This window comes from Acomys minous (assembly GCF_964271855.1).
Source record: "Acomys minous genome assembly, chromosome: 6".
Taxonomy (NCBI): Eukaryota; Metazoa; Chordata; class Mammalia; order Rodentia; family Muridae; genus Acomys; species Acomys minous.
In genome coordinates, this window is record NC_140487.1 from 73,053,854 (window position 1) to 73,122,305 (window position 68,452).

Sequence of the window (68,452 nt, forward strand, 5' to 3'; positions counted from 1 at the left end):
TCATGGTGGAGAAGCATGAAGCAGGCGTGTGACTACTCGCTCTGTGTCTGCAGTCCAGAGCAGAGCGTGGGCAGGAAATAGAGCTAGAAAACACCAACCACCTCCTCCCACTAACTCACTTCCCCCTGTGACGGCTCCTAAATATGCTATAACCCTCCAGAAGAGCCTCACTAGGTAGAGGCCAAGTGTTCAAATACACAAGCTGTGAGAGGCACACATTCGAACCACATCCTTGAGGCTTAAGCCTTGTACAGTGTTCCAAACACACGCGCGCGCGCGCGCGCACACACACACACACACACACACACACCTGTAATCACATCAATTCAAGGTGCAGATGGGAGGATCAGGAGTTTCAAGCTATCCTCAGCTACATTATAAATTTGAGGCTAGCCCTGGCTACAATACAAGAGATTCTGTCTCAAGCAAATCAAGAAAACAAAAACAACAACAAAGAGCCCAAATTTGGTTTCAAGAATTCTGAAGCCTGACCCAATGTCCCCCAGTAAACGTCAGACCTGAGATGTGAGATCCGCTCTATCTAGCACGGTAGCTTTTGACCTGATGCCTGATAGCACACTTGCTTAACCACACTGGCATGGGGTGCGGGGTGGAGGTGGGGGGTGGGGTGGCTTGGGCAAAGTCTGTGTGGCTTCTACACATAACTGTGACCAAGCCACAGTAGGGCTAAGGAGTGACCTTAAAAGGGGAATGCAAGGCTCCGAGGCCACATGAGTTTTGTTTGGGATAGAACCTTTTATAGCCCGGCTGTGCATGGCCCAAGGACCTAAGACACTGGACCCTTAAGGTCATCGATGATTAATCTGGGACAGTGGCTTCAACTTCACTGTCTCGTTTGCAATGAAATTAAAGATGTGGATTCTTGTGGGAGTATTTGAGGTGGAAGCAAGTTTTAATTAAGAGTTACTACAGAACAGTGAGAATTTGAAAAAAGAAAAAGAAAGAAAGAAAACGTAAGACAAGCTCCTGAGAGCGAGAAGGGTTTCCGAGACAGGAAGAGGGCATATTAATTTCCTTTGTCTAAGGAGTTTTGTAGAACAACAGCAGGAACTGAGCAAAAGCTGAGTGGTCTCTATGAAGGTCAGTTAATTCTCTGGGCTATCCTGGACTAAGCCAAGGAATGGTCATATGATCTTTGCATGACATCCTGGCCCAACCAGAAATTATCCTGGCCATTCATCGGGGAGGAATTGTAGCCTCCGTCTACCTGCTTCTGACTCCAGCCTGGACTCTTGCTGGTGGTCACTTGGTCAGAGTACCTGGCCCTCTGACGCTGCAGGTGTCTGAAGGGCTGTGAGTCACGCCTAGCACTCTTCAATCTCACATGTACACTATCTGCTTGGCATTTCACCATGGCAGAGAGCTAAATCTCTAGCGCTTCAGGTTGGGTGCTGTTGTGTGGGAAAGATTAAGCTTTGTCACAGGTGGAAGCAATCTTGGCGGGCTTTACCCTTGGGGCACACCATGAATACCTTGTGACAGACTGTTTGGAGCCTTCCTGGGCTTGGAATTCAGGAAGCAGACCTGGGAACCCCACCATGGCTATTGTTTTCCTAATTGACCCTCGAAGGGAGAAGGAGACCGCCCTTTGCATGTGACTGGGAAGGTGGGGGAAAGACAAAACAACAAGTTGAGGCGAAGAGAGCGAGCTCGGGGGAAGCAACTGGACCGGACCAGCTCTCGGGACAGCAAGACACCTAAGGACCCGTCCTATAGAACGGATACTGGAAGGTTCACTCTTCTGTCCCTTTAACCTTTTTTTCCTTCTTGTGTATGCTAGTTGGGTTGTATAATGAAGTTTAATTGTTAAGAAACAGAGCCAACACTGTTGTGTTGTGTTTGGGTTGGTTTTGCTATTGTTTGTTAGCATTAGCTCTTTGTCTATGGGGTGTTCCGTGAGGTCTTCCCTGAAGCGAGTGCAGGCCCACTGTTCTTAGTTACAGTTTAATCTGTTACCATTAGCTGTATTAGCAAGGGTAGGTGACAACAGTGCCCTGGATATGCTCCTTCAAGGCTTCCAAGTATGGCAGCCGGCCTGCTGTCACTGACCCAGAGGCTGCTCCTCCCAGGCCAACTGTGGGATCTCACACCCATCTACCAACTCCTTGTCTGTCACCCCTAGGGGTCCTGGCTTCACTGTTTTAACCCTAACATTCCTTTTCCGGTCTAATCTCTATCTCACTGTGTGAACAACTTGCAGTTTTCACCATAGGCCCCTTTCTCTTCTTACCTTCAGGGACCGAGTGGCCATTTCTTAACAGTTATTTTGGAGACTTCTAAGAAAAATGTGTCCACAATTTGGAGACTCAATTTAAAAATAATGAAAGTTTCGGAGACAAGCAACAGTAAGGAAGCAATTCCCAACCCTAGGCCCAAAGGGACAAAACAAAACAGAACAGAACAAAAAACCAAAGGGAACGAACTTGGTGATGCTGTGAATTAGCTGAATTAGCGCCTGGAGGTAAAGAGATGCCTGTAGTTGCCAGAGCCTTGCCCTCTGTTCAGGAAGCCGGGGATACAGCTCTCTCTCACCCTTTAGCTTCTCGGTTCATACCTTCTAAGTATCAAAGTCCCCCAGAAGCCAGAAAGCCAGTGAGCGAGTCTGGTGGTGTGCCGAGCTCAAAGCAGGACTGGCTGACGAGACGTGCACCTGGGGAGAGCAACCCTCGCAGCTGCCGGTGAATGAGTGAAGCACCTGACCCCCGCCCCCCGCAAGCTGTAGGGTTTTTTTATTATTATTAATTGGCTCTGGGATTCTTCTCAGCCTTCTACCTGCTTTGGGAGTTAGGACAAAGAACTAGTGGAGGGCCATGTTCGGGACCAACTACCTGCTGTCGTGCATGGTCACCTTCCACTTGGCCGGCCTCTAAAGCACCTCCCACTCGGTCCCCTCGGCCCCTGGGCTGAGTATGAAGAATGGCCATGCAAGAGGGATAACAATGGATCAAAACCGAACTGTTTTCTCCCAGTGATAGGAGAATGACTATTTTTTCATTTCACCTTGATGCTTCCTTTATTGTCATTTTATTCCATGACAAAGAAAAGGAGAAAACATCTTTTTTTTAAAAAAAAATCAATACAAAGAAGAAAAAGGAAAGAAGTATCCATTCTGATAAGGCACCTTACAGCTCAGGTCAGTAGTTCTCAATTTGTGGGTCGTGACCCCTTTGGGGTGGGGGTGGTCGAATGACCCTGTCACATGGGTTGCCTAAGACCATTGGAAATATCAGTAACAATATGACAGCTATGAAGTAACAGTAAAAATAACATTATGGCTGGGGGGAATCACCACATGAGGAATGAACTATATTAAAGGGTTGCAGCATTAGGAAAGTTGAGAACCACTGGTTCAGGTGAATGTGGAGGCTTGACACTCCAGCATCTCCCACGGATATGTTACTGTATACACACCCACACGGGGTCATTCATTCATTAATTCATTCATTTGTTCATTCATTCCTTCAGTTTTTATGGAATCTCTATGATAAATCAATCACTATGCTAGGCACTGGAAAGCAATACTACTCTGACTATTCTAACATTCTTCTGTGAGTAACAAAGAGTGCAGGCAACTCTTTATTTCATGAGCATGTCACACCCTCATTTGTTCACTAGTTCCCACGATGAGACTCAGCCACCCACAATAATGTTATTGATGGGGATGTGGATCAGTTTCACAATAATGGTGACCCTTGGTAGGTCTCTACAATGCCTCCAGGTTTCCTCCACTGGGGTGACCGTACTGTACTAGTTCATTCTTTTGGGCTTCTCCTGACTGTTTTATTAAGACTTGGCCCTTTGGGGGCATCTCCGTTTTCCCTGGTGACACACCCACTAACTGCTATCCACAAAGCTGCTCCTATCCAGGTAACAACACCCCACACACACCCTGCTTCATTAAACTGTTTGGGGCACACCCCCGAGAGTGAATCTAGAGAAACTGAAAGGTTTGTTAATAAATAGATGCCAAGATGTTTCTTTGGGATGTTTGGAAATATGTGCAATTTTTTTTTAACTGACAGGTTATCATTGTGTTTATTTATTGGGTAAGATGTGATGGTTTCATGTATACACTACATAATCAATCAAGCTAATTAGCATATCCATCACCTCATCAATTTATCGGTTTCCCAGGTTTTTGTTTATTTTACATTTAATGAGCTACAACTATTGCCCATATTTATAGGGTACACAGTGATGCTTTCGTGCATGTATACCTACCTAGAAGGTGAGAGTAGTTTGTGTGTCTGTTATGCGAAATATGTTATCACTTTTTTAGGATGAGAATATTAAACATTTATTCTTTTAGTAAATATTAAATACATAATGAATCCAGAATTATTTACAGGCATTACAGCAGGCCACTAAAACTTACTCTTCCATTCTAGCTGAGACTTTGTACACTTTGATCAACGTCTTTCCTTCCCCACCCTTCCCCTTCTCCCCAGCCTCTGCAAAGCTTCCTAGTCTCTGCAAATTTTCATTTTTAATAAAAATCCCGACCACTACATTGATGCCTCGTGGGAGTCAGAGTCGATATTAATTCTGGGTTCTTTTCATTTGCAGCGAACTGCTTCTTCCCTCCGCCCTCCCCCAAAGAACGCGTGGAGAGCGAGGAGGGTGTGTGGAGTGCCTACTGGCTTCTCTGCCTGGTGAGCAGCTTCCACCAAAAGGCTTGGTCCCTGCCCAGAGCACCGTAACGTAACCTCCAGCAAGCAACCATCGCAAGGACAGCAGCTGCAAACACTGCATGTGAAAGACAAAAACCTGATGACACATCAGCCAAAGCCTGTGGGAGGATTTCTCATGACTGGGATGGAACATGGTAGCCACTGCACCCAAGGTTACTTATTTCTGACAAGCCAGCTGCTAGAGGAAGAGATCTGAAGGGCCCCAAGTGAAGTCCATCCCTGGATGAAATGTTACCTGCTCGGGGTTATGTACTGTGGTGTCCCAACCCATGGGAGGTCATGCTGAAAAGCTCTTCCTCTGGTTCCTTCACTGCCTGTAAGAACTTATCAAAATGCCGTCCGTGAAAAAAGAGGAGATGCCACAAAAGAAACCTGAAGACACAGATCTGTAAGAAAGAAATCAAGGTGGGACAAGGTGGCCTGTGTGGTTCAGTCCCAGCCTCTGACTCTCCTGCCCAGGAGAATGTTATTTCCTTATCGGCTTTGTACAATCAAAATTACACACACACACACACACACAGACACACACACACACACACATACACACACACACACACACACACACAGGACAGGGCAGAGCAATATATGAGCGACCACAGTGTAAAATATCTGACACAGTGCCAAGCATGGGACTGCTGTTCAACGCATTTCAGTCAGTTTAAAGAATTCTGACATATAGTGAAGGAATGTGTTAGCACAGGGAGGTATTGAGTGCCATATGTGAGACACTGGTCTAAGCACAAGAGGTGTACACAAACCCACTGTCATCCTAGCATCTACTACCAAATTGAAAAGATTAGCAATAAGAACTGTGTGTGTGTGTGTGTGTGTGTGTGTGTGTGTGTGTGTGTGTGTGTGTATGTGTGTGTGTGTGTGTTTAAAGACAGACTGGAGAAATAGTTCATTGGCTAAGAGCAGCTGCCGCTCTTGCAGAGGACCCGGGCTTCCCAGTACCCACAGGACAGCTCACAATTGCCTCTGATTTCAATTCCAGGACACTTGATGCCCTCTTCTGGCCTCCACAGGCACTGCACACACATGAAAACACACCAAAACACTCATACACATGAAAAATAAAAATGAATAGAAGATCATCCAGGTCATCTTCAACAAAATAAATCAGGGTAGCTTCAGATGCTCAGCAAAGACCTTCCAGAAGGAAGAAACACAGTAAACACAGAATTAAAAGAAAGAAGAGGGAGCCACGGCTATACCTGGTAGAGCAACATTCCGGGCCCAGATGGTACAAAGGTCTTAGGGCAGGAATGAGCTGTCACAGACAGAGTCCGGTAAGGCTTGGGAACAGTAAATCCAAGAAACAGTGGAGGATGGGGACCGGAAGAGAGGAAGCAGGGACCAGGCCACAGGCTGGAGTACACTGAGGAGTCTTGTCAGAGTAACCTCTGTTGAAGCCAAGGGCCTCTTGGGCCAGCCATTACAACTTTCATGAATGTGATCTCTAGAAACAACAGATTTAGATCTTTGCAGTGCTCACAACCTGCTGGCACTTTGGGGAGCTGTTAACCCCTTTACATCTCACTTGCCTCATCACTGATGTGGCCTGACAAGTGCTCATGCCTCTGCTGGGGTTATCAAAGACAATGGTCCTATGCTCTGAGCCATTCTCTTGCCTTCGAATCAATGTGCATTAGGCTTTTACGTTGTGATGTGCGTCCCCATATGTCCCAGCCTTGTGCTGGCCACACAGCCAGACTTTTCAGGAAGTTCGCAGACATACAAAGTACCAGTAACTTTGTTCACCTGCCTGACAACTTGATTCAGAACAAAACAGCTGAGAGGGTAACAGAATATGGCCATGAATGTCCAGGCCACCTGTCGGGAAGGTTATCACTAAAGCTATAGACCTACAGACCTTTGTTCCTCACTTATTTTGAAGCTCCGTCTTACATGCTCAGGCTGCAGGGAGACAGAAAAGGGGAATGCCCAGAGGCCAAGATGGTGAACACAAATACAGCGACAGTATGAGCCAAAACAAAATGAAACAAACAAAAGCAAAAACAAACAACCAAACAAAAAATTACAGAAAGGGTTAGAAGGGCCTCATAATTGGTTAAACCTAGCAGTCCATCCATTCCCTTTGTTTGATTAGAGATGAGTTCACAATACAGATGTTTATATGTGAGCATCCCAGGTACTCTCCTGGGAACTGGGTACACGGAAGGACAGAGTGTCATCCTTGTCCTCACAGAGTTTTAAAAGATGCGATGAGAAAACATAAATTCTCCCTGAAGTGAGTACAGACACTAGAGGGCAGTGGTGGAGCGTGAGTCAATCACTGTCCAGCAAGGAAGGATTTCTGCAGGAATGGGGGCGGTGAGGTGGGGAGGCAGCCCACGGATCCTGGGTGCTCAAAGCCTCTGTGTGGAGTACACAAAGTACTCAGCTGTGCTCAGTGTGTGTTATATCCCGAACAAACAGGGGACCACATGGGTGTTTTCATTCAAGGTGATTTCAGCTCAACGCATTTCGGTTCTAAAATGGTTTCATTAGCTGGAAATTCTTCCTCCTTTTGCATGAACTCTTTCCTAGTTGATATTCAGTCCTTAAAGAATCATTGTTAGTCTATAGATTTTATGGTATATAATACATAATATTTTTTTGCTGTGCATCAATATTAAACTACTGCTTTGTTGGTTTTAATTTTCAAAATAATTTTCTAAAGATTTGTTTATGCTATTATTTTGTGTGTATGGATGTTTCTCCAGAAGCCATGGAGCTGCCATGTGGGGGTTGAGGCTTGAACCTGTGTCCTCTGCAAAAGCAATGAGAGATCCTAACGACTGATTCAACTCTCCAAAGACTGGTGTTTGTCTGTTTGTTTTAAAGATAGGCTTTCTCTTTGTAGCCCAGGCTGTCCTCAGACTCACAGAGATCCTCCGCCTGCTGAGCACTGCGATCAAAGGCACGTGCCGCCACTCCTGTCTGTCTTGTTGTGTGAAGTATCTGGCTACAGGTGGAAGACTTAGAATTGCACTTGGCCTTGGTAATCTTTGAAAATTATTGCTGGCCTGGGGAAATGGCTCTGTGGGTAAAGTGCTGAGCATGCATGTGTGACAGCCTGAGTTCCAGTGCCCAGAACCGATGGGAAAAACCAAGGTGATGCACACTCCCAGCATCCCCTTACTGAGAAATGGGAGTCAGGGCCTGGAGAATCCAGCAAAGCTCATGTGCCAGCTAGCCTCGCCTACAGGGAGGGAGCAAGAGACAGTATGTCTCAACAAGGTGGAAGCCAGGCACTGGCACCCGGAGCTGGCCTCCGGCCTCCACAAGTATGCCATGGTACATGCATATATTCACATGATATACCCACATATGTACATACACACACAGACTTGCACACGCACACACACACACGAGAGAGAGAATATTAATAGTGCTTGTGATGAGTACACACAAGTCACATGATTAAGTACATTTAGTTTAATCAGTAAGAAGTCACCTGCTGTCTTTCTGCTGTAATAAAAATGGAATCTCGGTAGAGACAGGACCTTTTCCCTGGTTAGTCTAAGAAGGTAAAAGCACCCCCTAGGAAGGAGGGTTCCTCTTAAGAGAACATACATTTTCTTCCCAGAATTTCTTCCCTCTTGGGGTAGTCCTTATGAGTCTTCATGAGGTTCTGTTGCGTCTGCACCCCACCCCCGTGGCCATCTCCCCCAACACCCACCCCACAGGGGTCTTTTTTCTTCTCTTCTGTCTTTTTCTTTTGGATGCTGGCCAGAGCCCCAAGTGTGCTCTGCCTGGTACTTTGGGCTCCCTTACTCTTTCTCTAAAGCTCCCTCTCCTCCCCACTTGCGGCTGACCTCCGTTCTCTCTCATTTCAAACAACGTTGTTTTTTGTTAGTGATGTTTTTCTTCCTCTCCTCTTCTCCATGCCACCCGCCTCCCTGCCCCCTCCTCTCCTCCTCTAGGCAACTGTGAGATTGACAGTTGGCCTGCCCTGGGTTTTTCTTTTAAACGCTAATAAATTGTGCTCAAGCTTCCATTTGAGTCAGTCCTTGAACTCTTTTTATTAATGAGAATAAGAACCTCAAGAAGGGACCTTGTCTTTCCTGGTATCATTTGGAGGCCTAATTTCCCAAATTTTCCGGTGACACACCCATTTAGTTTTTTCAAAAATACCATGATATTCAACAGACTGCCATTCATTATAGTAAGATATTGGTATGGTGGTTTGATTAGAATAGAAAGGGTCCCAATAGATTCGTGTGTTTGAATGCTTAGCCATAGGGAGTAACACTATTGAGGAGGTGTGGCTTTGTTGGAGTGGGTGTGGTCTTGCTGGAGGAGGTGTGTCATTGTGTAGGTGGCCTTTGAAGTCTTATAAGCTGAGGTTTGGCCAGCGTGTCATAGTGTCATTCTGCTGCCTGTGGATCAAGATGCAGAACTTTCAGCTCCTCCAGCACCATGTCTGTCTACACATTGTCATGCATCCCGCCACGATGATAATGGACTAAACCTCTGAACTGTGAGGCAGACCAATTAAATGTTTTCCTTTTTATAAGAGCTGCTGTGGTCATGTGTCAGGAAACCCTGCTGCTAAGGTCGCAGTCCACCATGACCAGAAAGCCCTGAGCTCAGTGCAAAATGGAGGAATCTCTTTCTTGGCAAGGCTTCCTCTGCCAGGGGAGCCCAGATCCCCACACCCACTACCCGAGAAATGTCACATGGTCCTTAGGGAAATTACAGGTCCAAATCCCTTTCTCCCATTAATGTCGTCCATTCAGAAAGTATCTAGGGTTCCTGGAATGCCTCTCCATGCAAATGTGGTACTTCAGTACCTTAGCCTTTCAGCTAATGGTCTCTGCCCACCCCCTCCCCAAAGATCTATAACCCTCGTTCACCCTAAATAAAATTGATCTGCCTCCCCAAAGCTGGTCCCGGAAGGCCATTTCCATTCGTGCTCATGGGCCATCGAATGCTCAGTTCATCAAGAAGAGGAGAGTGGTCGAGGAGAAGATGCCGCACCCATAAACAGAACACTTCAGATGTTAAGAGTGAAAACACAGGGCCAGATGTGCTGGTTCACATCTGTTGTCTCAGCACTCAAGATAGAGGCCAGAGGCTTGCCAGGATAGTTCTTGCAAATTCAAGACCAGCCCAATCTACATAGCTAATTCTAGCCAGGGCTACATAGTAAGACACTGTCTAAAAAGACCAAAGAAGACAGCAATAGTGACACCACCACCACCAGGTAATGTGGAACAGTTTCCAAGGCATATAAAGTGGGGAGGGGTCTCAAAAAAAAAAGTACCCCTGCCTATTCGCTAATGGGAGAATTCACAAAACACAGTGTGTCAGCAGTAGTCTTTAAGAACGGTGATTGAGTTTATTGTGGCTCAAGGGAAGGGCATACAGTGCCTTTTGCATTTTGTACAGATGGAATATAAGCAAATCTATGATACATTCTTTTTAGCAAAGAAAAAGTAAAAAGATTCATTAGCATGAAAAGTTCATACACTGGGGCAGGTGTCAAGTGAAGGGTGTTTTGAGATGGCCTCCCACTCTCCCTTAGCTCTGTTGCTTAGAGACCAACCAGAGGTCAAATATCACTAGCCTAAAGAAAACAAAGAGGGTGTTCTTTTTTTTTTTTTTCTTCGAGACAGGGTTTCTCTGTGTAACCTTGGCTGTCCTGGACTCACTTTGTAGTCCAGGCTGGCCTCGAACTCACAGGGATCCACCTGCCTTTGCCTCCCAAGTGCTGGGACTAAACGCGTGCGCCACCACGCCCGGCGAGGGTGTTCTTTACTGTGCTTCTAAATGAAAAGTCCAAGAACAATTTGAACAGGTATTTCTCTACGTGATCTTTATTTGAATCGTAAGTAAATTAAAAGATGCTTAAAACTCTGAATCAATAAATAAGTTTTTATCTAAATTTGAACAAGATGCATCTCATAGGCATTAGGGCAGTGATTCTCAACCTTCCTAATGTTGTGAACCTTTAATACAGCTCCTCATGTGGTGGTGATCCCCAACCATAAAATTATTTTGATTGCTACTTCATGACTGTAATTTTGCTACTGTTATGAATCACAATGTAAGTATATGATATGCAGGGTATCTGATATGTGACCCCCAAAGGGATCCTGGCTCAAGGTTGAAAACCATTGCATTTGGATGACTACCCAAAAATATGGTTGTGCTGACTACTTTTATGTCTATTTGACACAAGTTAGAGCCATTCTGGATTTATGATTGTAGTGTTTGAATGAGAATGGTACCCATAAGCTCATAATTTTCAATATTTGGTCCCTGCTTGGTGGAAGTGTTTGGGAAGGATTATGAGATATGGCTTAGTTGGAGGAGGTGTTTGAGGCTTCAGAAACCTCCAGACATCCTCAATGAACTTCTCGTCACTTGCTTGTAAGCCAAGGTGTGAGCTCTCAGCTGTTCCTGGAGTCATGCTTTTGCTCTGCCATCATGGATTCTAACCATCTGAAACCATAAGCCCAGTTAAACACTTTATTTTATAAGTTGCCTTGGTTATGGTATTTTATCACAGAAATAGAAAAGTAATTTTTTAAAAAGGTACCAGGAAAGAGGCTGTTGCTATGACAAACCCAACCATGATGTGTGTGGGTTTTTTTTTTAAAGGAATGTGGAAGATTTGGAGACTTTTGGACCAAGAAAGTTATTAAGCATCACAAGTGGGGATTAATAGGCCATCCTTGTAGGAACTTGAAAGACAACCCAAAGACTGAGAACAATATAGACCATGGAGGCCCAAGAGGTTTCAGAGGGAAATAACATTAAGAACTAGGATATGATATTTTTGGTAAAGAATATGTCGATATTCTAATTTTATCCTAAAAACTTGCCTGAGGCTAAATTGAAAAGTAACGGACTAATTTCTGTGGCAGAGATTTCGAGACAGCCTAATATTGACTTTGTGACGTGGTTATTGTTATGCCCAGATCTCGAAATCCCCAAAGACCACCAGGAGTAAGAAGCCATATATAAAAGCAAAGAGCCTTTATTGCTCCGGTGCAAACCTCCCCACCCAGGGCACCAGGAGCCAGAGCCTGAGCAGTCCTTAGCAGGGCTTTTATTGTGCTCACAGCAAGGAAGGGGAGTTTTAGGAAGAATGGGGTGGCACAATGGGATCAGTCAAGCCTGGTTGTAAAAGTTTAAGCAGCATTCTATAACATCCGGGTATATTAGATACTTCCCCAATGTCCCCTAACCAGACCTAGGGTGGCTCTTTTTCTGGAACTTTGTAGATTTTCCCATAACTGGGATGAACTTGAGAACAGGCCTAAGATGGAGTCTAGTGACAAAACGGAATTGCCATGGCTCCGGCGCCACAGTTATTTCATCATCGCTTTTATGCATTTCTACAATGAAAAAGACTAAGTGGGAAGGGGATAAATATAAAATATACAGCTTGAAGAGAGAAATAACACCAGGAAATTTAGTGTTGGAGACAAGGCTTGTGCTAGAAATGAGATTGAGGAGAGTCCTGAGTGGAATAAAGGGAAGAGTGCCCTTAGGGTAAGACTCTCCATCTTGTGTAAGCTCCCAACTTGTGAAAAGAAAAGCTCTAAGGAATGTTCTATTCCTAAAAGGCATCAACAAATGAAAGCTGCTGAAAATATGATTTAAAGGGGCCAGGCTCCACCCCAAGTGGGAAGTCAAATTTGGCAGTGTTGTCCACATGGCTGAGGGTTACATGAGTAAAGAGGCTGTGGAATCCTCCTCTGTGGTTAAGGAGAACCATGCCTTCATGCAGCCAAGGGCAAGCAAGCTTGTTTACAGAAGTAAAAACACTCATGTTTGTTATCTTATGTGAACAACTATTTCATTAAAATTGTATTCCTGCTTCTTGGTTCTGGCCTTGAGCACCTGCCCTAACTTCCCTGCATGATGGACTACAAGCTGTAAGATGAAACAAACCCTTTCCTACCCAAGTTGCTTTCGGTCATAGTGTTTTATCACAGCAATAAAACCATAACTAAGATAATGATCTACAATGGCAAAAAGCAAATGTTGGTAAGATTTGGAAAAATTAGAATCCTTGAATGCTTTCAGTGGAAACATAAATAGTATAGAAGCTGTGGAAACAATATGGAACTTGCTCCAAAAAAAAAATTAGACACAGAATGATCATACAATTCAAGGATTTGCTTTCTTTAAAGGTATATTCTCAGATAATTGAAAGCCTCTATATCCATGTTCTGAACATGAGTCATTAACAGCCAAATGATAGATGCAACTCAATTGTTCATCAGTGGGTTGTATTAGTTGCTAGAGGAAGGCCCAACTGTGTTTTCAAAGGATGATTTCAGACCCTAAAGAACTGTTTACTGCCCTGCCATGGGCATTATTACGAATTTTGAACTATCTCCTGTAACCATGTGATGATAAGGAATGTTCTCCAATCCTTGATTGGTTAAATAAAGATGCTGAAGCCTATGACTGGATAGAAGAGAGAAGGTGAAGTTTTAGGGTGCCCAGGGTTGGGGGTCAAGAGTGGAAGGGGAAGAAGAAGATAGAGGAGCACAAGAAGAGGCAGGAGGAAGAGGAGAAGCCGGAGAGAGAGGAATCTCCATAAGGCAAGATGGCAAGGAGCACATGGTTGTGAGGACAGACTGGTGGCACAGAAGCCACTCGGGAGCCATCAGGTTGGCAAGTGAATGGCTTTTATGTGGGTTTTTGTTTGTTTGTTTGTTTGTTTTTTAAGGTACTTGGATTAGAATAGCTCAAAATCTGCCCAGCATAGTGCTTATGGCTTCATAATAAATGATAGTCTCTCTATGTCAGTCATTGGGAAACTGGTTAAAGAAAACTGATACCGTAATACTGCATTGATTAATATAAAAAGAGTAATTTATCTTTCTATAATTAGTCCCTTGTCTGTTGCTATAACAAAGTACTTCTGGTTTAGATACCTTATAAATAAAATAAATGTATTTGGCTTATGACTCTACTGGATGGAGGATCCAAAAAGCATGGTTTTAGCATCTCCTTGAAGCACCATCTCTGTGTGACTTCATGAAAGAAAAGCATAAAGTGACCCACTAACAAATACAATGGGACAAGTACATGGGGCGACTTGCTCTTTAAAGGTTGCTTCCTATGTGCTTGTGGCTTCTCATAAGAATAAGAACATGACTTAGGAGAAAAGCATTAATCCCCCCTCAAGATATAGTCAGCTTTAAAGGCTCCATCATTTCTCACCATCACCACACTAGGGGCCAAATTCCTAGAAAGCAATCCTTTGAGAACAAATCCAAGCCATACCAATGTGGATGGATAAAACACATAAAAGAGAATAGGATTTAGTCTTAAAGGGGATGGGAATTCTGGCTCATCCTATAACATGAATGGACCTCCAAAGACATTATGATTAGTGAAATAAGCCAGACACTGAAAAGTGACCACTGTGTGATCCCATTTATGGGAGGCACTTCCAATAACCAACCTCACAGAAGTAGAAAGTAAATAGACAGTGTAAGGCAAAGACCTGGTTTTCTTTCATTTTGAGACAAGGTCTCAATGTGCAGCTCTTTCTGGCCTGGAGCTCACTCTGTAGGCCAGACTGGCCTTGAACTCATAGCCTCTGCCTCCTGAATGCACCACTATACCCAGAAAGAAGACATCCTTATTAGACAAAACACCATTCCTTATCTGTAGTAATTTGAAAAGAAACCTTCACAGCTGAGTAATGTCTGTGAAGAAATGAAAGTGAAGAGTCATGAGGACACCAGGGCATTGCTTGAATATGGCTTATGAAATGCATAACAAGATGATTTCTGCCTTATAAAATAAAACCTGAGTGATATTTATAGTGTGCTTCCCCTGTGCACAGCTCAAGTACCCCAAGATTTATGTAAGGTAGAGAGGAGAAAAGCATCCTCATATGATAGATATGAAAAAACATGTTCTTAAAAAATTCAAGTGACAGATCTCTGTAGGGTTGTCAACTTGAGGCTTATCAAGCAGTATCCCACCGGAGTCATCTTACTTAATTTTTTGTCAACAACTTGGTTAAGTGGATTTTATAAATGATTCAAAATATGTCTGAGTGGCTGGAAGATGTTTCTTGAAAACAACCTTGACAGTTCTCCCTGGTGACATCACCAGGGCAAAGATGTTGAACACTCCCACAATGCTAGGCCTTTTCCTCACAAAGGGGGGGGGGGTGAGGTGGGGTACAGAAGATGGAGCTCAAACCTGTTGAACCTGCTTGCTTTCTAAGAAGTCACTAGTTCAAAGGTGTTAGAATTTTGAACTGAAGGGAAAGAGAAGAAGAAAAAAAGAAAAGAAGAAAATGCACATCAGAGTCCATCACTAGTGGAGCGAATGAATAAATGTTGCTATATTGATATCCTGCATAGCAATAATAAATCATACTATTAACTAGGTACTTACAAAACCCATAATAGGGCTGGAGAGATGGCTCAGCGGCTAAGAGCACTGACTGCTCTTCCAGAGGTCATGAGTTCAATTCCCAGCAACCACATGGTGGCTCACAACCATCTATGATATGATCTGATACTCTTCTGGCCTACAAGTGTACATGCAGGCAGAGCATTGTATACACAATAATAAATAAATAAATCTTTTTTTAAAAAAACTATAATACATGTAAGTTGGTGTATAAACGTGCACACATAGTTTAAATGAAAACTTCCCATCTGGGTTAATAATATTCCTTCTAAGAGCCATAGACCATCTAATACAAACCTCAGCAGCACACATGAAAAGCTCTCCTTCAAGTTGTTGCTCAGGGTTGCCCAAGAGACCCCTAAACATTAGAGCCTGTTGCTATGCTCTTGGTTGCTCCCAGAGGAAGATGAAAGTCTTTATTGCCACAGACACTATGTACTTCAGACAGGGCCAAGAAGCTCCTGAGCTAAAACTTACCTGAAACTCTTTTCCCCCAGGACAACTGTCATGGTACTAGAAGATACCATGCAAGTTTCCAAAGGAGAGAAACACACAACAGTCCCTCCCAGCTATGATTCCTATGAACTACAAAAACAACCAGCATGGTGCCATGATCCTATGGGTGTAGTAGTTGTACACATATCTTGGCAGTAACCTACAGATATCTAGTTGGATTTGAGACCCTCTCAACAAGAAGGGAATCATCTCCATACTGGAAACCTAGTACCAAGGGTCAGTGAAGTCATGGATCTTGGAAAAGAACCCACAACCGCCACTTTATTAAACCAGTACAATCCCTAACTGCACTCTAAATTTTTGTCCTTATACCTGCAGCCTTTACCCCTCATCAAGGAAACTTCTCTTTTCAATAGATAGAGAGCACTACATAAAACCTCAATCAAACAAGATGTAGAGCTGCGGAGCCCAGGCCCAGGGCTACGTCTACGAAACACTCTCATATCTACAGCTCGGGGAACATCGGGGGGCGGGGGGGGGGGGGGGGGGAGAAGGGAGCGGGAAGATTGTAAGAACCACAGAACCAGGAAGTTTGTCTGAGATTGTGTCACCTAGGAATGTCAGGTGCCACACCCCAAAAAGTCTCACCAACATGACTTCCCAAACAAGAGCTGAACAAGGATGACACCATGCTAACCCAAAATGGATTGTGGGAAACTCACAAAGCCTGGATCCTACACAAAGAGCTGCAGGCAGCCAAGGAAGGCTGAGAATAGAACTCAAGGAAGAGTATACCAATAGGCTATCAATACTGCAGTGTGAGCCTGAAAAGGTGCATACAATTAACATTATGTGGGGAGCCAAGACCACAGCCGGCAAGCATCTCGGACCTTGGCATAATACATTGAGTGGACCTAGGGCAGGCTGTCTTGTGACCTCTTTCCCTCTTTGCCTCAGGGTACATTCCAGAAGGCTGCCTTGTAACCTCTTCCCCTCCCTCAAGGTACTCTCCAGTTGTTCTCAGTATTCAGATGCCTAACAATTCCACCCAGCCCCAGAACCACAGGAGCCCTCACCCTGCCAAACTTCCTGACTTCCTGATATCTTGCAAACCTGCCCACCCGGATCACCCCACTCAGGCTCCTGCTTCAGTGGTATATAATTGCCTGTCTTTAAACTTTTGTCAGCTTGATCAGACTCCTTGGCTTGCTGTCCGTTCTTCGCATCTCTTGTCCCCCATTCTCTCCCTAGGGGCCCAAGGGTCCCAGTTGATTGTCCGGCGGGTCCGGACAACATTATATAGACTGAACAGGATATACTTATGTATTTAGGAATATATACACACATATACGTATGTTACAACAATTAACAAAAAAAGAGGCTATGAATTTGAAAGAGAGTAAGGAGGGGCATATGAAAGGATTTGACAGGGAGGGAATTGAAGAAGGAAATGATGTCAGGATATTATAATCTCAAAATATAACTTGAAAGCATAAACACACACACATACACACACACACACACACACCGAGGGTTGGAGCAACAGCACAGATGTTGAGAGTGGTGCTGCTTTTCCAGATGACTCAAGTTTGGTTCCCAGCACCCACGTCAGCAGTTCACAAATGCCAATGCCAGGAGATCTTACGGCTTGGCATCTGTTTCAAATTCACATTCTCTCCCTGTCCCTGTCCCTGTCCCTGTCCCTGTCCCTCCCCCTGCCCCACCCCCTCCCCCTCCCCCTCTCTTCTCCCACCCCCTCCCCCTCTTCCCCCCTTCCTCTCTCTTTCCCTCTCCCTCCTCTCCTCACCCCTTCCTCCTTCTCCCTCTCTCCTTCTCACACACACAATTTAAAATAAAATAAAATTTAAAAACACACATGCAACGATATAGATGAACTAACAAACATAATATTGAAGGTACAAAGAAGCAAAAGTAAATGCATTTTATGATCCCATTATTATGTAAATGAACTAAACATAAGTAAATAAAAGTTCAAAACTAGCCTCCAGTGCAGGGAGGCCGGAATAGTAGAGGATGTGAGTAAATTGAAAGGGGACATGAAAGTTTCTGAAATGTTTCCTGAAAGTGTTTCCTGACCCAAGTGTTGGTTCTCTATCATTGGTCACGTTCACTGACTGATACATTGATTTTTAAAACTTGTAAATTACAGTGTGTGTGTGTGTGTGTGTGTGTGTGTGTGTGTGTTGATGTGCACATGCCACCGCATGCAAATGGATATGGAAAGGCATCTTTTAGGGGTCAGTTCTTTCCTTCCCTCACAAGGGTCCTGAGGAGGGAGCTTGGCAGTGAGTGATCTTATTCACTGAGCTACCTCTCTCCATCCCAGACAGTACCTTTATGATGTTTCTATTTTAAATGTTTAAAGTCTGAAAAATCTATTTCAATCATTTATTCATTCATTCAACATAACATTATATACCAGAATATGTAAAATGCTGATGATCTAGAGATAAATTTGTTACCTGTGGCTCCTGACCACAAAAGTCAAAGTGTAGATGAGGTAACTTTATGTAACTGAAGCCAGGCATAGTGATACATGCCTTTAATCCCAGCATTTGGAGGCAGGGGTAGGTGGATCTCTGTGAGTTCAAGGCCAACTTCGTCTATATAGAGAGTTTCAGTACAGCCAGGACTACACAGAGAGACTCTGTTTCAAACAACAACAATAATAACAACAACAAAACCTTTTATGCAACTTTTACCAAAATACTTGAGAAAACAGCTTAAAGGGGGGAATTGTTTATTTGAGCTTCCAGTTTCAGGGTTTTCGGTCTGTGGCTGGCTGACATCATTAATTTGGCCTAAGATGAGGCTGAACATCATCATGGTTACAGAGTATGTGGAAGAGGAGTTTGTTTACTTCAGAATATATAGGAAAGAGACTTCAGAATATATAGATGAAAGAAGTTTCTTCTGAGACTAAAGCAAACTCTTAAATGTGAGCCCCTGTGGAATCAGGGACAAGCTACAGACTCAAATCAAACAGTTGTACCAAACAGGCATTTTCATTTAAGAAGTGTGGAATGGAACCTAGCAAGGATGGTCAAGCCAAAGCAAAACCTAAACCCAGCAGGGAAACATCAAACCTTGAAGCTTCATGTCTGGCATCTAGGGCTCATGATGGAATCATCTGGGCTTCAATAGCCTTGAGTAGTCTTGCCTCTCTGTCCCTGATACTTGTAGTACATATTGCTTCTCTCTTTTGTCAGCTCCAGCCATGCCTGTAACTTTCCTTGGTGAATGTCCTACTGTCCTAGCATTTCCAACATCCTGGGAGCACCACTTTAATTTACTCTTCATCTCTGCAGCATCATGCAATGACCATTCAGTGCCTTCTTGAAGGGAGCATGCCCCTGTCAACCACTGCCCTGCCTCAGTGCCGTTCTGGAGCCTGATTGTAAGCCTACATGATCCTCTTCACTTTCCCAGCTGTCATACTTTCAAAAGTGTACCGTATAGAGAGATGATAATGCCAAGCTCTGCTGTAGCTCAAGATGTAGTATGTTTGTCTTCCATCAAAACTGCACAGAACACTGTGTACAGTGGTGGCTGAACCAGAGAAAACACTTTCCTAGGTAGTTGTTTTTGAGCAGAAAATTCCTTTTGGTAGCATTTTCAGTTTAGACCCTCTCATTTCAAATAATTTGGTATTTTCATAAGTTGGAGACTTAAGTGAGTGAGGTCTTACCCTCAAAGCATATTGGTCTTGTCCCAGGGGAGAGTATTAGGTTTCTTATGTAGTTAATCCCTTTATCAATTACAGCTTTTTCACCCACCTTGTCTCTGTATTAAACACTTACTCATGCTTTCTTTGAAAAAAAAAAAAACCTACATTTTGTATGTCATGCATTAAGATAGTGAGCAGTGAGCTCTTAGAAGAGCAGAGGGAAGGAATTAAGATATACCCTAAATAGTATCCTGTCTCAAAATTTCACACATGCGCACACACGCGCGCGCACACACACACACACACACACACACACACACACACACACACACATGCTTTTTAACTCAGCCACACTCAAAGTCTCAGGACACAGGCAGATTCCTTGCCAGAACGGACTCTAGCCCAGTCCCTGATAGCATTCTAGACTCCTTATTCCTTTTTGAATTCCCATGACCTGGGCCTCTACTTTCATTTCTTTCTTCATTTTGGTCTTTTAAGCACCCATCAGCATACTCCATTAATTTCTGTTTATAATGTTTTGGGGTTCTTTATTCCATGCCTTCTAATTCTCCCACTTTCCTTTTGCAAAGCGGTTCCAAAGGTCTAAGACCACATGGGCATTCATCTCACCAATGGCCCATTCCTCTATACCAGTTTTATGGGTTAGTTACTTTGTTGTTGTTGTTGTTGCTATTGTTATGACAAGATATCTGAAAAAAATCAACTTAAAGGAGAGTGTTTGTTTGTTTTACTCACAGTTTTAAAAACATTTTTTTTTTTACAGGTATTGATATTTTGCCTGCATGCTACATCTGTGCATCACATACATACTCGGTGCCCTTGGCTAGAAAAGGTTATCAAATTCCCTGGGAAGGAGTGACAGATGATTTGTGAGTGCTGCCTTGTGAGTGCTAGGAATCAAATCTGGGTCCTCTGAAAGAGAAGCCAGCCAGTGCTCTTAACCATTGAGCTAGCCAGCCAGGTAGCCGCCATGACTCACAGCTTAAGACAGGGTGTAGTTTCCTATAGCAGAAAGGGCACGGTGACAGGAGGATGAGGCAGCTGGCCACATACTGTCCACAATGAGGAAGAAGGGAGTGGGAAGGAAGCAAAGCCAGGCTTCCTCCAGCAGAACTCTAGACTTCTAAACTTATTTAAGGTACGGTGGGATAGGGAGGAAGAGTAAAAATCTTTCAGGGTTTCCAAAAGAGAGAATGTGATAGGTCCTCTTTACAGAAAGGCCTGTAAGGCAGAAAGATCATGTGTATACTGATGTTGAGGGACTCAGGAAAATGTTAGGAAAAAGCTCAACTTTAATTTGGAGCATGAAGGAGATTGCATCAATAATCCCTGACACCCATCTACCCACTCTTGGTCATATATGAAATGACGGAAGTCACAGTCACCAATGGTCAATGTTAAGGACAATAAGGGGAAATGATGGGTATGGAATTTTAAAGAACAAAATCAGTAGTCACGGGAATTTTCCATTTTTACAAAGGAAACTGAAAAGGAAAATAGAAAGGGCAGAGTCTTGGCCTTAGAAACAGGAGCAAGAGAACACCAGAAGGCACTGAGAGACTTGGGAGAAGGGCTGGTAAAGTCATAGGGCTCTTGTGAGACTTTCATTAATCCGGCTTCGATCTGAGCAGTTTAAGAATGTGACTGAAGGCTTTAAGAAGCAGAGTAAGCGACAGTGGCTAAAACATACACTCATGACTGGTCAAACTACCAAGAGACTGTGGAGTGCTCAGCCAAAACTGGGGCATTTGTATCACACCCCCACCCACAAAAGCTCAGGGAACATCGTGGACGAAGGGCCAGAAAGGCGGTAAGAACCAGGGTCTGGGGAGGACTGAGGAAAAACAGTGTCCTCTAGACATGACAGGATTGTTGCTTTCATAAACTTCTAGCAGCTATGGTTCCCTACAAAAGACTGGCTGCCACAAGAGCAAGCCAGCTAATTCCAGCACTGGTAGTGGAGGGGCACAAGAACCCTCAACTCTAGCTGAAGAGCTACCAATAGCTGATGGCTGCTGGGGAGGGGCAGCCATTTTTCTTTAGGTGTGTGTGGTCCCTGGTAGGTTGATGGTGCCCAGTGGAAGGCCCCATAACCACGTGTATCTAGACCGCATTAATGTGACTCAGTGGGTTACAGTGTGTGAAGTTGGAAGCAGAACAGGTGAATCATACAGGAAGAGCTAGAGGAGGAGGGAGTATGGTCTAAATATCTTGTACGCATGTGTGAAATTCTAAACAAATTTAAAACATTTTAAGGTAGACTAGGTAAATACATTATTATCTAACGAGATTTGGCATTAAAATGAAGAAGAAGAAAATTAGATTTTCTTTTTCCTTTTTCTCTTTCTTTTCGTGCCCACCCCCCCCCCCCCCCACCTTTGGGTTTTTGTTGTTTGGTTTTTTGGTTGGCTGTTTGGGTCTTTCTCGTGATTGCAGCCAAGAGAAGGAAGAATTTACAGATAGTTCTGTTGGCCTGAAGTCTCTGAACCAATGAGGCGAGGAGCAACAGAGCAGTCTCCAGCGTGAGCTAATAGGCTTCCACTCTTCAGAGTGTGGCCACCGACTTGGAGGCCTGGCATACCTAGAAGCTTATTGGAAACATATAACCCTGTGCTTCACCTTAGAACCAGAATCAGCATTTGAGGTCATCGATATGTAGACTGAAACTTGGCTAGGTCAGGACAGAACTGTGGAGGAAGATCCAGAGCATATGCAGACACTCAAGTTTCTCCTTTTTCACTAGCTTAAGCCTCTTTTGATTTTTATCTGAGACTCAGTAAGAGATGATTAGAAAATCCTTCAAAGCTGGGCATAGTGGAGCATGCCTGTAATCCCAGCACTTGGGGAGACAGGCAGGTAGTTCTCTGTGAGTTCGAGGCCAGCCTGGTCTACAAAATGAGTCCAGGATAGCCAGGGCTACACAGAGAAACCCTGTCTCAAGAAAAAACAAAAACAAAAAACAAAGCTGGGCGTGGTGGCACATGCCTTTAATTCCAGCACTCGGGAGGCAGAGGCAGGCGGATTGCTGTGAGTTCGAGGCCAGCCTGGTCTACAAAGTGAGTCCAGGACAGCCAAGGCTACACAGAGAGACCCTGTCTCAAAAAACCAAAAACCAAAAACCAAAAAACAAAACAATCCAAAACAACAAGAACAAACAAATAAACAAAAAGAATGGAAGGAAGGAAGAAAGAAAATCCTTCGAGTGCTCCCAAATTTGGGAGAGGGGTGTGTGGAAAGTAAAGATTTGTTTGATGTGAAATCTAGTCAAATCAGAGAAAAGGCTCAAAGCTCAGCCTTCCTCTAGGCAGAATCCTCCAAGAGGTGATGAGAATATTGTCATTGCTCAGATATCAAACATAGATGTCTTCTTTTTTTGGTTGGAAGGGGGTCTGATATTTCTGGTCTTGTTTTTGTTGTTCAGTGAATTGTTAAAGTCTCCCAGGTGACTCTTTTGTGTAGCCAGGCTCCAGAACTAAGAGATAAGCAAAGCCATGCTTTTTCACCCTTGAAATTTCAATGACAGCTGACACCCTGTTCCACTCCCTAAAGATTTGGATTTAATCAAGCTGAGATGACACTTTAAAGATGACCTACCAATGTCACTAATCCCAGCTTTTTAAATACTTCCTCCTCCCTTCCTTCTTCAACAGTTCTCAACCTCAGCTTTAGAGTCAAATCACCCCGGGGAAACTTTGAGACTGGCAATGTTCAAGCACGCCCATCAGAAACACCCAGACCATGGCTGGAGAGATGGCTCAGTGGTTAAGAGCACTGGCTGCTCTACCAGAGGTCTCAGCTTCAATGCCCAGCACCCACGTGGTGGCTCACAAGCTCTGAAAACCCAGTTCCAGATCTGATGCCCTTTCCTGCCTCTGAGGATACCAGGAACATGCACGTTGCACAGATACCCATGCAGGAAAAACAAACCTAATCAGACCAGCACTGAAATAGTGAAGGGAAGCCCTTCCCCCCTTTTCTTTCAGCTGAAGACTTGTTACCTTGAGCCTCTTGGTGTTTACTTTTATTCAGAAGCAATAGAAATACTATATGGTGATCGCTATGTACAGAGGCCAGGACTTCTGTATTCTGTGTTTGTACAGTATGTGTACACCTTGTCCACCCAGCAAGACCCGTCTTTGATGTGATGAACTAACAGCCCCATTCTCCACCTCTTATTGCACAATATTAGTACAACTGCTCAGAACTGTGCCACTTCACGTCTAACCGCATCAGCAGCAATAGCACAGGCTGGGAGGCAAATTAGGAGATAAACATAAACAGTCTGAGGTTTTCCTCAGGATTTACAACACACTTGCCAGTGTTTTCCCTGACTTCTGACTCAGAGACCTTATCAGAATCCTGCTGGGTGCTTCCTCTAGGTGCTGCTTTGAGGCAAGCTTCAGACTTTCTGAACTACAATTATTGTGTGTGGTCCTGAACTCCGCATTTTCAATAAGCACCCCGGGTAGCGCTAATGCATTCTGAAATTGGAAACCTCTGTCTTTAGGAGGAGAATAGAAACGAGAGAGCCGAGGTGAAAAGAATCAGTTAGATTCCATATTTACTGAGCTCCTTCAGCTGGCAAAATGCCAACACAAGGACCGATGTGCTAGGTGTCTCTGTAAATGTTTTCTTTTTTCTTTTCTTCTCTCTCTCTCTCTCTCTCTCTCTCTCTCTCTCTCTCTCCCTCCCTCCCTCCTTGTGCTGCTCTTACGTAGCCTCTTTTCTGTCTTGTTCTCGTGTGAGTTGGGTGTCTCCTATCTCTGACTCATTCTGTTAAATCTTTCTCTGGTTCATCACTTTGTCTGCCCCTCAATTAGGCATCACTTTAAAACACAGCTCCTTCCTTCTATAAACTAACCTTACTATCATTGTTTGGGATTAAAGGTTTACACCAAGGGCATGTCTATATTCCAGCCAGGTCAGACTATAATCTAGGACGTCTTTATTCTAACTAGACCACACAGACCTAGACATAGAAGGTTTCTGGATGTGATCCCTTGCCAGAACAGCCGCGTTGTTAGATTAAAATTACCCTACATGCCTCCACAAAAATCCTAACATAAAGCAATACACTCACGTGCTAGTCTTTTCTACCTAGTTTTTCTTACCTAGTAAGACAGGCCTACCTATCCCTATGGTTAGCCAGTTCAAGCCAAGGTTCAAACGCAAAACTTTTGGGTTCAGTATTTCCTAGAAGTTGGTTTACACATTACAGGAATTTCTGCACTCACCCAGTTTCAGGAGAGTTGTTTGAGATCCTAGAATACTCTAATGAAGCTGGGTGGTGGTGGTGCAGGCCTTTAATCCTAGCACTCGGGAGGCAGGGTCAGGCGGATGGCTGTGAGGCCAGCCTGGTTTACAAAGATAGTCCAGGACAGTCGAGGCTACACTAGAGAAACCATGTCTACGAAAAAAGAAGAAGAAGAAGAATACTTTAATGAATAGTCACAGGTTTGTAATTCCAGCACATACAGCTACTTCGTTGAATCCCACATTTCAACCTTTCCTGCACTGAGCGTGGAGAGAATTGGGACTTCATTTCCCAGAAGGCCGCGCAGCATTAGATCACGCGAGGCTTCGTGGAAACGTGCTTGCTTTTTCACGCCTGCCGTAAAGGCGCGCGGTTTGCTGGGACATGTAGTCTGAACGGCCCTTGGACGCCCCCGCAGATGAATGGGGCCGGGGATGACTGAGAACTACAGCTCCTGGGCTGGCCGCGTAGGTTGCAGCTGCGGAGGAAGAGTGGACCAAGAGGGCCCTCGGGGAGGGAACAACGGGCGGTGGTGATGTTCAGTGCGGGTTTTCTAGGATAGCGGTCTGGAAGGGCGCCTCTTCTGCGAGCTGGCTCCCCGTGCCCCGCACCGGCCATGCGCCCGGCCTTCGCGGTGGGCCTGGTGTTCGCAGGCTGTTGTAGTAATGTGATCTTCCTAGAGCTGCTGGCCCGGTGAGTGACCCTCTGGGGCCCCGCTCGGTGCTCCAGGGGCTGGTCCTGGACTGCTCTCCCTGGCCGCCTCCCTATCCCGCTGCACAGGATACCCTCACAGTCAGCTACTCCGCTGTCCGGGCACTGCTCCATCCCTTACCACCTAGGTGACGGGACCCTAGGGTGCTGCTGTCGTCACCTCAGTGTCCCATTTTGAGTTTGAAACCTGGAGACTTTTTCACACCAGCTAGGTCTTCAGTAGCTGGTGGCAGAGGCAGTTGCTCGACCTAGCTACCCTGTCCCTACTCCTCTTCCAACTCCAGTACTTTTCTCTGTCCGGTTAAAGAATGACACGTGTCTATCTGGAGCAAAACTTTCTCGCAAACCCGTCCTGCTTTGTACACGTTGTAAAGAAGGTTTCGTTTGTATGCGTTGACATGTTCTGCAAAGCATTTGTTTTTTGATTGGTTGTAAAGATGGTTGTGAAGACTTTACCCAAAATCCCATGTGAGTTATGAGGAGCAGATAACGGCTGACCTGTCACCACGGTCCCCGAGCATTTAACACATTACAGCCTCTTATTGAGAAGCGTGCACTTTGAAGTAGAGCGTGAGGATGGCTAGGACAAAGGGAACAGGGTTTGTGGCGGTGCCTTACAAAGTAATGGATAATAATGTGCAATGTTCAGTGGGCAGAAGTTAGGAGACAGGAGGCAGAGTGGGAGGACTTAACAGCTCAAATTAGTGATTTCAGGATTGGCTCCATTATCCGCTGGCAATTTAGCCTCTTCCAGGTACTTGACTTCTCCGGGCCTCCTCCTTCAAGCAGTTCAATAATATCTCAGTACAGTAATAACTAACTACGTGTTTCTAAATCTATATACTGTGTCCATTGGCTATATGAACCCTTGATCAAGAGATTCTTAGTTTCACGAAAAGTGAACCAGATGCAGAGTTGCATGGGCTTTTCACTACTTGTAAGCGACAGCAATAAATGGAGTATAAGATGTCTGTCTAAGCTCCTAGCCCAAGTTCAAACAGTTCCCTTTCTGTTTTGAACTTGAACAATCCGTAGTGAGATGTCTGGTAGAAATGTATTCCATTTGATGCTGTTGGCTTCAGTCCTTCTGACGTAAGCAGTTTACCTGTGGTCAGCTCTGTATGGTTTATTTTTGCTGTTAGAACATGCGGAGTGTTGATGAAGAGCCGTTGTCTGGAGGGTAGTTAGGATCATGAAAATGAAAGTTTCTGGATGTAAGCCTGCTACAGTTGAGAGGAAGGAGACTTTGCAATTCAATATGTTTTCTATTTTTTCAAATAAAAAGGTGATATAATCGGGCCAGCTATAGAAACAAAGTCAGATAATTGCACTGAATATGCCATTAAATTAAGTGACACCTGAGTGCACTAGCTTATGAGCTCTTGGTTAAAGTACTTGGTTTCAACCATCAAAGAGGTGGGTAGTAACTCCTTCATCCCCATGGGTTTTGAAGGGATGCGTGAGATGCATGAGAAAGCCCACTGTACACTGGTGGCTTGCTGCCCCTTCTCCCTTACAATTTTGTTTCAATACAGGCATACTTTGGTTTTTTTGTGATGGCGCAGAAAAGTTATGGATACACTTCTCTTTATAAAGTCTTTTATTAGGATCCATTTGTAAATGAACCCAAATTCCTTTATTTAAACTTTTTTGTAAATCTGGATTTTCTGAAGTGGTAAGGAAGTGGGCTTGTTGATGCAGTGTACAGTACATTAGACTGATGGCAATTTCATCCTGATTCACTTAAGCAAACTACAGCTTCTATTGTAGAGCAATGAAATCTGACCTGTGTAGGCCAGATGGTCTTTAAAGTTCCTTCCAGATATGATCTTGGAATTTGTGACTTTAATCTTGAAGAGCTGCCATAAAAAGCTCATTATAAAGCAGAAACTGTGCTTTTAAAATGGCCTCCTTGGAGCCCCTAGGTGTCACTCTAAATACAAAGGCTTAAATGACTTGTTGAAAGAAGAGAATGTGAGAGATTTCCCCCAACTGGAAAACAAAATGGGTGTCTTCTTGCTGACTTTTGTAGACCTATAATTGGGACCAGTGATATAAAATACACAAGCCCTGTGCATTGAATACGCAGTTACGCAGTTACGCAGTAATAAGTGAGATATCGACTCCCTTCTTCCCCCCACCCCCCCTAGCAGGGACTTGCTTTGTAGACTAGGCTGGCCTTGAACTCAGAGATCTGCCTATCTCTGCCTCTGCCTCTACCTCCCAAGTGCTGGGATTACAGGCGTGTGCCACCACTGAGCCTGGCTTTGAATCCCCTTTTAAGGTGGTTATGGTCAACCTCGAAAACATGTGACATGTGTGTTCTTTATATATGTGCTATGTATACACACGCACACAGAGCTAAGGAAGCAGGCAAGACATTGTGTGTCTTTCTTATGTGAAAGACATTTCCCTTTTATTTTTCCATCAAGAACATGATGTTGAGTTTAAGAAGTTTTTACATTCAGGAAAGAAAGGAAGGAGATGTAAGTGTCTGCCCAGTTCATTCTCTTGAACATTGTGCTTATTTTGTTTCTTTTGTTTTTTTTTTTAAGATTGAAATTTGTTTTTTTTGCCAAAGAAAATCCCAAGTAAGAGAAACTGCAGTAAATGGTTACCAGACTTAAGGAGTAAAGTTTAAGAAAAGGAAAGATTCATGGGAAACATTTCAAGTTTTTATTTTGAAGCTTTAAACCAAAATGTTCCAGTTAAAAGAGCCTTTCCCACTGAGCTGGGCCAGCAGTGTGTCTCTAAAATGCTTTCTGCATTAGCTTACAGAGGTGTTGATCGTAGGACCATAGGGATGCACATCCTGTGGAAGGACAAAAAGTAGGATAGAATTTTCAGAGGACCCGGTGGGAGGGGAAAACGGGAAAGTGGTTCCTGGTGGGACTTTTTTGGGGAGACCCTAAAATTAGGCGGTGGCGATGGCCGCACATCTAAAGCCTGGTATATGATGGCCACGATACACAAACCCTGCTCATCTGCCATGAAGTCTGCCTACCACAGTACCACGGGGCCTCCGGGTCCTTAGCGATGAAATGTGCGTAAATAAAGGGAAAATAGCAAAGAGCATATGAAGGTTACGATTGTAAACTTTTAAAATCCTTTGCATGTGTGCTAGTATTCTAGGACATACCTGCTTCAAGCGAGGCTCTCCACCCTCACTGACTTGCTTGAGTGACAGCCAGAATCCGTCCCAAGAGTGGGAGTGCACAGGTGAAAGGGACAGGGTCCATACTCTGAACGTTTCACGGGGACGCTGTGGTTTTGCTGCCTGTAGCTCATGCTTGGCTCCCGAGTGCTGTTTTCTTTGTCTCGAGGGCAGAGATCAGGTCATGCCCTCTGGGAGCTCTTTCTCACTGAGCAAAGTAGCTTCCCTGTAGCCACTCTGTAAGAGCCTTGGCCCAAGCTTTTAGTAGAAAAATGGAAGGGGAAGTCAGAGAAGTGTTGATACTCCAGCGTGCTGCCTGCCACTTGATGCGTGTTTTCTTACTGAACTCGGATGGCAACAATATATAGTTTTCATTTTATAAAGGGAAGAAGCTGCCCAGTGTGGATGTTTAAAAGGATAACCATTGGCCTGAGGAGACGGCTCACTGGTTAAAGTGCTTGTACAAAGGTGAGGACCAGAGTGCAGATTCCAGCACTCACATAAAATGCCTGTAATTCTGGCCTGGAAAGGCACAGAGAGGTGATCCCAGAGCACGCTGCCATCTCTGTGAGTTCTGGCCTTGACTGAGAGATCCTGCCTCAGTGAATGAACTACAAGAACCATTAAGGATGATTCTGGACGTCAAACTTGGCACCTCAGGCGTACACATGTGCATGTACACAAGTGCACCCACACACACGCAAACATCCCTATTCACACATACACAGAAAGTATGTACACACACATGTGCATATGTGCACGTAGCTGCGTGCACACACGCACACACACACACACACACACACACTCACACTTACATGGGAAGAGACAGCTGTCATTAGGTTGAAGACCCTTCAGGGTGGAGGAGCCCAGCTGGTCATCATCCTAGGTCTAGCTGCCTTTTCGGTATGTAGCAGACAGACCTGTGTCAAGAGCTTACACAGCAGTAACCCAGCAGGAGAAGCACTCACTTGCCTCCCATTTTAGATGAATTGGATTAGAAGTTGATTAACTTCCACGTGACACAGTAAGTGACAGAGGTGCTCTTTCTTGTCAGTAGGAAATAGTATGGAGCACCATTGTTCTCAGCTCTGTGCCACGATAAAGACACAACACATTTACACTCTTGCTTGCAGAAGTGCAGGCATGCCCTTTCCTATTAGGATCCAGTCGGGGAAGCTGAGGCCCCACCCCAGGACAGTGAAATCAATTCTGGGAGGGTGAACATCTCCAGGAACATGGGCATCTTCGTCGGTTCGTTCGTTGATTCATTCATTCATTCATTCATTCATTCATTCACAGCACTGGAGATTGCACTCAGTGCTCTGTGTACACTAGGCAAGCATTGTGCAGTGCCACTGAGCTATATCCCTAGCCCCTCTGCTAGCTCTGTTCTCCTGTATTGACTAATGGCTTTAATGAGGTTCTTGAATGAGATGAATGCGTTACACAGTTGTCCATGGATCCCTACAAAGTTTAGCCTTGTCCCTTGAACTAAGTAACTCTGAAAGACAAATTGCTGAACTGCATCTAAAGGAGTAGGATTCAAGGAACCTTCCTAGGCAGCTTAAGTACGGCGCTGTGTCTGTTTCAGTTGGCACGCCTCGCTCTGCTATAATGGTGTGTTGTCTATACTGTGCATGAGGAGTGTGTTTAAAGGTTTGCACTGGGATTATAGCTCAGTGCTAGAGTGCTTGCCTTGTGTTCTGGCTGGTTTTATGTTAACTTGATATAAGCTACAGTCATTCATTAGAAAGGAGGGAGCCTCAATTGAGAAAATGCCTCTATAAAATTGGCCTGTAGGAGAGCCTGTAGGACATTTTCTTTTCTTTTTATTTTAAATTTATTTTTCAATGTTTTTTTATTATTTATTATTCACTTTACATCCAATCATAGCCCCTCCCTCCTTTCCTCCCAGCCTCACCCACCCTCCCTGGTTCCCCCTCACCCCTCCCTTACTCCTCAGAAAAGGGGACCCCCCCCTTATCGACCCAGCCCAGCATATCAAGTTGCATCAGGACTGAGTGCATCCTCTTCCTCTGTGGCCTGAGGAGGTATCCCCACCAGGGGAAAATGATCAAAAGCAGGCAGCAGCATCCATGTCAGAGTCAGCCCCCACTCCCCTTAGTAGGGGACCTATATGAGGACCAAGCTGCGCCTCAGTTACATCTATGTAGAGGGCCTAGGACCAGGTAGGTGATTTTCTTAATTAATGATTGGTAGGGGAGGGCCCAGTCCACTGTGAGTCGGGCCACCCCTGGCCTGGTGGTCCTGGGTTCTGTAAAGAAACAGGCTGAGCAAGCTCTGGGGAACAAGCCAGTAAACAGCACCCCTCTATGGCTTTTGGATGGGCTCCTGCCTCCAGGGTTCTGCCCTGTCTTCCTTCAGTGACAAACAGTGATGTGGAAGTGTAAACCAAATAGACCCTTTCCTCCCAAGCTGTTTGGCCATGTTGTTTCATCACAGCAGTAGTGACCACAACTAGGACACCCAGCATGTTCAAGGCCCCAGTGCTGGATTTGAATAACTTGCCAGCAGTGTTTAGTATTCATAGCACCAGTAGAGAATAGAATTGGCTTTAATAAATAGTACTGTATTAATGTATAACTGCTTTAAAAAGCCTCTGTTCAGTGGTGTCAGGTGGGTATCTTTGGTTAAGATGAAAAGACATGGGCTGGGTGTGGCGGCACATGCCTTTAATCCCAGCACTCGGGAAGCAGAGGCAGGTGGATCTCTGTGAGTTCGAGGCCAGCCTGGTCTACAAAGAGAGTCCAGGACAGCCAAGGCTACACAGAGAAACCCTGTCTTGAAAAACCAAAAAAAGAAAAAAAGTTGAAAAGACAGTGTCTGAAGCTGGTTAATACTTGTCTTACAGGGGAGTTTGGGATGCTCACTTGGTTGGAGGGTGGTTCAAGAAAACTGTCAACATCTCACATGATTGATTTTCAGAGTGCCTCAAGAGGAATGTCAGAAATACTTTCTGCATTGTGGCATATTTTCCTAATAGTTACTGTGAAGAACTCCCAGCTCTTCCATAGAGCACTGAAGGGGATCTGGGGAATTGCAGGCATATCTCTTGAATGTCTGATGTATCGAGGCACCACGATAAGGGTTGTGGAAAACTGCTACAGCATAGTCCTCAGTCATTTTTATTGTCCCAGCCCCAGAACCCACTTTTGAGAGTTTTTCTTAATCATCCCTGCATAGATACACAATTATGTTGATTTGTGTACAGATATGTATCTGTGCCCTATTAAAATAACAAATTTCTAACAGTCCCAAGAACTACTTTCCACTCCCTGGGGACAGTCTGAAACCACATCCTTATCATCACTTGATGAGTAACTCCTGGCCAGGAGAATCCCAGCCTGGTTCTGTCCTTGACTAGAGACTTTTGGGTAATGGGGCACATATGCAAGTTTACTAGGAAATTTCCTGCAGCTTACTAGGAAAGCCATCTCATTTTTTTTTTTTTTGTTTATACTTCATGTGCATTGGTGTTTTGCCTGCATGTATGTCTGTATGAGGGTTTCGGATCCCCTGAAACTGGAGTTACAGACAACTGTGAGCTGCCATGTGGGTGTTGGGAATTGAACTCAGGTCCTCTGGAAGAGCCACCAGTGCCCTTAAGCACTGAGCCATCTCTCCAGCCCTCAGCATCTCATGTTTTAGCAATGAACAAATCCCCATGCAGCCTGCTCCCCTAGGGAAGCATGGCAGTAGAGTTGGCATTTCCTGTGATGCACAGGTTCAGAAGTGTGAGAGCCAAGATGAGGAGGGACAGTGGGCTGCAGAAGTCTGCCCACTCTAGCATTCTGGTGCCACAAATGTAACAAACAGGTTGTAGTGCCCTTTGTCCGAGTTTGTGGCTCATTTTCTCTCTGTCTGTTACTCCCTGCACAGGCAACATCCAGGATGCGGGAACATCGTGACGTTTGCACAGTTCTTATTTATTGCTGTGGAAGGCTTCCTTTTTGAAGCTGACTTGGGAAGGAAGCCACCAGCTATCCCAATAAGGTATGGCCCGTTGCAGTCTTGTTGAAACCTAAAAAGTGGCCCCTGCACAGAAGTGTGAGTGCGTGCTTCTTGAGCTTAGGTTATGGGTAACAATGGAATCATTAGTTTTATGAATGACATTGTTATACTCTAGAAACCTATTTTTAGAGTAAAATTCCTGCCCGTGACATTTAAAATAACCGTGATGGAGCTAAGTGTGCGTGTGTATATTACAGGGTCAGAAGGACTAGCATGACCATGGATTTCTAACAGTCAAGGTGTCTGTCCTTTGTGTCAGGGAATTGTCGCTTAGGCTAAGTGTGGGACTGTCAAGCGTCTTGAAAATAACTGGCTTTTGGAAGCGAAGCAATGAGTATAAAGCGTGGCAGCTCACTAAGTGGCACTGAATTGTTTGCTCAAAAATGGTTAATTTTACATTCTGCTAATTTCACTTCAATTAAAAGAGAATGATTGACAAGCTAAGAAAAAAATGTCAATGCCAGACCTCCATCCATCAGTCCAGACCTCCGTCCATCAGTCCAGGTGTGGCCCAAGTGTCTTCACAGGGCCACATATGCTCGCTCTCCTATGCGAGAGCCACGGGTGTCCTCCCAGCAGCGGGCGGTCAGTAGGGTGGTGGCACTTAGTGTCTCTGGAAGGGACAATCCCATGTGACTCCCGCTCGTCCTTGTTCTTCTCCTGTCCTCCTTTTCAGCTTGCTGAATTTTATTAATGTTGTACCTTAAGTGTTTACTAATGTAACACTAAATATTTTAATTTCCTTTCCATTGGGTTTAGTATCTGCATAAACTTTCTGTTCCCGAAGGCCAGCATTTACATTACAGTAGAAATCCGACCATCATATATATATGTGTGTGTGTGTGTGTGTATATAATTTATTTATTTTTGTTTTATGTACATTGCCTGCATGTATGTTTGAAGGTATCAGATATTGGAATTACAGAGGAGTTACAGATGGTTGTGAGCGGCCATGTGGGTGCTGGGAATTGAACCCTGGTCCTCTGGAAGAGCAGTCAGTGCTCTTAAACACTGAGCCATCTCTCAGCCCCATTTTTTTTTTTAACTCCTTTGAGTCTTTCCATTCCCCCATCTGCTTTCATGGACCAGCGTATGTGGTGGTGGCATAAGGTATATAGTAGTAGCGCCCTTGCTAGCTACCCACTCGTCTCCTTCCCCTGCCTGTTCAGCCTTTACATCTTTTTTTTTTTTTAGACAGGGTCCTCTCATTATGTAACTCTGGCTCTTTTGGAGCTCACACTGTAGACTATGCTAGCCTCAAAACTCATAGAGATCCACCTACCCCTGCCTCCTGAGTGCTGGGATTAATGGTGTGCACCAACATGCCCAGCCTACCTCTACCAATTTATTATTGCTGCCTGTCCCTCTTATTGCCATTATGTCCCGTTAACGTGATTATTTTATTTTTTGTATGTTACTCAACAATCAAATTTATGCTTAGGTCCTTAATCCCCACAATTTCTAGGTTGTTCTATGTAAGTAGCCACATGGAAGAATTAAACTAACTATGCAGAAAGACCTTGATACATTCTGTTTCCCAATGGTGTCCCATCATGAGGGCATCTTGTCATGAGGACATTTGGCAAGAAGCCTTGTAAAGTGACTGACAGCTAGACGTTGTGAGGCAGCCAGCACTAGTGGTCTCACATGCCTGCCGTGCTCATCTCAGTGCTAGCTGTCAGGGTCCTCAGGCAGTTAGTGCAGGCGTGGCTGTGTGTTAGTGCAGGCGTGGCTGTGTGTTAGTGCATGTGTGGCTGTGTGTTATTGCAGGCATGGCTGTGTGTTAGTGCAGACATGGCTGTGTGTTAGTGCATGTGTGGCTGTGTGTTAGTGCAGGCATGGCTGTGTGTTAGTGGAGGCGTGGCTGTGTATTAGTGCATGTGTGACTGTGTGTTAGTGCAGGCATGGCTGTGTATTACTGCAGGCGTGGCTGTGTATTAGTGCAGGCGTGGCTGTGTGTTAGTGCAGGCGTGGCTGTGTGTTAGTGCATGTGTGGCTGTGTGTTATTGCAGGCATGGCTGTGTGTTAGTGCAGGCATGGCTGTGTGTTAGTGGAGGCATGGCTGTGTGTTAGTGCATGTGTGACTGTGTGTTAGTGCAGGCATGGCTGTGTATTACTGCAGGCGTGGCTGTGTATTAGTGCAGGCGTGGCTGTGTGTTAGTGCAGGCGTGGCTGTCTGTTAGTGCAGGCATGGCTGTGTGTTAGTGCATGTGTGGCTGTGTGTTAGTGCAGGCATGGCTGTGTGTTAGTGCAGGCGTGGCTGTGTGTTAGTGCAGGCATGGCTGTGTGTTAGTGCAGGCATGGCTGTGTGTTAGTGCAGGCGTGGCTATGTGTTAGTGCATGTGTGGCTGTGTGTTAGTGCAGGCGTGGCTGTGTGTTAGTGCAGGCGTGGCTGTGTGTTAGTGCAGGCGTGGCTGTGTGTTAGTGCAGGCGTGGCTGTGTGTTAGTGCAGGCGTGGCTGTGTGTTAGTGCATGTGTGGCTGTGTGTTAGTGCATGTGTGGCTGTGTGTTAGTGCAGGCGTGGCTGTGTGTTAGTGCAGGCGTGGCTGTGTGTTAGTGCAGGCGTGGCTGTGTGTTAGTGCAGGCGTGGCTGTGTGTTAGTGCAGGCGTGGCTGTGTGTTAGTGCAGGCGTGGCTGTGTGTTAGTGCAGGCGTGGCTGTGTGTTAGTGCAGGCGTGGCTGTGTGTTAGTGCAGGCGTGGCTGTGTGTTAGTGCATGTGTGGCTGTGTGTTAGTGCATGTGTGGCTGTGTGTTAGTGCAGGCGTGGCTGTGTGTTAGTGCAGGCGTGGCTGTGTGTTAGTGCAGGCGTGGCTGTGTGTTAGTGCAGGCGTGGCTGTGTGTTAGTGCAGGCGTGGCTGTGTGTTAGTGCAGGCGTGGCTGTGTGTTAGTGCAGGCATGGCTGTGTGTTAGTGCAGGCGTGGCTGTGTGTTAGTGCAGGCATGGCTGTGTGTTAGTGCATGTGTGGCTGTGCAGACCTGGGATGCTCCATATCTAACCAGCAACAACAGAGAAGATAACGTGGAGCCCAGTGTTGTTTCATCCTTCAGATGTGTAGATACAGAGCTATTCAGAAATCTGTGCCCATGGGTTAAGATGTTATGAATACGGAACCACTGATTACTTGTGCACTAGATTGTCTAGGCATTTGCTTAAAGTTTTAAAAAATACTTTTTAATGAATCATGAAATTGCTGATATTTAATCCTTGCAAAAACACAGCAAGTTAACTACTGAAAAATATCTTGAGTATTTCCTAGATGAGCATGAGAACATACAACTATAAAAAGCTTAATCAATTTACTTGAATTTACTTATCCATAGTATCCATTTACTTATTTATATGTCCATTTACTTGTTTATATGTATCCCTTTATTTTCTAAGTCATGATTATGGACTTTTTAAGCAGACGGAGTGTCTTTTCTCTTTAGTTGGTCTCAGGCTTGGCCTGGATCCTTCTGTTTGCCCACTTTATGTGGCATTGGGATCCAGCCCAGGACCTCCTCCATGTTGGGCAAGTTACTCTTGCCAATTGAGCTGCATCTCTAACCTCTAGGATTAAAATTTTTTTTTGTCATAATTTTAAGATCTATGAATTCTCAAGTGATGAAGACTCTGGCTGGGTGTGGCAGTGCACACCTGTAATTGCAGCACTTAGGAGGCAGAGGCAGGTGGATCTCTGAGAGTTAGAGTTTTAGACCATCCAGGCCTACACAGAGAGACCTTGTCTTAAAGAAAAGACTCCGAATTTAAGTATAAATCTATCCAAATCAAGGCTTGTCTTCACTATTTTAGCGTTAAGAGTGTAGAATAATATTCACAGTGGCTAGGCTGACTGTGAGGCTGACTTAGAAAATCTTTGGAATCTGTTTTTTTCAAAATTAATAAAAAAATTATATAAACATATATAGGACACGTTTAAGGTAGTCATTCTCTAGAGGCCTAGGAAAAGTACCTCCAAAGAACTAAAACAGTAAAAAGGATGATCTATCTATTCACTTAAACTCTGTTGCTATTGGCTAGGCAGCATTTGTAAAGCCTCGTTCTAAGTCCTTTGAAAAATAGCCCAGTGCCTCCTTAAGCACATCCAGTAACTGAGACTTCCCTCATGCTATTCTGCCTTTGAAGTATTTGTATATGTACTTGACTCCATGTGGTAATGGTTCTCTGTGCTCTATCAGAGTTTCTTGAAAAGGTGGGTTTGCACGACGCTGTCCTCTCTCGCTGCAGGTACTACGCCATCATGGTGACCATGTTCTTCACTGTGAGTGTGGTGAACAACTACGCCCTGAACCTGAACATCGCCATGCCCCTGCACATGATATTCAGATCCGTAAGTGCTGCCTGCTCACGCGCGTCCTCAGAACAGCACGGGCAAGTGTGCAGTCCAAGCATAGTGCAGAAGAGAAAGTCTTACCGAGGTTCAAGTTGAGGGCATGAAGGATAGGTTTGCATTGAGTCTTTACAGAAGGATGGCTTTCATCTGCAATATTAGACAGAGAGAGACTCGAAAAAGTAGAAAAAGAATGGTTTGCTTTTGTTTATCTCGGCTCTAGTGTATGACTAATAAATATCAAATGAAGAATCCTCTGGGAAATAGATTTACTTTGTTTCCTTCATCGAGCTGATGCTGAGCTCATACTCACTTTAGAAGTTTTTTGTTTTGTTAGTTAGTTGGTTTTCCCCTCACCCTTGCCTTGCAGTGTTTTGCTTTGTAGTTCTGGCTGGCTTGGAACTCTCCGTCCTGCCTCAGCCTCCTGAGTGCTGGGATTACACCACACCTGGCAGGACAGTGGTTGATGAAGGGGGTTTCTCTCAAAGTAATAACACATTTTCCTCATTACTTTATGGATGATGAGCGCTCTATGTAGTTGGTGTATAAATAAGAGCAGAGTGTTCCCAAAGGAGCAGGAAAGCTGTCAAGGGACATGTAGACAGAGTTGCAGCAGACCGCAAAATGGATGATGATAGGCATGATTTGTTGCCTGAGATTTTTGTGAGCTTAAGTGTCCTGTTCCTACAGGGATTTGCATGAGATAATTAGAATTATTGAGGTGACCCTCAAAGCATTGACACATAGCACTTCCCATAAACTCTTGTTGTTGACTGACACCTCTCTAGAGAAGAGAGAGATCCCTGTGTGACTTCTTCCGTTAAGAATGGAGGTGGGGAAAGCTCACTGGTCATTTTATACATTAGATAGGAATTTGACAGAAGGAGGTCTGAAGCACCATCTAGCCCTACTAGCCCGGGCTTTGCTATCACTAATTAATGAGAATTGATCATTTTTGTCCACATTGTACCTTGCAATGAATTTATTATGTCACACAACAGATTTTTGGCCTCTATTTTTATCTTGGTGACTGTTTATTCTTCATCCCATGTTTTCCCTTTCCTGTTTTCCTACCCGTTGAGAACCATGTTTTCTTCTGGCACAATAAAACCATCTACCCTTGTCTTCTTTTACAGGGCTCTCTGATTGCTAACATGATTCTAGGAATTATCATTTTGAAGAAAAGGTAACAGCACAACTTCATAGTCTGTCTGTGGAAGTGCTATCCCAGGCCACCTCTGGGGACTGGTCACCTTTCCTTTTCTCACAGTGGTGATAGGATTCTCTTGGCCATCAGCCTTCTCCTGAGTTCTTTCACTAAGAATCATGGGTAATAATGACTTTCCAAAGGCAGCTGACCAGGTCAGAGGTTCTCCCCGTGGCTTCCTGTGGGGCCAAACCAACTCTTGTTATCACTGGATCTTCAGTGCTTTGCCAACCGATAAAATCAGCTGACACAGAACTTCACTGTTCAGTATGGTCGTTGTTGGCTACAGATGATGCTATATGTGAACTTAAGTTTCCTGAGTGAAATAAGATAAAATATTTCCTCACTTTTACTAGTTACATTTTAAATGCTGAGTAACCATGTGTGGCAAGTGGTGTCCATATTGGAGCATCTCCAGGGAGTGGTACGGCAGGTCTGTCAGCGGTTGTCCTAGAAAGTGCTTTGTTGCTTATTTTATTTTTATCCTTGGCATTCCTGGGACTAGATCCCAAGGCCCCACACCTGCTGCAAAGACTCTTAGTAACCTGCGTATTCACCACACATAAGGTGCTCGTCAGTGTAAAGAACTGGGGAGTAATCTTATATGCTAAGAAAATTCACAGTACAGGCCCAGCAGACCTGAGGAAGCAGCAGAAGGTGCGGGCTTGTTCTTTGTGACACTGCCAGCGGTGTGGTCTAGGACTGCGAAGGGAAATGGCAGAAACAGCCGGGGGTGCTTTTTCAAAGTACTCTCACTCTGAGGTTCAGCCCGTTCTGCCAAGGAGAAAGGACATTAGGGAGAGACAGTGGGTGTGCTGCAAGACTTCTCAGGGGACGGTCACCTTCGTTGTTAAAACTAAAATTGTGCAGGTGACACCATGTTTTCAGTTGTCCACTTCCTTCTCTTAGTATTAGGGCTCTCAGGGCTAGGGAAAACTCTGCCTATTCAGGGAGGAAACCTAGAGGGGTTTGTTTTTGTTTTTGAGATTGTTTTCTGAGGCAGAGTTTCATTTTGTAGCCCTGGCTAGTCTGGAACTTAGGTATGTAGACCAAGCTAGCCTTGAACCCACAGATATCCACCTCTGCCTCCCAAGTGCTGGGATCAGAGGTGTCCACTGCCACACCCACCTGCTTGGCTAGAGCCTATAGTTCTTAAGTAATAAGGGCTGTATCAAAACAAGGGCAAGTGTGCCGCTTGAAAGGCTGGTGTGTCCTTTATGTCCAGAGGCCATGGAGTCCCCAGCTAAGTACTGTTGTGTGTGAGTTCTTCTCAGTCCTCTTTGCTTCATGCACACATAGTTCATGGCCAGGTTTTTTTTTTTTTTTTTTAACATGAAGACTATACTTGTCGATAGTTAGAATTCACCTTGGAACAGCTTTGATTTGGGTATGTATGTATGTATGTATGTATGTATGTATGTATGTGTGTATGTGTGTGTATGTATGTATGTGTGTGTATGTAGAATCATAGTCTACTGGGACAGCCTCACACTGTCTCTTCTCAGCATCTGTTTCCCTTAAGAGTTTATTTGGAATCTGTTATCCACAGAACAGGAATTCCTCTAACTTCTCTATATTTATTCCTCCTTCCTTCCTTTCCTCCCTCCTTCCCTCCCTCCCTCCTTCCCTCCTTCTCTCCCTCCCTCCTTCTCTCCCTCCTTCATTCCCTCCCTCTCTCACTTCCTGATGCTGAGGAATAAACCATGCTAAGAAAATGTCCTGCCACCACGCTCTGTTCCAAGCGTATCTTCTCATTTTCTAGAGCACAGCCCTTTGGAGAATTAAAAGACCACACTTGTATTATTCTTAACCATTATTTTGGCTTAATTTTTAAACTACTTCAATTTGATGTTTCTAGACTGAACTTTTGATATATTACTATAGTTTTATTGGCATATATTAACCGTATGCATTATGATAATTTCACAATATATATAATATATTTTGATTATGACCATCTCCGTACCCTCTTGTCTGTCTCCCACTCCTGCTGAGCCTTCCTCTTCCCAATTCGCCCCCCTCCCCCTTTCTGACCCCACTTCTCTATAGTGGGCCTCCCCTGCACCCCTCCCAGCACCTTAGCCACTCAGGTCAGCCTTGATGTGGTATCATAACCAACAGATACAATGTTTTTGAGCAGAAAAGAGATGAGGATTCATTCTGTAGTTTAATTTCTTTACATCCTTCCCGGGGCTTTTTCCCTGATTACCAAAATTCTAAGGGGGTCATAATGATATAGTTTTAGTTAATGTGAAATGTCACTGTTATGCTGCCCTCTACAAATTTTATATTCCTCCCTTTATCCATCATGGCCAACAGTTTACCAAATCACTTAAGTTATTCAGGTTGTTTCTAAAGAGGTACCTCCCCTGGAGAATGGCCACTGTTTCCCAAGTTTTGACTCTTGTACCTGATAATCTCTCGTTCCTCTTGAATAGTCTGTGTTAAGGCACAATTCTGGGCTCTTAGAACTGGAAAGGCCACAGGTACTGGTGAAGACTGGCAGGCCACATTGCCTTCTAGAGAGCAGAATGCAGTGTCACTTCACGTCTAGTGTATGCCTGTTTTCTGGTTTTGTTTTCTTTTTCATTTTCTGATAAAGCAGTGTACTGGTCAGCAAACTGTTGAAGGCAACTACGGGAGAGAGGTCCTGGGGACACTTGCGCTTGAGGTGCATACTGACCAGCAATAAATCCCACTAAACGTCATCCCCTTCTCTAACATGGTCTTGGCCTTATTTTTCAGATACAGTATGTTCAAGTATGCCTCCATTGCCCTGGTGTCTGCAGGAATATTTATTTGCACTTTCATGTCAGCAAAGCAGGTGGTAAGAATCGGCTTTAAATCATTTCTCGTCACTGCTTGTCATGGGGCTGCACTGTCAGGCAGCTGTTAATAATGGGAAGGAATTAGGATGCCTGTGTAGTACAAAGACTCAACTCTGAGAGGAGAATGTGGACAACATAAGCATTCTCCTTACACCTCAGCATGCCGTTGGCAGTCTGGTCCCTGTACCAAGTATATTTTCTTCTTTCCTAGACTTTGCAGTCTGGCTTGATCGAGAAGGACGGATTCCAGGCATTTGCATGGTGGTTACTAGGCAAGTACAGTATTTACGAAAAGCTAATTACATCTGTACTTATGTTTGCTGAGTTTTCTCCTGCGGGACATGTTTCTTGGCAAGAAGCTTAAGCTAAACTAATTATGCCAAGGAGGAGAGTGGCACCTGGGACCAATAGCGTCTCTGAACCTCAGTGTTCAAAAAGTTCAAAGAGGCCAGTGTTCACATTTTTGGCACCGTGTCCTTCATGGGTCGATGCTTCCCATGGTTGTCACTGGCAGAGAGAGAGAAGTCTGTCACTGTGTTCCGGAGCACTGTGTGGTCCTGCAGCTTCTTTGCTGGCCCGCTGAGAAGAAGCCCCTGTGAAGGAGGGCGCCTTAGAGCTCGTGACTCTACATTTCCCGGGACACATTCCTAACTCTTGGGCTCATTTTCTTCTTAAGCTAAACCGCTCCATATGGCAGTGTTCCCAAATCCACTCCTGTGAGAATTTTTAAAAATACAAGTATCTCTGTGTGGAATTAATTACAGAGCTCCTACAGGGCCTTGTCCTCACAGGGATTTGGGGAGGACTCTCCAGAGTTTGCAGTGGTAACAGGCATAGACTAACGCTGATGGGGAAGAAAGGAACAGGGAGAGTGCATCCTCCTCATCTGGGCCTTGGGCTTTAATCACCCTTCAGTGCTGCTCTTCACAGCAGGGATCTCCTCTGCACTATCAGGAAAATACTTACCCAATGGGACAGTGCTGAAAGCATGTGAACATACAGTTCACAGGGAAAACTAATGTCCAGTAATTGTGTGCCTTCACAATGTAGTAGTAAAAAACCCAAAGTGCGATAACTTTTAATTTCTGACTTACTGTATTGGCAAGATGGCAAATGACGCTGTCGCTGCTGTGAGCATACGGTAACACGGCCATTTCCATAAAAGCCACTAGCAGAGTAAATCGATTGCGTTTCTCAAAAAATATTGTGTATTGAGTTTTTTAAAGGTCTTAAAGTTTTTTTTTTTTAATGTTTGCCTCAGCAGTTCCATTTATATAGAGTTATCCTAAGGAAGTAATTAACATTTTAAGTATTTGTGCATATTGATTTCAGTGAAATAACCAGAAATCTAACTGGTCTCATAGCAAGAAATTGAAGTGTGGTACAACCACGACAGGGTGATGCGCACAACCTGAACCACACACTGAAAACACGTGAACACACAGGGGGCTACAGGAGATGCCCAGAAGAGCCTTGTGAGAAAAGCAGGGTGTAACAGTGTGTGGACAGTCATGTGGGGATGGGACACCAGAAAGCGTTAGATGAGAGCTTTGTGGCTTTAAAATCTGTATGTCGTATAGTTTATGAGAGTTACAGAACTATAAACAATACTGTCACCTTAAGAAAATATGTGACAGACATCTTGTAACCCGACCATTGTTTTTTAGGTATTGGGGCACTGACCTTTGCCCTGCTGATGTCGGCAAGGATGGGCATATTCCAAGAGACTCTATACAAACAGTTTGGGAAACACTCCAAGGAGGCACTATTTTATAATGTAAGCAACTTCTTGAACTCTGGGAAGGTGAAAATTTACAATTTATGATGTGTTATGCCGAATGAAATCCTAGTGTAAACAACAGAGTGTATTTTAATTAATAACTAGCTTTTAGACAGACGGCTGAAGTACTTTAGGCAGGGGCTTAAGGTGCACTGTGAGTAACAGTTATCCATATGAGATGACATGTAAGGGACAGGGAGCCAAGGCCCACAAAGTTCCTATCGGTAAAATTATCAAAACCAATAGGAAAGTCCCAAAGCTGCCGCTGGGCAGCACTGTGGGTGTCAGTGTGCAGCTTCGGGGTGGGGACTCAGGGCCTGAGGTCCTCAAAGGGGCTCTCCTCACGTGATGGTTTACTTCATCTGAGCTTATTCATTGTAAGGGATCACCTGACACTCCTATAGCTCTCCTCCTCCCCTCCTTAACTGCTGTTGAAATCTGCCCAGAGAACTGCCCCCCAAGGCCAGAGCGAGGTAGTTGCCCTCATGCTCAGTTAATCTGAACAGCTACTTGACACATTCACGTGGAGCTAGAGTTTGCGCTAGGAATTTTGAAAAGGTCAGCATTTTATTAGCTCTGTCATTGAGAGCAATGCCAGGCATAGTGACAGCTCAGCAAGGGTCGCCCTGACTTGATCTCACCTAGTACTGTTGTTGTGAGGAAGGCACCTTATGTGTCCTCTTCTTCTTTGGCCTCTTCTCATCATTTGTTTTTTTCCTTGTTCTCAGATTATATGCAAATTTCTTTTTATTCTAGTTTCCAAAGTCTCTGAGATCTATGTGGTCCTTGTAATTTTCAAATCCAGTATGTAGCAAGCCCTTTTGGGCAAAATGACTATGAGCTGTGGTCCCCCGTCCCCTTGTTGAAGGGAGGACCTACTCCTTCGCCTGCCTTTCTCCTTGGTGACCATCAGACTCCATAAGATGCATTGCCAGTGATGCCAAGGGCTCAGAGGCGCTAGATACCTTACTCTAGAGGAGTTTCCCGCTTACCAGACAGCTTGAGTCACGTAACGCTGCCTGACGGTCCTGCAGTGGGTTTGCATTTACCTTGTGTGACCGGTTTCTGCCCACAGCACGCCCTTCCCCTTCCTGGCTTCATCTTCTTGGCCTCGGATATTTATGACCATGTCGTTCTGTTCAATAAGTCTGGTAAGTCTGGGGTCGCGTGGCGGCTTTACCCGCCAGTTTCTGAGGCAAAGCCTCTCTCTTGCCTTTGACTCAACTGCAGCGCCAACTCCTGTTCATCTCAAGTGACCCTTTGCACACCCGTGTGTCCAAATGGTGCTGTGAACCAGCAGTTGCAGCAGCAAGAGCTTTTACAAGCTCTTCCTGTTCCTATAAATAAGAATGTCCTCAAGCCGTCTCCTTTCCTTAGGAACCTGTGTTTGCATTTGAAGTCATCTAATGGTAACTGTGTTGGGAACACAAACAAGCAGTCCCAGCACTCAGCTGGGACCGGAGCCTTGTGAAGCTGAGCTGCAGCCTGGCTGTCACTGTGTTTCTCCTCTGCCATGAAAGGCAGAGCTGCTCAGACCCAAGCTGCCTAGGCGCCAAGTGAGACACAGCAAAATGATGCAGAGCTTGTTTCCTAGCTACAGATTAAATAAACAAGTTAATTACAAACAAAATTTAAAAGAAAAGAACGTGAACTATCTCTACGAAGGAGAGCTGTGGCTTTTTAGAGTAACTGCTTGGTACAGTGACGGTAGATGGCCAGTCGCCTGGGAAGACCTCACACGCACAAGCTAATCCTCTGACAAGGCTACACAGACAGGTGAACACATAAGAAAAGCCTTAAGAATCAAGGCTCTGTGTTGTACACAGTACAGGTAGTAAATGTATCCTGTGTTGTGTTGTGACTGTCATTTGGCCTAAAACTGTGTTATAAAAGTAGATAGAATGTAAGAAGTCCACAAGGCTGTGGATTACAAAGTATTTCTCATTGTCAATACTGTAGTCCGTGAAGATCCCAAGAGCTCTCACAGTGCTCCGGCCCTGTGGTTAGCGTGTACTGGAGTCAGGGCAAGTGAAGAGATGGTTTTAAGGGAAACGGTTCACTGTCCCTCAGCCTGTTTCACCTGTATAACCTTGTTCAAAAGATGAAGGTGTAAATGTTGATGCTGACATGATCGTGTCCTCTCCTCACCTCTGCAGAACTCTATCAAGTTCCGGTCATTGGTGTGGCCATGCCCATCATGTGGCTCTACCTCCTCATGAATGTTGTGACTCAGTATCCTTTAGAGTCCTCTTTTCCGGGTCCCCGTGTTGTTTTGGCAGAGGAATGTGAGGTTGGGTTCTGTCTTGAAGTCTCTGACGGTAAGCTGGAGATGGGTAGACTGCTCACGAAGCCCTTTGTAGCAGGGAAAGAGGTAGTGATGGTGCCACAGGTCAGGGAGGAAGACGAGGTTTGCAGAAGCAGCCGAACCCACAGGTTGGTTTAGAGCTGGCTGTGTCATCAGATAAAATGCTCAGAGATTTCTCCCAGGGTTCCTGGTGTCCTAGGAAATAATTTATTATTCTTGGCTATTATAAGTTGCTGCAAAGTTCTGAAACGAACTTCAAATTAAGACTAATTTAAAAGTAATTATATTATAGAAGGACCTTACCATCATAAGAGTCACAGCATCTTTAAAATATTGAAGCAGACTGAGGCTGACTGCCTCTTCTGAAATCACTGTGTAGATTTGCTGTACAGAGCTGTTTGAAGGGGAGAATGGATGTCCTGAGGACAAGAAAGGATGAGGTGAGTGTCACTCTGGCCTTCATTATAAACTGTAGTGACAGTTCATAATGATGGGCTTTTAGAGGTGGCAGGCCAGAGCCCTTCGGGATGCTCTGCTAAGGAGGGTCCTCAGGATCGCCCTGTTTTCTCGGCACATCAGGTTGAAGCCAGGAATCGCACCTAAAGTTTCTCTCTAGTTTACAGAGAACAGCCTTAACCTCTCCTCCAGATACGTGTGCATCCGGGGTGTGTTCATCCTGACAACAGAGTGCACGTCCCTCACGGTCACCCTGGTTGTGACTCTGCGCAAGTTTGTGAGCCTCATCTTCTCCATATTGTACTTCCAGAACCAGTTCACGCTATGGCACTGGCTGGGCACCTCGCTGGTCTTCATCGGGACCTTACTGTACACAGAGGTGTGGAAAACCCTGGGGACCACGAGAAGTCAGCTGCCCAAGGACCACAAGAAAGACTGAGGTCTGCCGGGACAGACAGACAGACCAGGGTTCTGTGAAAGAGGCCTCTGCTGCAGGTCTGGCCCTCATTTCACTTTGCCTGAGGCCAAATTACCACAGTATTGAACCAGACCGGTTCCAGAGCGCCCTCTGGAGGACAGGACGCATCTACTTTCATGGCTACCGAGACAGCGTTTGTAGATTCCTTGTAGGCATCCCTGAGCTAGAATAAACAAAACAGCAAGTCTACCAGGAAGACTATCAGATAACCTCTGCATTTGCTTTTCTGTTTGTTTGCCAGCACATCAGAACCACACTTGTTGAATTCCAAGTCCTCAGAGCTACTAGTTTTCTACCTGTGGTCTTAGGTAAGACCATGCCCTTGTTGCTACTGATGACTTTTTGCTGTGGTAGCCATCGCCCTGCTGTGGCTGTGTACCTTTTTCCTCCCATCACCTCCACACTTCAGCACTTGGCAACATGTCCAATGTTCCAGGTGCAATCAGGCACTGAACGACCCCATGGACATGTGAAAAATCAGACCCCAGGAAAGATAAGGCTGGACTCCCTCCCATGTGTTGAGAAAGAAGTAGCTGTCCCCATGAGCACAGCCCTGGTGGCATGTGAGCGGGATGCTGTGATGCTGGAGTGGACAGGTGGCTCCCACCTCCCACAGCTCACTTTATGTGTTTGAGCAATGCAAGGATCACAGGCTTCTTTTACCTGCTTCTTTCCTTAGTTAGAGAGCAACCCTTAGCGCTCATGGCGCATTACAAGGTTAGAAGTAGATTGAGAAGAGGGAGACCCTTCCGCCCATCTCCTAGGAGAGGCCCCTTAGCCTGTTATGGAGATGGAGATGGAAGTGTGGCTCAGTACAGCTCTCACTCAGCATCCTGAGAGACAGTAGCCCCTGTGCTGTCAGCCACACTCATGTGGGTTTCAGATGTGTGTCTGAGAGGCTTTAAGTTCTAGAAGATACCTCTTCCGGCCACTCTGTGAGTCATTGACTGTCAAGTCATCGATGGGCATAAATCAGGTCAGACCCAGCTACCACAGGGTGGAGTTTTGTTTCCCACAGGTATCCGACTGCTCTCGGTGGGTGTGCATGGGAGGTTGCATGCTTACGTACAGAAGAATGCCTGCCTCTTCTCTGCGGGTCACTCTGAAGGTCCAAGTTTTCCTCTCATGGATAATCTACAGAAAGAGTAACCCTGTCAGACAGCATGTGGAGATTGTGTGTGACCCCACTGGACTGTAGGTGATTGAAGAGCGACGTCCATGGTATTTTTCTTCCTCTTTTCTTCACTTAGTGCCAGACCCTCATTATCCTCACCTCGCTCTCTGCTCCTCTACAAACAGATAAACTCACCATTTCTCTTACCTACAGACAGCAGCCTAACATCCTGTCACTGTGTGCAGACTGTGCTCTTAAACCGAGACGTGGCTCTCTGTGTCTCCTCGGCTCAGGTGTAGTTCTTTATTGCACTGTCTGAAGATACCCTTTGGTGGGTCTGAACAGCAGCAGCAAAGAGAAGTTTTGTAATCCTTTGGGTCCCATGGGAAGAGGCAGTTAAAGCTGCCGTGCTTTTTGTTATATTAAATGCAGGTGCAGTTTCTCCACCTAAGTCCCCTTGTTTGCAGACTAATTCGTTGTACTGGCCATTGACAACTCCCCAGTTCTGGTCATGGTCTATTCTCAAAGATGCTAAATTCACAGGCTCAGAAGCTGTTTAGCTACTTTGAAATATGTGGGGTTGCTCGGACCAGTGTTGCTATAAATACCAAGTGTTAAATGTCCCCTTTAAAAGACAGTAATAAAAAGTACTTTTCCTTCCTGTTTAACAGAAGAATCTGTCCCTAGGGGTTCGGGAGGCTTCGTTCTGATTACTCTTAACAGGCTATGACCGTCAGTTACCTACTACTTCCTTTTCTATGTTGGAAGAAGTACTCTGCAGTTTGTAGTTATGTGAGACTGGCTGATACAGACAGCATCTGCCTGGCCCTGTTAGGGGTTCAGAGTTTGTATGCCTTAGTGTGCGTGCTTTGGCAGCTTTAGTAAAGGAAGTGCAGGATCAGGTACAGCACTCACCCAGCAAAGTGTGCACCTGCAGGAACAGGCTCCCGCACACGCGTGCCCCAGCACACTTCTCCCATATCCTAGATATAAGAAAACGTATCTAACAGACACTAGTTACAATTTTGTAAATTTGCTAAAGACCTTGTTTTAATTTTCATTGTATATCTCATTGCACATGGTCCTGTGGCTGGACATTTCCACACAGTTGAGTGCACCCTCACCCCTTCCCTTGCTGTCAGCCTGTTAGGCCCTGTCCTTCCTATGGACAGTTTTGCTTCTACCTTCAGATCACATATGCATCTGTGATGTATGTCTACACAAATCCCAGAACGACAAATGAGAGAGCACAGAAGAGCTTTGTCTTCCCTATACTAGCTTAATTCGCTTAGTAGGATTATTTCCAGGTACATCTATGAAATCATTCTTTAAAAGAGTCATTCCTCAAGCTGGGCGTGGTGGCTCATGCCTTTAATCCTGCACTTGGGAGGCAGAGGCAGGCGGAACTCTGAGAGTTCAAGGCCAGCCTGGTCTACAAAGTGACTCCAGGACAGCCAAGGCTACACAGAGAAACTCTTGTCTTGGAAAAACAAAAACAAAACCAAACTACAACAAAAATGAGTCATTCCTCATTGTTAATTTTTTTCATGTGGATTGTAAAAGGGCAAATAAGCCATTTTATCAAGAGCTAGACTCAGTAAATGCAGAGAAACGTCTACTAAACATCATTGTTCTTTTGGCTTCAGTGCCTATCGTTTGTCTCAAAATACAGCTTCAGACACGTCAAACGCTACTGTAGTAAGAACCAAAAAGCAAAGGACCAGGAAATGTAGTCTATCTGTGTGCCCAGTAATGCCAGGTAACAGGAGAGGATGGCAGATGCTTGGGTTATATTTCACATCTGCATATCCTTTCTCTCTCTCTCTCTCTCTCTCTCTCTCTCTCTCTCTCTCTCTCTCTCTCTCTCTCTCTCTCTCTTCGGTTTTTTGAGACAGGGTTTAGTCTTGGCTGCCCTGGACTCACTTTGTAGACCAGTCTGGCCTTGAACTCCCAGTGATCCACCTGCCTCTGCTTCCCAAGTGCTGGGATTAAAGGCATGTGCCACCACACCCAGCCCAACATTCTCTTTTTATAAATGCTATCTTTATCACTTTTTTTAGAAATCTGTTTTCAGTTTTTGAACTTTTTTTTTCCTTACAGTGGCGAGGATCAAACCTAGGGCCCTATACATATTGTAGGTTCTTTTATTTTCTTTTCACCCTCCTAAAACAGCCAATAATACTCTAGATAGAGTGATAGTTCAGCAGCTGGTAGCTTGCTGTCGTGTGTCTCCTGCTCCCTTCCTCCTGGGTAGCTGACCGAAGCACAGCACTGCAGCTCTGCCAGGGTGCAGCATGCCGCCTGCAGCCCCCTCTTCTGAGGGTTCAAAACCTGTGGTCATTTCCTGGGCGCCTTTTCCTCCCTTCTGGGGTCGGGTTTTGTCCTTTGCACCTTCATTCTTAACTCTACCTCACTTCCTTACTGCGCCTGCATCCCCTTGCGCTGTGTTTTACAGAGCAAACCTGTCATCCCTACTCGTGCCTCTGTTCTTTGGGGCCTCCTGGTATTTTTTAGGAGTTTTGTTGGGTATTTATGTATGTCTAGCATGTCTTGTTGAGCGATTCTGTAAGCATTGCTAGGGGGAGTGTGGAGCAGAAGGGGGCATGTGACACAGTGCTTACCGGGAGGGTGGGCATGGAAGCTTTGTCTCAATGTCTGCACAGTCTTTTTCCAGCTCAGCCCAGGAGCAGAGCGCCCCTGCTGTCTGGACCCTCTAGTCTGGTTCTTTTTAGCCTAGAGACAGGGAAGTGTGGAGTCAGGAATATTTGAAGACCAGTGAATTAGCTGTGGGTGGTGGACATGGTATCAGTGAGCCAGTTTCAGTGAACCTGAGCAAATAGACAGTGTCCCATGTTAAAGATCCAAAACCAACAGCCTCTCTTTGGCCAGCAGGAGATAGAATTAGGAGGGACTCCTGTTAGATAAATAAGGCGTTTCAGTCTCAGTGGCTTTTTGCTGAAAGCTGACTGACTCTTGTCAGTGACAGTTCATGCTACCATCGAGAGAGCTGCCAATATAGATGAAATGTCCTCATTATTACTATTGGTTGGTGTAGTGTTTGGAAATAACATATGAATAATATTTAAGTACAATATTTGAGTCTTGGAATATATTTGCTATTACCAGAGAGAGACTGACCCCTCTCAACTTTATAGTGTATTCCCTTTTTCTAGCAATTTCCTCACTGTAGACATTCCAGGAATGGAAGGGGCCGGGGAGCATGCATGATTCATTTCTGAACTGCCAGCTCCTGGCGTCATATCTGACATGCATGATATGAGAGAACAAATGCTTGCCAAGGCCTCCTCCTCCCTCTTCATATTCCCAGTTCTCATTGGCTGCTTGGCAAGAGAGCCAAGGAAGGGCACATCCCAGCGACCCCAAACAAGAAAAAGGACGGGGAGCAGTTATTGGGAGATGTCTGTAGAATGCTACCCAGCGGTTTGCTGTCTTGATGCCTGGTGGGAGGGAAGAGGGAAGAGACTTGTGTGCATATTACCATGTGTAGTTGACGTTCGGGAAGAAACTTGCCAGGTCATTAGAGTGCCCCAAGGGCTTCTGAAGTGGCTGCCGGTGACCTGCTGCACTCCCATCTCACAGCACCCGCCCGCACTCAGTGTTGCCAGCTGCCGCCTGCAGAGCCGTGTCTGTCTGTCTACTCTGAGTATCACAGACACCTCCCCCAGCTCTGCTACGGAAGTCACCAGCAAGAGGCACACAGCAAAAGGTCTGCACTCAAACAAACAGGGCCTGTATTTGCAGGGGAAAATGAAATGATGCCTTCCACAGATTGAGTTGTTTTTCATCATTTCTAGTGGAAGGTAGACTCCTCAAGCAAAGTGGGAGGCAGCAGTTACTCCCTCGCAACACGAGAAAGCCTTTGTGCCTCGCTCACAAGTGCGAGCATTTCTGTGCTCTCTGCTTTCTTTCCAGAGAATGGCCTCAGCTTCCCAAAAAAGGATGATCTGAAAAGTTACAAAATTATGATTTTATTCATTCAGACTCTGAGCGCTTCGTTGAGTATTACATTTTAAGAACAAAGATCAGAGAAGGAGGGAGCCCGTAGCAGCCGTGTGTGTAGAACAGCCTGAAGACATTAGTGAGTATTCATACTTTGAGCTGTGTAAATATCAGACATCACTCCCAGCCTTATGAGATATTTGAGCAGTTAAGGAGGAAAGGGAGGTTCTTTGAATAAAGCGTTTTGCCAAACTGAATGTGTGTGGTTTTTTTTAAACCGTCATTTCTTATAAAGAGCCATTTTTCACCTCTGAAAAAACTCATCAGACATCTGGATTTTATCTTTAATTTGCAATCATTGTTTCTTAATAAAAGTGATAAGACCCTGCAGGTGCGCCCAATCACCATTGCCTTCAGGGGCTTGTGTGTGGTTCCAAGAGCTTCTCTTGTTTTCACCTTGAATGAGGTGGTGGTGGGATGGCTTCCTGAGGCCTCACAGCTGGATCAGTGTGAGGCCCCTTCCCAGGCTACTGCCTGCTCCAGCTCCACAGGTTTCAGGTAGCTTGGCCTCCCTCAGGAGTTGTAGAAGATTGCGGCAGTGTGTGCAGTGAGTCTCTAATATATTAACTTCCGTAATACTCAGTGGGATCAGCCCCCTTTCTCTATAGACTACAGTACTTAACTACAGATCTTAACACACAAGTCACACATGCTCCAAGCAGTTTGTCTGTTGGTAGTCATGCTTTGCAGTAACACGCATGTACAAACAAACAAACAAACAAAAAATGCAAGGTGGTACAGGGACTGAAGAGTTAAATGCCTCCCTTAACGGCTGTGATAGTTGTGTGTTTTCAGGCAGAGCTGGGTATTATAAGGAGTCCCAAGCCTGCAGTTTTGAGCTGGAATGGCCTCTGAACTCTGCATGCTGAAGCCATGTAGGCATAAGGCACATTGAGCTCTAGAATGTTCCCACCCACCCGCCTGAGAAGAGAGACCTCTCAAGATGGTAAATTGTGGTTTTGTCCCAGGCTTGAGCAGCCTGGGTGTTTTCCTGAGCAGAATACTTCTCTGCACAGCGCCCTGTGGCTCTGACACCAGCAACAGAACACAGATGGACACAGGACAGCAGCTCGTCTGTGGTAGACACCATGAAGATCCAGTCCCTTCACCCCCTTCCTACACGGAACATTCAAGCACCTATCAAAAACTAGTGCATATCACAGAGTTTTCTGTTCATGTTGAAAAATACCTCTTTTCCCAGGAAAAACAAACACGTGGGTATGCAGGGTTTGTCAACAGCCAAAGCTTTTAGTGATGTTCTTTATCTGCAAATTAATATAGTCATCTCATCATTAACCTGAAGTTATTTTAATGTCTGATTGTTTCTTAATCAGCACTTCAAAGTTCCAGCATATGGCTCTGTTACCACACATGACTGCAGTGCAGACTCGTCCTGAATCCAGATAAGCTGATGGCGATCACCAGAATGAGAGCGAGTGATGTGGATTGCACAAACTCACACCCCTGGGGTTTCCCAGAATCGCTAACGTTTGATTTGTATTATTATAGAAAACAATTCTCATGGAAAACCAGTCCCTGAGGTACGGAAGAACTGCCTAAGTTACGTCAGCGGCTCATTGTTGGGTTCTGAGCCGTTACACCCCAGTGCTGTGCTCTAAGCACTGTACTCTGCCACCTCTAAAGCCCAGCAATGAGTCCTGTCTAGCTCTGCTGGCTGGTTTAGCTCTCCGTATGCCAAACACCGCCAGTGAGCCTTGGCCTTATGGTTTTAGCATGTTTGTTTGCCTGTGATTCATGTTCTGGTCTCTCAGAGCTGGTCCCCTGTTGTCCAGTACACACAGAAAATAAAACCTCAGTAATCTGGTCACAATACAGGACTGGTTCCTCGGTGTTCACACCAGAAGTGTCCCCGTTTTCCCTAGTGCTTGAGCATGTCACTTCGGCCAACGCTGTCAGATGTTTAGCAGAACATAATTAAGTCGTGGCTTCTCCTATGATGTGCTTAGGTCTCTGTGCTTTGCAGAATGTTTAATGTGTGTGTTAACTGTTCTTTTCATTTCTCCCAGCTCTGTTCTAGAAGGCATTTTAATTATGTTATCTCATCTACCTGGCTAAGTGCCATCCCCGAATTATACTTTGATAACAAATCTTCAGCCATTCTACAAGGATCATTACAAGAGTTTTCACTTTCCATGATTCGGAATCCTTGCCCTGACGAAGTTTAATGCATTATCCATTATCTACTAGGTTGCTGCATACCTTCCATTTAAATGAGAATTAGTGTTAGAGTATTGCTCCGTCCTAGCTCTAGAAAATATTTGCCTCTGCAGATGCATTTGCATATGCAGTTCTGTCTGGAAATGAAAACTGCCATCCCTCTTATAGAAATTGTTTTGGGATTATGTTGAGCTGCATGACAGGAACCCAGTTCAATCCCTTAACCTATTAGTCCTTCCACAAAGATGGTATACTTACTAGCTGGTTTTGTGTTAACTTGACACAAGCTAATGCCATTGGAGAAGAAGGATCCTCAGTTGAGGAAATGCCTCCATGAGATCCAGCCATAAGGCATTTTTTTTTCAATTAATGGGAGGGCCCAGCCCATTGTGAGTGGTACCTCAGTTCTATAAGAAAGCAGGCTGAGCAAAGTTAGGGGGAGCAAGCCAGTAAGCAGCACCCCTCCATGGCCTCTGTATCAGCTCCTGCCTTCAGGTTCCTGCCTGAGTTCCTATCCTGACTTCCTTCAGTGATGAACAGGAATGTGGAAGTGTAAGCAGAATAAATCCTTTCCTCCCCAGCTTCTTTACGGTCATGGTGTTTCATCACAAGAGCAGGAATCCTAACTAAGACAGAAGGGCAGGTTGTGGCTGGTACAACCACCCAGGAAGCTGTTGAAAGAAACACAGAGGTTCCTGTAAAGTAGCACATCAGCAGAAGGTGTATTACAAACACCAGAGAGCCAGCGCATGGCTTCTGCTTTGTTCTGCTAACCAGCTCTTAGGAATACCCATCTGTGTCCATTTCTTTCCCTGTTTCTGTGATAAAATACAACGTAGGGGAGAGAGGGTTTATGTTCGCTCATAGTTGCAGGTCTCAGTCCCTGTCATAGCAGAGAAGTCACGGCAGAAGAAGCTGATTACATCTTATCTACAGTCAGGAAGAGAGCAAGGAATGTGTGTTGCTTTCTCCACTTAAGCAATCCAGGACTCCAGCCAGGGAATGGTGCCGCCCACAGTGGGCAGGTCTACCCACCTCAACAACCAAGATAATCTCCCACAGGCTTATGGGTGATTCTAGATTCTGTTAAAGTGATAACAATTGCCATTACATTATCAGAGGAATTTATACAAGACTTCTGCTGGCAACGATGGGAAATGCAGATTCCAAGAATCCCAAGCTCTCAGATCTAGGAAGAGATTAGACAGAGAAAAAAGGTGGAATTCCCCCATGGTGATAAAACTGCACCCTTCATCCCTATAGATAACTCCCACTTAACCTTTGGACCAAACAATTAGTTAGCAACAGCATGCTTCTGATTAATATGTCACTGCTGTGGCTTGGCTATATCCCCCAAAGGTTTACACACTGGGATTTTGTTCCTTGGTGTGGCAGCATTAAAGTAGTAGGCTATGGTTTGGATGAGAAGTGTTCCCTCCAAAGGCTTGCACTGAAGGCTTTGTCCCCCACCATAATGTTCAAAGGTAGAGATTTGGGGGGCAGTTGTTTGGAAAATAAAGGGCTCTGACCTAACCAATGGACCGAACACAATGATAGTCTCATAATCTGATGGTATTATTAGGAAATAATGGCCATTAGAAAGTGTGACCTAGTTTGGAAGAAGTCAATCACTGAGATATACCTTCAAAATCTCCCCCACTGCTTCCTAGCCACCATGAAGTCAGTGCCTCTGTTTCACCGTGCTTCCTGCACACTGGTGTTTACCTCCACTCAGTCACAGTGATGGGAGCCAGCAACCTGGCACCAAGACCTCTGAAACCAGGCACCAAGTAAGTGTTTCTTCCTCTAAACCAGTGGTTCTTAACATGTGGGTCACACCCCTTTGGGGGGTAGAATGACCCTTTCATAAAGGTCACATATCAGATCTATCTTGAATATCAGATATTTACATTAATATTTGTAACAGTAGCAAAATTACAGTTATGAAGTAGCAACGAAAATAATTTTATGGTTGAGGATCACCACAACATGAACTGTATTAAAGGGTTTCAGAGTAGGAAGGTTGAAAACCACTGTTCTAAACTTTTATTCCTAAGTGTTTTATTGTAGTGACAGAGTCACTAATGTGTTGGACTTTAAAAACTAGGGCCAAATGACAAAGTGTTAGCTCACAGCGAGAGTCATGCTCAGAAAGGAACAAGCTCAAGAGAAGTTTTTCACAAAAAGACCAAGTCTGGATCCTGAATCAGGCAGGCTTTGCCTCCCGCCATATGATTGCTTTTGCATGTGCCTGGTTCCTTTTCCATTTCCCCACAACACTGTGACAGAATCAGGGCGCCCTGCCAGTACATGTGTGCTGTACTCAAACCTTTAGAACTATGAGCCACAAGGGGGTTTCTCCCCCTCGCGAATGCCTGCTGGCCCTCCTGCAAAGGAACATACTATCATCTCCCTTAAGCTCCTGGCTCACTGTATCCATGCCTAGTTTGATATCTTCTAACCTAAAGTTCCCCAAATTAAAAGTGAACCGCACTTCTATGAAGTAGGGGAGGAGGGTGTAGAGATAAAATCAATTTCCTAAGCTTATATGCTAATAGTTACTAAAGTGTGATGGGTCAACTATGTAGCTCTGAGTCCTCACTTTAAGCAGCATCCCATGAGGCTGTCGTTCGTGCTCATGATGCCCTTACTCCATTCATTTTATGTTTTCATCCCAGCCAGCTCTTCACGGGTCATGGGTCTTGATCTTGTGGAATGACCCAGCCCTTCGCCCGTGAAGATTCTGACCCTGGTCCTATGCTGTAGCAGAGGAGTCTTCGGTAGCTTTTGGCTCTCGAGGTGAGAGCACTATGAAGTGCCCTGAGGAATACCTCCAGCTTCAAATATTCCTATCCTCACAATGCAACAGGAAACCTGCTTTGCCTTGAGTGCTGCCTCAGTTCACCCAGCAGCTACCATCATCCCCCACACCCTGTTGCTTTCAGTGTTGTAAGAAAGCAAATGTAACTGAAGAGAATCTCAGTTCTCTCCTCAAAGGCCTCAACTGAACCTCTGTTCCACTCTGTCGCTCACCCCATGACTGTTGTTCCTTTGGGAACTTTGAGCTGAGAAGGATGCAGGCAACCAGGGCTTAGCAGTTTGTCCGGATCCTCTTTCTTTAGCCGACATATGGTGAGTTTCAGATGTCCATTACTGGCTTAATATGACTTGAATGGCATAAGGAGATTTAGCCTACCTCCATCTGCCTATGATGTCTTCCTTAGACATTAACACATGCAAATGCCACACACGTACATTTGCAGTGTTTTTGCTGCAAATTTCAAAAGCTAATTTTTTTTTCTTTCTCTTTTGAAGGCTCCCCAGACTCTCCCATTCATCACCACTACCACCACCCCTTTGGTAAATGTGTTAAATCTAGGAAAAGATGTTATCAAAAGGAGAAAAACAGGTGGGAAAGAAAGCGATGAAAACACCCTGACAGTTCACGTCTGTTTTGCAGCTGTGAGAGCTGTTGTTGGAATCGTTACCTCCCTTACCAAGATAATTAATTCTCTCTTTTTTAAAAAAAAATAGAAGGCACGTCTCCTTCCTTCAATCAGTGTCAACAGCCAATTACACCCTTTCATCACCCAAAGTGTAATAACACAAATGCTATCAAGGAAGAAAACAGTTGGACTGACAAGATTAGCAATTCACTTCTTCTTAATCTTGTAATCACATGGTATGCAGCAGTTTATAATATTATATGCCCAGATTTGCTAGGAAAGCCTTCTATAGAGGCGCCATGCAAGTCTCCCTCTGCTTCCTCTGTACTTGGTGCAGAAGAGCATGTCTTCTTGTAGATGAGGTAAGACCACCTCCTCCTCATAGAGTTTCCCCTTTCCATTATCCTCTGCAGGTGGCTTTTAGGGGTAACAGAAAAATTAAAGGCAGCTGATGTTGACAGAAGGTTTGTCACCATCGATAAGATTATCACATTGCTGTCATCTGCTGGAAAACAAAAGGCTTCTCGCCGTTATGAGGGTCGGACATTTGTTATGTCATTTGGAACTTGTCCCTAAAGTCTTTGGGAAGCCCAGCTATCTTCTTGGTACTCAAAAATCACACTCCTCACCCTAGGAGTGAGTTTGATGGGGTATGAGTGTTAGGTTATGACAGAAATAATACTTGTAATTGACAGGGAAAAACTAGTTGAAAAAAAAAAAGCTAGACCTCATTCTGCCAGGATGATGATCCTGTCACACTCCATCTTTGCCATGGCTCGTCTCCTTTGGGTGGGGATGGAGAAGTTGAGTAATGTCATGTTCATAAGACAAACAAACGGCTCTAAATTTCTTCCCATTCTTGGTTACTGGGGTACTTTGGAGTCTGGTGACCCTGTATCTCTAGTGGCTGCTCCTTGACACATGGACTTGGCTTTCTCCCTGGATATGTTACTCGTAGGATTTCACAGTGTCCAAACTTTTTGACCTTAAAAATCACAAAGGGCTTGAAGTGGGACAGTTAAAGCCAAACAAATTACTTTCAATGAAGAACAGGGTGGGAAGGCAGAGGCAGAGGCAGGTTCATTATAATGTCCAGTGGAACAGTATAGGGTAGACATGTTCCCCTGCTGTGGGGTGGAAGGAGGAATGGGGGCTTGGTTCAGAACTTTCCAATGGTCCACCTGACATGAGAGTCACTTTCAAGAGGCATCACCATTACTACCCGCAAGGAGGAGATGGTACAGCCATACCCTCTATGACACATGGGCACATCAGGCACCCTGGCCTTTGACGCTGCGTCCATGCCCATTTCTTGACATGAAACCTGAAGAATTTCTTCTCTCTGGGTGGCCATGGGACCTCCAGCCAATAGTAGAAGATTTCCAAGAACGCAACAATCATACTACAATTTTAAACCTGCTGTTGCGAAACATGGAAAACATTTGCAGCTTGCCAGGACAGTATCATTTTCCCCAGGGTATCTCTAGGAACCTGTCAAGGGAAATAATTGGATATTTCCTCAAGGCAGGAGGACTTGCAAACTTCTGGGTGCACATCTCAGGAAGGCATGATGATAGGGTTCCACAGTGTGGTGGTTTGAATAGAAATGGCCCCCACAGAATCATGTGTGTGAATGATTGGCCCACAGGAAGTGGCACTATTAGGAGGTGTGGCCTTGTTACAGGAAGTGTGTCACTGTGGGGGTGGGCTTTGAAGTCTCCTATGGTCAGCCTACACCCAGTGTAGACCGTTTCCTTCTTCTGGCTGTGGATCAAGATACAGAACTTGCAGCTCCTTCTCCAGCATCATGTCTGCCTCATACCACCATGTTTCCCGCCATGACGATAATGGACCTCTGAAATTGTAAGCCAGACCCAATTAAATGCTTTTCTTTATACGAGTTATAATGGTCATGGTGTCTCTTCACAGCAATAAAACCCTAACTAAGACACAGAGTGACCACAACCGGAGTCACCAACAGAGAAAGATCACAATATTTCCTAATTAAAAAATGTCCCCAAAGCATCCTCAAGTAGCCCAAATGTAGCCATGGCTGACAATTTATGGAAGACAGCAGCACTAAATGCAGTGCTTGACAATCTCCCACCAAGAGTGAATGAAAATGTGTCTATTGTACAGTAAACAGAACGCCACATGCCCCTGTGGATGCTGCATGCTGAGGCCACGAATACACTTCACTGTGACAGCACACAAGAATTCAAAGTGCTGGGAGAAAATATGTTATGTGCCTCAGTCACTTCTGATGCCCAGAATGCCCTTGAGGCTGATGCCAACCTTCTGTTTCACAAACAGGAAGACGTGATGATAATAAAAATTCAGAGTACGTGATCAAGTTAACCATTACTAAGAATGGGCTGTGAAGAATGAGAATTGTTCCTAGTTTTAAAAGCTCTGCAAGACAGCAAGACTCCAGGACTAGACGGAAAAGGGGCGTGGCCAGGGTGGGCAGTGTCTAACTCACCTGCCAAATAGCAAGATCCAGGTTCAGTGAAAGCCCGTTTCAAAAAATTAGGAGGAGAATGATTAAGGAGAATACCTGAAATCAACTTTTGTCCTCCACATGCACATGCATACACACACACACACACACACACACACACACACACACACACACAAACACACACGGGTGTGCAGAATTGCTATTTTTAAGTATGCTATCCTAATTAATTGATTTATTTCTAGACATTATTAAGCCAAAAAATAATATTAAGATGAAAACATCTAGTGCTGATTTGGCAGCACGTGCAGTCTGCTGTAGCAGTTCTCCTTACTGGTGATCCCACTACCTAAAGGAGGCTAGTAAAAAAATATTTGTGTATTTCTTTCTGGCTTATTTTGCCCCTTATTAGGATTTTATGAAATCTTCATTATAAATGTTTGTGTTGATCAGATTTCTTCCTTAGAAAATATTCCTAGAAGTGGATGCCCGTGGTCCACTGAGTATGAAGATTTTCAGATATCTAAAGACATGGGGCCAACATTTTGTGAATCTATCCATCACATAATTGACTGTCAGTGGTTTACTGGGCAAGCTACTATATGCAGAGTGTTGGGCAGGAAGAACGTCTTGGCCAATAAAATCAGCAGAGCCCCTTGATCTCACAGAATATGTCACTGAGACCCTCAATCTGAAAACAAGAATTTCTGCAAACTCAGAGTTAAATTTTATGCAGAATTGAGACTTTTGAGTAAGGAAGGGGGAAGAACGCTGTGCCTCTCAGATTGTTGTTTGTGCACACACTCCTCACAGACAAATGGTGAAACCGTGTGCTAAGCACTGTAGCAGCTGTCAGAGAGGCTCATAAACTATGCATTAGGTTCAATTCGTTAAGGCCATAGAGGAACAGTAGAAGCCGAATTGACTCCAAATGGTTCGCAAAGGGAGGAATAGCAAACAATTATTTCATTCCCCAATTTAAAAATGAAAGGGAATGATTCACATGCCAAAGGCTGTTTATTTTTCAAGCAAGTTATCTAGGGGGAAAACACATTAGGCATGGGACAATTAGGAGGAAGAGAAAGCCTCCTGAGGATTCCTGGTACAATGTTGGGTTGAGCTGACATGGGTGGGTTTCCTTCCTGTTGGAAAGTCTTGTGAGAAGTGCAACAAGGGAGAGAGGAGGAAGACAGGGCACAGAGTGAGGACTGCACAGTCATGTATGGTGCCCATTGAGCCTTAACACCCAGTGTCTGTACAGAACTCTTAAAACCAACAAAGGAATAATCATTCATTTTTAAGAAGTATAAAAAAGGCATGATGGCATGGGAGCAGGAGAGTGGGCCCTGCCCTGAGGACAAGGGAGCAGGAGAGCTGGCCCTACCATGATGATGTGGGAGTGAGAGAGCAGGCCCTGCCCTGAGGACAAGGGAGTGGCTCTGATCCAGGACTCTGAGTGGACCTCACCCCAACATCTACACCATGTATGACCTGCTAGAACACATGAAGGGGCCAGATCTGCAGATTCAAAGATTAAGAATCTCCTTGACACACAGCAATGATGGGATATCCGACAACAGTCCCAGTGAGGATCCAGTAATGATAGTGTAGGCCTCCAACCAGACCCATGACTCTTAGCAATGAACGTTTGAAAATAAACATATATGGACAAAAGGCTATACTGCGTAACACACTACAGCTTCTGTGAAAAGATTTTTTTGTCTGTTTTATTTTACTGGGGGCAGGAGAGGGATTTTGGTGCATGATGTGCGAATCACAGACATTCAATAAAAGTTACAAAAAATGCATGAACAATATTTCACAAGAGGTATGTCACAGAATGAAAAACACCCAGTGGTCAAAAACCACGAAAGGATACTTGGTGTCATTAATAGCAGGGGGTTGTGTCCAGAGTTTGGATGATATGCTATATCTCACGTGCATATTGTCTGAAACTGGAAAGCCAGACATACGAAGTATGGACAAGGATTGTGTCTATAAAAGCTGTTTGCAATCTGATAGTGCTGAGTTGGAAAATAATCTGACACTTCGAGACAGAAAACTAGTTTTGACCTTAAATTCCCACATGTAAGACTGTTAATAACAGCTGCTTATTTTGATTTTATTCTCTCTCTCTCTCTCTCTCTCTCTCTCTCTCTCTCTCTGTGTGTGTGTGTGTGCGCGCGCGCGCGCGCACGTGTGTGTGTGTGTGTGTGTGTGTGTGTGTGTGTGTGTGTGTGTGTATACAGGTGCCTATAAAGACTAAAACATTGTCGGGTTCCCTTGGAGCTGGCATTACCGGTGGTTATGAGCCATAGGTGCTGGGAACAGAACCCCAGACCTCTGCAAGAATAGTTCGTGACCTTAACTGCTGAGCCATCTCTCCAGACCCAAGCTGCTAGTTTGGAAGAAAACAAAGTTGGAAAGACTACAACTGCATTAACAAGAGCATGAGAAAAACAAAACAAAACACCCGGGAAGGCAATGAGCTAACTATAATTTCTTTCAGCTATCGACAAAGATGAACACCAAAAGCTTAATACTGGGTGTGAAAATGGAGTCTCAGAAAAAAAACAAAAACAACAACCAAAAAAACAAAACAAAACAAAACAAAACAAAAACGATGGCGTTTTCCTGAAGCTTGAACCTTGATCACGTCAAGCAGTGCATCTCTGACGGCTCTGTGGAAACTCAGCTGTGGCTGCCTCCACCCCCATGGGCTTACAGGCTCATGAGGAGAAATGCAGTTTAAAGAGCAATCCTGAAAAGAAGTGGGAGGTGATGAAAAGTGGTCTGGAGACAATGAGACAGGGGAAGCTATAGCGTAGGATGGAGGTCGGGTCTCTAGATGACCAGAGAAGATGTGAAGCGGTGAGGTCTGAGCAAAGCCTGAGAAAGGAGCAAGCCCCACGGCTGTCTGGGCAAGAGTGTCCTTGGAGAGCTACAAGTGTGTAGACTTGATTTCACGTTCAATTGATCAGCCCTGTAGAATGAAGTAAGCCACCTTAGCTTCAGCTTTCCCTTCCTGTTTTCCTTTCCCCCTCATTTCCAAGCCACGTTTTTATACTGGCAGGGTTTTTAAGGATCTTTTCCTAGGTAAAGCAAGTATAGTTATTCTGGAGTGTTTTGTTGGTTTTCTTTTCTTTCCTTTTTTTTTTCTCTTTCTCCTCATCTCTTTTTAGAAAACTAAGCGTGGCAGTACACATCCGTGATCCTAGCAATTGGATGTCATTATGTGTATGAGTGCTGTGCTTGCACGTATGTATGTGCACCACATTCGTGCCTGGTTCCCTGCAGAGGTCAGAAAAGTGCACTGGATTCCCCAGAACCAGAGTTAAGGATACATATGTGCTACCGTGTGGGTGCTCGGAGCTGGACCTGTGTTCTCTGCCAGAGGAACAAGTGCTCTTACCACCGAGCCATTTCTCCAGCCCCACTTTTTTTTTTTAAGACAAGGTTTTGTAAAAACAAAACAAAACAAAACCAAAAAACCACATAGCTGGGCATGGTCGTACACACCTGTAATCCCAATATTCATGAGGCAGAGGCAGGTAGATCTCTGAGTGGGCTACACAGAGAAACCCTGTCTCAAAAAACAAAAACGAGCTGAGATTTGGGGTTGCCGAGCCCTTGGAGATTGGCTTTTTTTTTTTCCTGTGATGGCCCTCTGCTGTTGACCAACCAGAGAAAGAGTAAAGTTGCAGCAGGCTAGGGAGCTGTGAGCATGTCCTACTTTGTAGCTTACCCAGTGGATCCAGCTGTAGGTGCCCCCTGAGACTTGCTGAGGTCTACTCGCACCCTCACGCCCACCTCTCTGGTCCTCCTCCCTTTGTCCTACCGCGTGCTCTCCTGTTTTCTGTGAGGCTTGATTGCAGTCCTGCCCAGAGTCCATCTCTGGGTCTAGTCTCCCTGGGGTACCCGGGCCTGCTGCCTGTCAGGGGCATATGACAGGCCCCAGGATGGAGGCGTCCTGGGAGATGCCAAGGGCTGAAGCTACTGAGAGTCTGGAGGCTTGAGTCGGAGGTCCTTGGAGGACTATCAGGAGGGAGCAGAGGGACTCTCCCTGCTTGCACGGGGAGGCAAGGAGACAGGGGAGTGGCTCACTGACAGACCAAAGCCGAGGAGGAGACAAGCCGGGACAGCTCTCCGCTTAGCAAGCCCTTTCACAGGAAGCCCCGAGAAGGTGCGCATGCCTGGTGAGGAGAGGCTGAACCTTGCCCTAAGTTACTCCATATTGTGTAAAACAGTGGCTTTCCACATTGACTACCCCCGAGAGACTCTGTTTACAAGCAGCTTTGTACTCTATTGAGAATGGAAGGCGACTGGACAACATCTGTTGACACCATCCACACGGCACAGACAGATGATAAAGGATTATCCTGTGAGTAGAAATGGTACTACTCTACAAGTTCTCCTGGGGGTTGGGGCTCTGGGGGCGTGTGGGTATATTAAAGGGTGTCAGGAGAGTCAGGCCGAAGAACTTACTGGGCATCCCAGGCTAAGGAAAGTGTGTAACTCCGTCATCTGACCCCACAGAGAAGTAAACATGTAGCAATTGGATGGGGACAGTCCTCACTTATCTGTCTCCTCACCACCCAGCATGGATCAAGGACTGACCGACTGACTGACTGGCAAAGGGACCCTGACTCTCCCTGAGGCTTCGGGCTGTCTGTCTCCACCGTAGATGCAGCCTACTCAAGCCTCCATCGCTCATCCTGCTCATCCTCCTGCTCTCCCATCTGGCACTGCCCGCCATCACTCAGCCTGTGCCTTTGTCTGGACCCAGTCTTCCCCTTCGGCTTCTGCAGCTGGACTCAGCTCTGCAGCTTCACTCTCTAACCTGTGACCCACACAGTGTCCTGACTCACAGCCACCTTTTCTCCAACTTCTCCGGTTCTGTTTCGTTCCTTATCAGAGACGCGTGTCCCTGACGGTTTCCCAGCTTTGGCTTCTCGGGCCTTTTGGAAACTCTAAAATGCCTGCATCTTCAACCCTTTACAGCCATCCCATAATCTACACGCATACATATGTTGAGATACATTTACTGTGTGATATGTAATGTATCGTCTGAAAGTGATGAGGACTGGAATAAGGAAGCCTGTGGTTACCTCAGACAAGACTGTCAAGGAAAACAACTATCTGGCAAATGGCTGCTGCTGAAAATTCTGTACCTGAATTTGTTAATAAAATGTGACATTGTGTGTGTGTGTGTGGGGGGGAAGACAGGGTCTCCTGTTTCCCATTGGCCTCTAACTTACTATCCACCTGCCTCTGCTCCCCGAGCCTGGGATCACAGGTGTGGTCCATCAGCCCTGGTTTATATGATGCTGGGGGTTGAATTCAGGGCTGTATACGTACCAGCCAAGCATTCTATCAGCTGCATTCCCACCCTATAGTTACTCTTTAGGGAATTGAGTGGCCCAAGGAAAATCTGTATTTTGTAAATCTCACAGTTAGATCAGGAGTTTTACTATGATTTATAACTACTGCAATTTCAGAGAAAATAGATTAGATAGCTATCCCTAAGTTCAATGACCCAGTAAACATAAAATTTAAATATTCTACTGTGGCAATTGAGAAATTTTTGGCTTGACAATCGGCAGGAAGCACTGTGTCTTCTAGGGGTTGAGGCATTAGAAGCATGCATTAGGATAATAGAGTTTTCAAGAGAACCTTATAAACTAGGGTGAAAATTAGATTTGGGGCTTTAGTGGCCAGGATTCTAATTTAACATGCTGTGGAATTCACCTCATCAAACAGCTAAACTAATCTCTCACGCCAACAACCGCCTGGGCTAATGAAAAAAAAAAAAAACGGAAGCTGTTTGCATGTTAATACTTAAGAGAAAATATACAAACTGCAGGCCTCGCTCCTTCCCATGTGTAAGCTGCGTGTGACCCTGATGGGACCACTCAGATTTGATGGGGGCATTCTAATTAGTGGGTCGCATTGCTGTCTTGTTTCGTAGCGGGCCTACAGACTCTGTGTGATGCTGAGCTGGTTACAGAGTGGGTGTCCTTCGGGTGCCCATTTCATCACCTCCCTATACAGCTCCCTGTGCTGGCAATATGGCTGGGGACTGGGCTATTTTCATTAATCACAAACCTCAGGAAAGAGTTTTCACCTATGAACACTTAAAAAAAGAAAAAGCAGTAAAAAAGGCACCATGCTGTGCACATTCACAAATTCACAGGCAGTGTTCCATCCATCCTGTCATGAGACAGGATGTTGTTAAGTGGGGTGGTGTCTAAGGGGTCTGGCACAGGTTAGGGGAGGAGGGCAATTCCCTGGGAGGCCTGTTACCTTGGTCCCTGAAGTGGGCTTTGCCTGGGCCCTGTGCTGTGAGACCATCAGACCACAGCTTTCTATGAGTTGCTGCTGTTCTCTGTCCCTCAGCCAAGGCCTGGTCTTTCAAGTCTTCCCATTTTCCATGCAGGTTTTGGTCTGTTTCACTAGGGAAATAATATGTACTTGTAAACAGGTAACAAATGTTTGTTAGGTGCAGATCTGTGTGTCCTCGGTGGTTTTCCTTGTTTATTCTTATTCTTTTTCATGTAAACATAAAGTTTTAATTTTAAAGGCTATTTTTTTTTCCTTTTAAGATTTAAATGTCGGGCTGGAGAGATGGCTCAGAGGTTAAGAGCACTGACTTCTCTTCCAGAGGTCCTGAGTTCAATTCCCAGCACCCACATGGTGGCTCACAACCATCTATAATGAGATCTGGTGCCCTTTTCTGGTGTGTAGTGTACATGCAGGCAGAACACATTGTACATAATAAATAAACAAATCTTAAAAAAAAAGATTTAAATGTCCTAATGCAATTATTTAAAAATATGGATCTCTGTGAGTTCGAGGCCAGCCTGGTCTACAAAGCAAGTCCAGGAAAGCCAAGGCTACACAGAGGAAATCCTGTCTCAAAAAACAGCAGCAGCAACAACAACAAAATACTAATTTTGATTTGGGGGAGTTAATGCTTATCCATCATTTGGAAGTTTTTCTACACTGTGGTATTTTATTTTTTTATTGAGTATTTCTACTTATTTCTTGGTTTGGATTTTTTTCAACTCCCAACTATCTTATTTATTCAAAGTTTTATCCTTGTGAAAATTATTTACTTTGTCACATGTGAACATAATATGGCTTCATATGAGCCATGAGAAATTATATAAAGTCTTCTTTATATGTTTCAAGAGTGGGAGCTGGAGATATGGCTCAGAGGTTAAGAGCACTGACTGTTCTTCCAGAGGTCCTGAGTTCAATTCCCAGCATTGATGTGGTGACTCACAACCATATAGCATGTGATCTGGTGCCCTCTTCTGGCATGCAGGTGTACATGCAGACAGAGCATTGTATACACAATAAAAATAAATCTTTAAAAACATGTTTCAAGAGTGAAATGGAACCCTTGTTAATAATTTCGCTGGGACAACAGGCTCACCTGGGACAGCTAAAACAAAGCAGGATCACTCAACCCAGAGTGGATATCTGGGTCTTTCCCATCCTTGGCATCCCCAGGCACTGAGCATGTGGAAGATTTCCACATCTTTCTTCTAAGTTATTTCAAAGATTTCAGACATCGGATTCCCAAGTACAATTATAATAATAGCCAATGACATTTTATTACCTGGCAGGTGTTTTTTGTGCAGAATTCTGGGAGGAATGTGGTATAGGTTTCTCTGAAGGTAGACCTAGCTTCTTTCAAAACTGAGACAGATTGGCTATTCCCAGTCTGCCCTCCTGCATGTCTGAGTTTCTACATACACAAAACCCAGTGGCCTTGCAGCTAGAGACATGGTTCCATGAATAATGTGCCATGCATGTAAACATAAGGACCTGGGTTCAGACCCTGCCATCATCCATGTAGAAAGCCAGGGGTGGCATAACACTGTAACCCCACCACCTGGGGGAGGTAGAGACAGGAGGATCCCTGCCCTGTGAACTTCATGTTCAGTGAGAGACACTGTCTGAAAACTAAGGTGGAAGAAGACCAAGAGAGGCCTCGGTGTCAACATCTGGCCTCCAGATGCACTCATGCCGATGAATTTAAGGCTGCCCTCAACAGCATGGTGTCTCAGGAGGGTACACTCACAGAAGGGACACCTGGCCATAGTCTTTTGGCAGCCCTACATGATTGGTGGAATAAAACATGTCTGTTTATAAGAACAGGATTTGGGCAGCCTGTTAGGGGCTTTGACTCTGCTCCTGATAGAGGGATGGAGTCTCCTGCTATGTGGAGTTTCCTGGCTCCCTTTTCATCATTATGGGGACCTAAGAAAAAACACTAATGAAAGAAGCAGCTCTGGTAAGGTTTCGTAGTTCTGAAACTACGCACCACATTTAGCTTAGGCGTTTCCTTAGCTTATCCATGCCTGGACCTTCACTGGGCAACTACAAGCCTCATGGGCTGTTAGGATCTGCTTGCCTGCTCGTACAGAGCTCAGCTGCCTCTGAGGGACAGCTGGTTCCTTAGGATATTTAGCCACCCCATATTTTATCAAGTCTAAGACCTTATAATATATACCATCATTTTCTATTCTACCAAGAAAGAAAAACAGCGCCGTCAGTCCAACCATGGAATGCTATCAATTTTAACGTGTGCCCTGATTTTACAGATATTAAAATGTGACAAATGCGTCTCCCAGAATCAGCAGGGAAATACTTTATTTTTCCTTTCCATTTCATATCACTTGATTATTAATTCTCTTTCAAGACCCAGCCACAGAGTGTTGGGACTTGAAGCTGGAAGCCTGCCATTGTTTAAGCTGACTCATTACACATGCCTGGTTCTGGCAAAAGAAATACCCATCAATGCCCATGACTCTGCCTAACAACCGAGGAAACAGAGAGCCAGGGGGACTATCTACATCGCACTTGGCTGGTGCGGGATTCGAACTCGGGAGTTCTGACAGCAGGTTCACACAGCAAGTCATCGTAATGCATCACTGCACACTCAGATACAGCCTCCCCAGTAAGGGCTTTGGTGGGGGTAGGAGAACCAAGATGTCTATATTATACAGTCTACACTTGAGAGGACACGGTAAGACATGGCTTTGTTCGAAACATGGAATGCGGTGCACACACTCATCCGGTGCCTCCTTTAGGATTGCTGAGGTGGGGGGCGGAGGGTGGCTCAAGCCATTCTCAAGGATGGCACTCCTGCTTCTACAGCCACCTTCTGACTTTTACTTAAGGTCACCTGAGGCTGTCAGTGGGACCCTACTTCCTTCTTTGCTTAAACTGAATTTGCCTATGTAGGTACCATTAGACCTTCCTGGAAGACGGCATGGAAGGACATTCACTCATCCACACATCTTTATAAACTTTGAAAACTCAGTGCTTTCTAGAAATCAGAATGCTTTGAAAACTCAATGCTTTCTATAGTCACAGGGCAGCACAGGAACTCTTGTCCAACCTGGTT

General features: G+C 44.9%; 1 protein-coding gene across 2 annotated transcripts; it reads left to right on the forward strand.

Moving 5' to 3' along the window:
• The first annotated feature begins 24,920 nt into the window (after window positions 1–24,920).
• SLC35B4 (solute carrier family 35 member B4) lies at window positions 24,921–51,149 on the forward strand. Of its 2 annotated transcripts, XR_014780356.1 has the most exons (11): window positions 24,921–25,231; window positions 32,304–32,417; window positions 36,662–36,764; window positions 37,901–37,950; window positions 40,717–40,798; window positions 41,011–41,071; window positions 42,467–42,576; window positions 43,655–43,730; window positions 44,736–44,811; window positions 45,533–46,126; window positions 46,837–51,149. XR_014780356.1 is itself a non-coding variant. In XM_084787808.1 (10 exons), the coding sequence occupies exons 1-10, from the start codon at window positions 25,155–25,157 to the stop codon at window positions 45,777–45,779; spliced, it is 996 nt and encodes a 331-aa protein (XP_084643934.1). In that variant the 5' UTR covers window positions 24,921–25,154; the 3' UTR covers window positions 45,780–51,149. The 2 variants fall into 2 exon arrangements, 1 of the variants encoding a protein (XP_084643934.1); XM_084787808.1 differs by having other exon boundaries at window positions 45,533–51,149.
• The last annotated feature ends 17,303 nt before the right edge of the window (window positions 51,150–68,452 follow it).

Excerpts from the sequence above, each read along its gene's own strand:
- SLC35B4 (XM_084787808.1), top strand. The coding sequence starts at position 25,155 with ATGCGCCCGGCCTTCGCGGTGGGCCTGGTGTTCGCAGGCTGTTGTAGT. Across the intron at positions 42,577-43,654 it reads AGGAGGCACTATTTTATAAT|CACGCCCTTCCCCTTCCTGG; the intron begins GTAAGCAACTTC and ends TTCTGCCCACAG. Across the intron at positions 43,731-44,735 it reads CGTTCTGTTCAATAAGTCTG|AACTCTATCAAGTTCCGGTC; the intron begins GTAAGTCTGGGG and ends TCACCTCTGCAG.